At 37.2% G+C, this 63,357-nt stretch overlaps 1 long non-coding RNA gene across 1 annotated transcript; it reads left to right on the top strand.

The window, feature by feature from the left end:
• The first annotated feature begins 20,508 nt into the window (after positions 1-20,508).
• On the top strand, positions 20,509-36,902 carry LOC140239560 (uncharacterized). Its single transcript, XR_011901994.1, has 4 exons — positions 20,509-20,561; positions 31,814-31,885; positions 32,818-32,997; positions 36,764-36,902. It is a non-coding gene; the product is annotated as an uncharacterized lncRNA (long non-coding RNA).
• The last annotated feature ends 26,455 nt before the right edge of the window (positions 36,903-63,357 follow it).

The following is a 63,357-nucleotide window of genomic DNA, read 5'->3' as shown; positions in this document are numbered from 1 at the left end:
TAACATTCATGTGGTTCCAAAATCTCCATATATGCAATACGGTAAAGTGGGGGATGATGCTGTGGAACGGATCACCCACCTTTTAAATTCTTTGGGAGATAATTACATGGAACTCTAGCATTAACTAATTAAATATACTATCGCAAATCTAACGATGACATGCAATGCCTGGAGTATTTTATGTGGTACTAGTGAACAAAATAAAAAGACCTGCTTGCAAAAATATTTTGTAATGGAAGAAACAATTTATTATACTTAAAAATGTGATACATGTGATATGACTGCTGGATTTTGTTTACTACCCTTCCTCTAACTGTATTGAACAGTTCGTCGGCATTGTCTCTTAATGACATAAACCAGTTTTGGCAAAATTGATCATGAAGTATAGTAGGGGGGGGGGGGGGTCAGGAAAAAGCATTTATCATAGTGAGATATAACTTCCATAATTACACACATTAAGAAGATTTTTGTGGCACTGAAAATGGAGAATTAAATATTGCTGACTTAGAAGGAACTTTTGTCCTGTGGCCATTTTCACCATTAACACTTGTGTAATAAAACACTCGCCATGAGTCCCTTAAACTATGTGCTTCCTTCAACTTAATCATGGTTAAGAGATTCCCTTAACCCTATGTCCACTGGGGGGGGGGGGTCAAATTGACCCCCCCCCCTCCGTACAAAATTTTCTGCTGCCGCGCGACCGCCGCTGATCGCATGATAATTTTTGGTGACTTTTTTTTTTCTTTTGAAATAAATTTTGCGAAAATCCGACCACCGGTCGCGAGGTCACGTGACATTTCGTAAGTGCATGTCTGCCCAAAATTTGGCAAAAACCTGCTTTTCCCATACGTTTGTGTGCAAAGCAGCATATTTCATAAATTGCTCTAAAACACAGATTTTTCAATCTTCTAGGCCATTTAAAAGATGTTATGTGACTTCACATCAACTAATTTTAGATTAGAAAACAAAAAAAAATCTTAAAAACAAAGAAATACATAAGAAATAAAAACAATAGAATACATAAGAAATTCGGAAAACAATACAATACAAAGAAAATGTTTTGAAATTTGAAAATATTACCATATTATCTTGTTGACAATGCTTCTGGGATACTTTCTGCAAAGAATTAGAATCCAATTATAATTTTTGAAGGAAATATTGATATATTTGTGAATTTTATGAAATTTGATGCACCTCATTTGCATAAATTATAATAATTAAAAAAATTAAGAACTTTTGCGAAAAAAATAATGCAGCGACGTTCTTTACACGTGTCTTCACGTGCGTGCAAATTTTCGCGCCGATCGGACCTTCCGCGACCGAGATCTGAGGGGGGGGGGGGGTCAAATTGACCCCCCCCCCAGTAAAAATCTGCTCTGAAATAGCCCAATGGAAATAGGGTTAAGGGTACAGGATGCTTTCTTGGTAGCGCAGCTACAAAAAGACAATTTTCATGGTTTAGAATAGGAGATTAATGACAAATAAACGCTGAATGCTTTTCTTGGTCATGGAATACAAGTCGTACATTTTGTACACTTTAAATAATTTCTTAATGTATTGTGGTTTTTCAGTTATGTGTCATTTTATGAAGATGGTCCATTTCAACTCTTTTTACATCAAAATTGAAGAACCACAAGACCCACAAAATTGTAACTGGATATTTGGATTCAGCATCACACCTGATTTAAAATCTTTACAAATTTCACTATAGCCGATTAGGACTCGCAAGTTACGACGAACGACCAAATCTCCTATGTCAAAAGGTCCTGTAGCCTTAAGTTTACCTCAAATTTAATTTTTTTTCCATTGTCTTAAGTTATAATAAGCATATTTGGAGCTGGATTTTGCTGTAAACCCAACTAAAATTATTTGAGTTACTGTTGCAATGGTATGGCCAATTTAGTGCAGCTGAAAATAACAAAATACAAAGGGATTTGAACACTGTAACTGGCTATATCTCAAAACCAACACATCTGACAAATTACTGAATTCATTTGATCACATCACCTATTAATGCCTTTATAACCTGAATAAATAGTACAAATGAGTTATTACTGTAAACAGGTACAGGCATGTGACAAATATTGAAACACTTTTGCATTATATCCTAAATTTTCCAGTAGGGATTAACGCACAAAATCTAGTTTAGATCATTAAATCCCCACTCATGTACTTCAGGGTAGGGAAAACAAAACAAAACAACCAAAAAAACATTCCAAAGCTTGTATGTCCCACAGAATTCAAAACTGGCATTGAACTAGTTGTGAATGACCCTAAAGGTCGAATATTGATTCATATGTAGAGTACAAATGCCACTTTTAGGTGCTTTTGGACATTACTTTTTATTATATATATATATATATATATATTTATATATATATACAGTGCGTCCCAAAAAGAACTATACACTTTTGAAATGGCTACCAAATAAAGGTAATAAGATTCTTGGGTAAAATGTTTATATTTATATAAAGCTCATATCCTTAACTATCATTATGACACCAAAAATTCTGAAAATAACGCATGCTTCAGTGAGTAATGCCCACTTTTGTATAGGACACAAAAATTACCCTGCGCAGGAATTCACTATTCATTTTGCACGTGGTTATGAAACGCCATGAAGGAGTCAATATTAATGATGGAATAAATCAGCAAACAGAGTCGAAAATAAACCAAGAGTTAAAAAAAAACAATCAATATTATACAAAAATGTAATATTTTACTGTTTTGTTTTCATATCATTGATTTTTGCCTGTACTTCAATTTATTTTTGTCTTTGTTGGCCGATTGATTCCATCATTAATTTTGACTTATCATGGCGTTCCATAACCAGGTGCAAAATGAATAGTGAATTCCTGTGCAGGGTAATTTTTGTGTCCTATACAAAAGTGGGCATTACTCACTGAAGCATGCGTTATTTTTGGAATTTTTTGTATCATATTGATAGTTGAGGATATGAGCTTTGTATACATGTATTTATAAATTTTTTCCCCAATAATCATAATATATATTCCTATTTGGTAGCTATTTAAAAAGTGTATAGTTCTTTTTGGGACGCACTGTATATATATATATATATATATATACCTAATACATAAGATTATTGTTCACTGGTCATATTTACTATGAATATTTACCATGAATATATCAAAAAAGAAATCAAATATTACAAAAATAAGATATGATAACAAAATATATGAAGATTCAAGTGAAATAGCTAATATATTTAATTCTTATTTTTCAATGATTGGGGAGAATTTGGCAAAAAGGGTACCACAGTCAAATGCGCATTTTTCAACATTTTTAGGTCAATCTAACTCAAGTTCTATTTTTTTTGTTCCAATTACGAAATATGAAATTATTGATATTGTTACTGCAATGAACGACAAGCGAAGTGCTGGTTATGATGACATAAGTAATTTCATTTTAAAGGGAATTATATTTTCAATCGCTGATCCACTTTCACATATTTTTAATAGATCTATATTATGTGGTGTTTTTCCTGATTTTATGAAAATAGCTAAGGTTTTCCCTTTATTCAAAAAAGGAGATGGTTCTGATATGAGTAATTACAGGCCCATTTCTTTGCTTTCATCTTTATCTAAAATTTTGGAAAAATTGATATTTAAAAGAACGATTAATTTTTTAAATTTTCATAATGTTTTTACAAATTCTCAATTTGGGTTTCGTCAGAAACACAGTACCATTCATGCCCTTTTGAAGTTTATCGATCACGCAGCGCATACTATTGATAATCATTCTCATCTTATTGGTATATTCCTGGACTTCTCCAAGGCCTTCGATACAATAAATCATGAAATTTTACTTCACAAGTTGTCTCATTATGGAATAAGGGGGAAGGCCTTGGAGTGGTTCAGGAGCTACCTGCAAAACCGCAAACAATACGTATCTCTGAATGGGAACGTTTCAAGTCTCGAATTCATTAAGTGTGGCGTCCCACAGGGTAGCTTATTAGGACCTTTACTTTTTATCATTTATATTAATGATTTTTGCAGATCATCCGACGTGTTGTCATTTATACTTTTTGCTGATGATTCAAATATTTTCTTTTCACATCAAAATCCAGATAAACTCGTGCACATTGTTAATTCCGAATTGAAAAAAGTGACCCAGTGGATAAGAGCTAATAAATTATCTCTTAATCTTTTGAAAACTAAATATATGTTATTTAGCAATTCTATAGAAGCATTACGTAAAGAGATTATTTTTGATGAGAGCCTATTAGAACGCGTATCTCATATAAAATTCCTTGGGATTACAGTAGACGATAAATTATCATGGAGGCCACATATTATTAACATTAGTACAATAATTTCACGTAATATTGGTATTATTAATAGACTTAAGTTTCATATTCCTTTGTCTTCTCTGCTGACGTTGTATTTCTCTTTAATTTTACCTTATCTTAATTACGGTCTTTTAGCATGGGGTAGTGCTCATCAAACTTTATTAGATAGACTACTGTTATTACAAAAAAGGGCACTTCGTGTTATTTGTGGCGTCCCGCCACGTTCCCATACAGATCCATTATTCACTAAATACAAGATTTTAAAAATTAAAGATTTGTATTTTTTTCAACTTGGACAGTTTATGTTTAATTTCAACGCAAATGCACTTCCCTGTATATTCAATTCAATGTTTACAAGGAATCAGTTTTTCCATAATTATCCCACCAGGCAATCTTCTGAGTTTCATTTACCCCTTCTGAGAACATTATTGGCTCAGAATACATTTATATACACAGGCCCTAGATTCTGGAATTCATTAAGTTGCGAAATGAAAAATTCTCCTTCTTTGTACTCTTTTAAGCGGAAGTTGAAATCCTTTCTGTTAAACCCTCTCTGATTTTTCGCTTTTATTAACCAAGTCCCAACAACCACAGGGTTCATCATCCAACCATCAATCAATTAATCTCTGAATTTATTATAATGAAATAGCCATCATAATCTCTGCACGGCTGTATGCAGCCACCTGCTGTTTGAAGCACCTCTTCAATTCCCTCTTCAATTTCTTCTTTCGTTTCCCTCTTTTGTTTCCTTGATCAGCGTGTAGGCATTCTCTTTCTTCTTTCCTTCCTTCCTTCCTTTTTTCCATCTATTTTGTCGAGTCGTGTCATGTTGCTGTGTGTCTCCTATTTTGTTCCGTCTTGTCTTAAATTATACTTGGCTAAGCATATGCAAATAAGTATTTCATTAGATTTTTCTTGAGGGGTTCACAATCTACAAGCTTGCTTTTTAGTGGACCTCTCAGTTCTTTTTTTTTTTTTTCCAACTGAAACATAACCTTGTATTTTTTTGCGTATACATGCATGTAACTTTATTATTGTATCATTTGATATCATTTGCAAGATGTATGTACACGATTGTGATATGATTCCTAATTTATACTGTGTTATGTTCTGTTGGAAAAAGGAGAAGAATATAATAAAATGAAATGAAATGAAACTATCAATCTCACAAACTTGTCACAGGGAAAAAGTTACTAAGCTGAAATGATAGTGCCCTTTTTCTCTGCCCTAAGTCAAATGATAGAACAATTTTTCCCTGTGCATGTTACCATGGCACACGACACTTATGCTTGAAGGGACAGTTGACACTAGAGATGAGTTCATGACACATCAGTCTATCATCACCAACTTTGCATTGACACGTTGAATGGCGGACTAGAAATTCCATACAGCGAAAGATTTATAAACATTTAACAATTAAATTTGAAGTGGGTATGTGCAGGAATACATTTCAGTAAGTTAAGTTTCATTTACTCATTCCAGAAAAATACAGTGCTCAATAAATTTCCTACATAAAATAAATACTAAATCGTTGTGCGATGAAACACCTGTATATTGCAATCCTTTAATTAGCACTATAATCTGTCGCAACAAGGCTTGGCAGTGATGTCAGTGTGTGCTTTATTGCACACAGCTACAAATTACAAGCGTTCACCCAATGCACTTGTGCATAATTATATGCGTGTGTTTAAGGATATCGCCTAGATTCACGCAAATATAACTGTCTTTTATTCCAGATTGGGTGGTTTGCTTCCGTTTGTACGTGATCAAATCCTTAGCAGGTTCAATCAATGTATTCAAATTGAGCACCCAAAGCACATAAGGTGACACTTGTATGTATTGAAGGTTAAAGATTGTTTTGCTTGCCTGTGTGCTTAGAAAGAAACATTGGGTGCTTCTCCAAACAATGGTCCCACAAACTCTTAAGCAAGTTTGCTTCATCACGTGCATGTTAGCATTTGTAAACTATTCATGGAAGTTGTAGATAAAATGGCGAAACCCTTTCCTCTGTAACAGTTGTCCCACTTTTATGAATAGCCTGTTGGCAAATCTAAGATCCTTGGTCATACTCATCCACATTGTGAGTCACTTCATTGTGCTGCCACTCAATCATTAAATCTGATAAGTTATAAATGGAGTTTTTAAAGACCCATCTCTTGGCTTTCTTGCTAATTAACAGAATGATGTTTACTGTGAAATACACTAAATGTGTCCATTCTCAACATCATCAAAATTCACACTGATGTTGAATATGCTGATGCCAATTCTTCTTTCCTGAAATCAGTAAGAGTAGCACTTCAAGTTCAAATGAAGGAAGGGAGGGATAGATTTCATGCTCTAATGCTTGCACAGTGACGTCAGTCCATTCAAATTATGTGAACATGACATCACTATGCTTGCTGCACTAAAGCATGAATAATGATAACATGGTGAGGGTAGACACTTTTTGTGTCTGAGTAGATCACATGGTGAGGGTAGACACTGATTTTGGGTGTTTAATAACTACATTTGTTTGATTTTATGTCTATGATTAATACCATTCTCTTGTTTGCTGTTTTCTTTTCAATGATCGAGGGATGAGTGTTTAATAGTTACATTTATAACATATAAAGTTCAATTTTATGAGTTACACAGCTCTCTGTTAAATGTCCAATTTCAATTGTGACTTTCATTCATTATCTTCTGCTTCACCTTCATTATGTTCTTCACTTGCTTCGCCTTCATTATGTTCTTCACTTGCTTCGCCTTTATTATGTTCTTCACTTGCTTCACCTTCATTATGTTCTTCACTTGGTTCGCCTTCATTATGTTCTTCACTTGGTTCGCTTTCATTATGTTCTTCACCTCCTTCGCCTTCATTATGTTCTCCTGGCGTGCCTTTTTCATTCTGCCCTGTTTGTACCTCTCTCTCTCCACCTTCCATATCTTCCACTCCGTCTTCATCAGTAAAATTGTAAATGTCATTTTGATCCTGCAGGTTGCCAGTTACTACTGCAGGCAACTCTGTATATACTGACCTGCATGCTGTATCTGGGCTGCGTATCTGCAATGTGGTAGAAAAATAGATGCGATATTAAAACAGAGTACATTAAAATAAAAGTTTGCCATTGTGACATTTACCTAGCTTCTCCCCATTCCAGAAAAATAACAACAAAAACATTTATACCATAAATAGGCCTACATGACACATGTCTCTCCCCCAATAATTCAATTAGCAGTTATTGGGAATAAAACTTGACATTTCAAATGTCATCAATTTCTAGGTGTTTTTGCACACTGGAAGTTGTTGCCAAGTACTAGGTTCCATCTCTCTAGAAACACTGCACCACCTTGATCTTCCCTGTGCTGTTGAAGATGTTCAGCAATACCTTTTGCACTGTTTATGTGTTTCAAAAGATGCTCCCCTACACAAAAACAAAATTTATCAAGACGGATTACATCACCTCATTCATTTTCTTATCTATTTTAGTGTTTGGACATATGTTCAAGCTTTTCAACAAACCTCGCAATGCACAGAACTGACCTACTTAACACTTCGTAATTTACTAGTAGTATTTCACATACAGACCTGTTTGGAATAGGTGATACCATTGAAACACACATAACTTGGCTAAAGTTGCCAATTTGTGCCCGAGCACAATTTTAGCACATGGTATTGATATTTATGAGGAAAATGCATCACATACAGAGCTATGCAATCCAGGTTTCTTACATTCCGATGCATTTGACCGCTCTAAGCAAGGTTGTAACTATGATCAATAAGGGCAACTATAATATTGTTTCAGTGAGTCTCAGCGCTCCTAAGCAAGAATGACCATCAGCTTCACTTCATGCAGCATGTTATCCCATCAGATAAATACAAGTTGAATCGTGCAATTACAGAGATTTAAGAGCAAATGAAAATAATTTAAGTAGAGGGTCATTCCATGCCAATTCACCCAATGGGTTACACCCTACCGTCTCAGAATTTGCTCAAATTTGGTACACATAAAGTTTAACATTACCTTCCCATGAAACAAAAAAAAATTAGCGTAAACGGTCCGTCGGTTTCCGAGCTATGGCCCGCCCTTTTTGATTCGTTTTGGCAAAAATGGGTGTGACCTTCCATTTCAACGGCACAATGCGCCTGAACTGGTTGACCAATTTTTGTGAAACTGGTACCATTCAAAGGAAATTCAAAGAGGAATTCAAAAATGGTATCAAAAATATTATTGGAGCAATTTAAAGTGCTATGACCTTTGACCTTTCATTTAACTTTGATTTTGACCCCCAGACAAATAATATTTTTACTTGATATTTATGTATGTTAATTGTCATTATAATATTAACATAACATGTAAATATCTAGGATGATATTTTATTTCTTCACCTTTAAAAACTCTTTTTAATGTAATTTACAAAGTTACTGTTACCCCCACATACTAATATTTGTGTTGGTAATGTGTGTACAAGTCTCCATTATAGGCTTACTTGAATACTTCCAAACTGAAGTTAAATTACATTCAATTAAAACAGAAAACTAAACATTTCAGGTAATAAAGGAAACATTAAACACAACGATAATGTATACATGTACGTAGACTCCATTTGCTTATGAAGAGAGACATTTGTTTAGCCCTTTTGATTGGGGTGCAATAGGTATACATATACAAATCATCAGAAATCTGCAGTTTTGACAGAAACAAAATGCTTCCTACATGTAGTCAGCTCTACTGTCCCAAACTGGATACATCCTTGAGATCTTTGAAGCATCAGCAACAGATATGGAATACATTATTGCATTTGATTGTAATGTTACTTTAGTTTGAAAGTATTCATTTATAATGGAGTCTTGTACACACATTACCAACACAATATCAGTATGTGGGGGTAACAGTAACTTTGTAAATTGCATTAAAAAGAGTTTTTAAAGGTGAAGAAATAAAAATCATCCTAGATATTTACATGTTATGTTAATATTATACTGACAATTAACATACATAAAAATCAAGTAAAAATATTATTCGTCTGGGGGGCAAAAGCAAGGTTAAAGGAAAGGTCAAAGGTCATAGCACTTTAACTTTCTCCAATAATATGTTTGATACCATTTTTGAATTCCTCTTTGAATTTCCTTTTGAATGGTACCAGTTTCACAAAAATTGGTCAACCAGTTCAGGCGCATTGTGCCGTTGAAATGGAAGGTCACAACCATTTTTGCCAAAACGAATCAAATAGGGCGGGCCATAGCTCGGAAACCGACGGACCGTTAATGCTAATTTTTTTTTGTTTCATGGGAAGGTAATGTTAAACTTTATGTGTACCAAATTTGAGCAAATTCTGAGACGGAAGGGTGCAAAATTGCACTTTCATTGGGTGAATTGGCATGGAATGACCCTAGAGCTCCATTATAGATAATTGTATCATACCTTTCTTTGACTTACAGTCCATCACTGGACACCAGAACATAACTGGATTTATTGTCAGTACTTCATAGGTCTTATCGCCATAAACTTTGCCAGTCATGCTCCTGAATCGGTCAAACTCATAAAGGAGAAACGAAGCATCTGTGCTGCAGAGGAGCTTGTTACAATTTTCTGACCATTTTCCATCAGACTTAAGTTCTCTTACTAGTTCCTGGTGGATTTTAGAAGCTGTCACAAGAAAATAAAAATTAGATAAAGGAGTAAGTGAACAGGCTTTGAGCCAGTTTTGTCATTTCGATATCTTTAAAAAATAAACAAAACAAACAAACAAACAAAAAGAAACTAAGGAACATAGGGATTCTTAAATAGAAGAAATATACTTTTACACAATACACACACCACTGCTTGTGATACATGTACAGCAGGGACATTGTTTATAAACAGTTTTCCAAATGTAAATCCAGGGGACAATAATTTGATTTGGGCTGGTGTAACTGGGAATTCTGACTCACTCTCATTTGCAAATGCAATAGACCCTATGCATAGAATTTCTGCCCCTACAAGATGCCAGAAAACAATGGTTATATTGAAATGTTGCCTGGTCAACCGATTCCCGGTATCAATGGGTTGTCAACTCTGATGCAAACCAGCGAAATGGTGTACATGACAAGCCATGCCCTCCACGATGGCGGCAATTTCAATTGTAATGCTGTTCCGCATGGTGGAATGCATATAGGGTCTGTAGCGGATACTCCCATAAAAAAAGTCCAATAAAAATTCTGTTAAAAATGAATGGGTCGGCTCATATGGCCTAATATAAATAACAATAGTGGTATATCTATGTGCAATGGCTACCTGATACTGATTTTTGTTGACATGCACAAGCACACTTTACATAGTAGTAAAAACACAAGAAATACTGTGGTTACCAGTAGTTTTCTCAAGCCATCACTTCATATGCAAAGGAAGACCCTATGAACAAATCTACTAGACCTTCATTATCTCATTAAGGCATCAGCATATTTGTGACCATCCACCACAAATCGCTTGTAAAGTCGGCACCGACTTGAGACTAGTTTCTGTTTGTTTTCAGTAGAAGAATTGATTAGGTGTTCTGTACCATAGTGCAATCCCTGGGCATTGTTGATTACGAAGAACGATAAAAGGCAATGGGTGGTAACTGGGTCGGTCATGTATAACATACTTCATTCAATCAATGCAAACAAACGCCCATGGATCACATTATCGTAGAGAACACCTGTTCAATTCTTCCACTGGAAACAAACAGAACCCAGAAACCAGACTCACCTTGGTACCAACTTAACAAGTGATTCGTTGTGGACGGTCACATTTTTGCCATGATCCTCAATAAGGGGCTTTCCCCCTGGAACCCCTGCCAAGTAGCTTTGCCTCCTGGAATGCATAACATTGGACAGAAATTTCATTGCATCTCAGTCCCAACCCCCCCCCCCCACCCCACAAATCAAAATCATCATGTCCTAAGCCTATGTACTTCTCATCATGACTAACACTTTTCACAGTTTATATGAAGCGTGTAATTCTAACAATGTTTTATAAAGGTGAAATATTTGTCTCACAAACATTATCACTAAACTTTATCAACCATTCTTAAACACTTTAGTCAGTTCTTGAAATTCCATTGGTTCCTGGCCGTGTTACATGAGATGATATACACATGGCTGCAGCATGTGCACGTCTACGCAATGCGCACACGCGCTGCTCGAACCAATTGGAGCCGCATAGTAATAACGGGACTGATCGATTCTAAAGCCCAGGTAATATTTTGTGTAAAAAATGTAAAAATTGCCTAGTCTAAAAGTTAGTCTATTTTTAAAATTAAAACCAATCTTGAATTGAAGTGTTTAAGAATGAGAATAAAGGTATTGTTTTTAGCTGCTGACTTGCATCTATATATCATATAACAAGCGATCGGATTCCATTATTTTTAGCATAGAACCGTTCGGCTACGCCTCACAGTTCTTGATATCGCCTGTGTTATATGAGACGACAGATGCACGTCAGCAACTAAAAACAATACCTTCATTCTCTAATTGACAATAAGCAGCAACAGTTTTTCAGAAGTAACATTATTAGGCCTACTATTTGGATGTCATTTCTCATTAGCAACACCTCTTTTGGCACCTACTATTTAGAGCAAACATGATGCAAACTTAACCCGTTTGAAATCTAAACTAATAAAATCAGAGACTCTCTCTTTGTCTGTTCTCGAATAGGCTCCTAAACGATGTACTTTCATACTGAACTGACCCCGTACAATGATAGAACAGGTATCTAAGATGTGCAATGGGTAGGTTAGAGTAGGGGGTCAATCGTTTACTATGCAAATAACAAAAAAAAATGAATAATAAACAGCTTGGTTGCTATGCGGTCAGACCGCAACGTCCTGAAAAACCTTCGCATTTATCGTACGCGTATGCATGGACCTCGCGGACATGAATACGTAATGAGCTGGGAGACCACATTTTTAGAGTGTTTGTAAATCTAAACGACATTATCAATCTTCATGATTTATGCATCGATGAAAAGCTGAAGAGTTGTACTTTGATGAAATTCGACCACTTAAAAGGTTATGACATATAAAATATACTGAACAAGGAAATTATAAAACACAAAATTTGCATATTTTTCATTTTTTTAAGGGGTACACTAGACCAACGAAATCAAGGTGGACCAAAATGGAAGAGGTTTAAAATGAAAGAGGAAATATCATTCTATGAAAACATAATGACTTTATGTGGACTGATCCAATGAACGGGTCAGGTTGGCGAATAAATCATTGCGTTGTACAGTTAATTTTTGACGAGATTTCAGTTTGCCGCGAATACGCGTTTCTGATTGGTTAATTCCCTCTGAGTGGAGAGTTGAACGAACCTCGCGGAATGACAGTAAACGTGTACTCTACATAACAGTAATACACTGTGTGTAGATGACAGTGTAGGACCCTATGGTGTGTGTGTGTGCGCGCGCGCACAATGTATGTATACGCGCTCAGGTTCAGGAAACTGCAGCTGCGACAAGATCTCCACGTAAACAACAAGAACAACACTCCACTCTGATCGACAGCTCAACTTTGGCTTGAACTTTGTTTGCACAACTAGATAGAGTAGCGATACAAATCAGTAATAAAAGATCTAGCACTAAGTTTGCGCATATGAGTTCTTTGGGGTTCTCTATTTGGTATTAGAATAATTACTCCTTATTAATCCACTGTATACATCGCTGAGTAATTTATCTAATGATACCTTAGGAGCGCATGATCATTCATGTATCTCAAATTGCCACACTATGATTTTTACTCGACGAGACTTTCAATTTTCGTTGGTTTCTAAGCGAGGGACCAATTCAGTTCTTACTGTGCTATTATAACAAGTATATCTAAAACGTTGACCATCATTCATGTGTTGATTCAACCTATGAACGGGTCGGGTTGGCAATAAATAGAAAGCCTTGTTCTAATTTGTCTCAGGGTCGTTTGGAAAATATCGATATAATGCAGAGATATGAATAATGGTATCATAAGCTCATTCTGTATAATGTAAGCATCAAAAGGTGTGATTTATTTCAAATATTCACAAACAATGTCAATTAGTCAAGGATAGTAGATCTTCATGTCGTCAATAAGTGAATCTCGTAGACCATGCACTTTGTCTCTGAATTATCTCGCAAAATCTCGGGTGCTGAGAAGGACATGCGCAAAAACCTGCGCGTACGATAAATTTTTGATTTGAGCTCATTAACAGCAGCGTTGCGGTCTGACTGTAATGGCGCTGCCCATGCCAAAAATACACATAGCGCGTCACAGAATCGGTCAATACTCAGTCGCACTTGGTGGGTAGTTTCTCAGTTATAGTGGTACGCAATATCCAATTAATGTACAATACAAATGGACGCGTGCGCAATCACCCATATTTGCGCAGTGAAACTTGATCATGGCAAGGCGCGTGATCAATAAATTCGACGCAACTGATTGGTGATTGATGCGCGTATTTCTTTTGTCACTGATTGTGTTTTGGCGTATTGTGGCATTGCCTATTTTTCATGTACACGAATTAATCCTTATTTTTCTAAAATATTTTGTTACGATTCAAGCACTTTATATCACAAAAATCGTGTATAATTTTACAATCTTTTTAAGATAATATTAACACCATTTATCTTATAAATAATCAATGCTTGCGGGCGGACTGAGTTGTATTCTTAGCTCTGTGATTATAGTTCTGCCCGATCAGTCAGGCGCAAGATCGATATACCGATCTTATGGAAAAGAATGGTTTTTGGCTGTTTTCAATCACCCGCCGCGTGATGGCGTAGAATTTCAGATCGTACTACATAGACTCTACGCAGTCGTTTATTCAAAACAACCAAAAACATCAAAATTATTAATCGATCTGCACGCAAGAATGATAGGAGTTGCGTATACGTGAACGGGTGACATGGTAACTTCATTCTCACACACACACACACACACACACACACAAACACACACACATGCACAGAATATTTCTCAGTATAGTTTCTTTTTGAAGGTATTGCAGTTTTGTTACGTTATTAGTAGTATACACACACGCACACACACACACACACACACACATACATACATACACACAAACACACATATTTTTAGTGTCTCAATATGTAGCGCTTTTATTCTAAGACAATGCAGTTCCATTTCGCGATTACTGTGGTCCAAAAACTACCTGGCCTGATGTGCATGCTTGGTGGGGGGGGGGGGGGGGGGTCAAGTAGGAGAAGCAAACCCCATAATTTGAAAACCAAACAGGGTGTTGACCCATAATTATACGCAGAGCGGGAGATGTTTTTAGTACCGTTTTAGAATGTTTTCCCCTGCTCGTTTGTCATAATTCAATTGCATATCTTGGTATATAAGAAATCAAAACAAGTACAATTACATAATCTTACCCCCCGGTTCAATAGAGGGGTTTCGTAATGTCAAATTTTATGCACACACCTTTGTTAAATTTCGATAAGCAAACATTTGTTCACCTGATAACAAACAATAACATTGTAATGGATGGAATGATCGTCACCCGCAGTGAATGTTGCTATAGGTTTGACAAGCTACAATGTTTGTCCGACTTGGCAATACTAATGTATGCAGTTCGCCTTCTGACTATTGTGATGTGGTTGTATTTGACAGGTGAATACATAGTTTGTCTGCATTACCAAATCATCTATTCTGCTCCACCCCCCCCCCCCCTTCTACTCTATGTCTCTGAGCTTCACGATAAGATGTTACATTGATAAACATTAGCGAGTTGCAACCCAACTGATAACAAACAATACCCTTACCAGATTGCGTTATTTGACAAAGCGCCTGTTCGAACACGTCTATAAGGAACGGTTCGTTCAAATCTTCAAAAATATCGAGCCTAATTACGTATTCCAGTGGAAATTCTCAAAAATGTCATGGCTCATTTTCTTTTATATTAACAGAGAAGTATCATTATGTATTCTTCATGATTCATGCGCTTTGTAAAAAATATTGAGCCATGACATTTTCCGTAAATATTTTTTGAAAAACGGTACTGCAAACCAAACATTTGTTGGCCATAGGTATAACACGCAACGCATCGCAAAGCATGACGGGACTAAGGTTTATGTATTATTCATCAGGCCCCAAAACAGCCATAAACCGTTCTTTTGGGGAAGAACGGTATTTCGATCTTGTGCCTGACTGCCGATTGCGGTCCAAATGTGCTTGCTCCATGCATACTGCACGCTTTCCTATCTTGTTAACTCTTTGATAGTACCAAAGATATTAGAGTTAACAAGATAGGAAAGCGCACAGAATGCACGGAGCAAGCACATTTGGACCTCATTTGGGGAAGGGAGAAGAATTAAAGTGGAATTTTGTGAGAAGTTAACCCGTTGAAGACGAGTCCCGGGTATAATCGGGCTGGGGTCATAAGAATTGCGTGTAATAGCAAAATCAGCTCGTCTTCAACGGGTTAATGGAGCTTAGTACAATTTTATGTGACTTTGTGAACCTTTGCGCAATTTTGCATAACTTTGTGAAAAGTTAATGTAACTTTGTACAACTTTGCGCAATTTTTTGCAACTTTGTGAGAAGGTCATGCAACTTTGTACAACTTTGCACATTTTTGTGCAACTTCGTGAGAAGTTTATGCAATTTAGTGCAACTTTGTACAATTTTGCGCAATTTAGTGCAACTTTGTACAATTTTGCGCAATTTAGTGCAACTTTGAGAAAAGTTTGTGCAACTTAGTACAATTTTGCGCAATTTAGTGCAACTTTGAGAAAAGTTTGTGCAACTTTGTACAATTTTGCGCAATTTTGTGCAACTTTGTGAAAAGTTTATGCAACTTTGTACAACTTTGCGCAATTTTGAGCAACTTTGTGAAAAGTTTATGCAATTTTGTACAATTTTGTGCAACTTTGGTCAATTTTGTCAATTTTTGGCAACTTTTGTCAATTTCCACTGTGACATGGGGCCTTCGTGTGAAGCTTCCAATTCACCTTTGTACATTATAGGCCTATGCGTCGTTAGCTTCCCTTCCCGGTAGGCACTGAATGCTCTGCGGGAAGTAGTTTCACCGAAGGTCACAGATATTAATTATTCATGAGCTGGCGCAGTGACTGCCGAAGCCTTATTGAAAGTGTATGAGGTGGGAGATTCCCTTTTTCCCTGCGTTATAAACGTACACAACCGAGTGTACGTCATGTAAGCACATTTCGCTTGCACAGTTGCATCAGTATGTGTATGTGTGTGTGTGTGTGTGTGTGTGTCGGTCTGTCACTCACTCGAGGGCTGTCCATCGACAACTCACCCTTGTTGACATCCCACAGACTCTGTACAAACATGGTTTGATGATGAGTTTGATCGTTATTATGGTAGGTGCGTTTGAAGGGGGGGGGGGTGAGAAGATTTCTTCAGATATTACTTTTAGTAGTTGTTAATTTTTTAGGGGGAGGTTGGGGTGGGTAGAATGGGCTAGATCAGAAAACACAGAAAAGTACACTCAATGATATCAGTCATTCTTGGAAGTTCTAATTGATTCGAAGTTCATCTCAATCGACCGTTAAAAATTTGCTCTTCTAATGCCTATGCGTTAAACACATAAAACGAGGCAACAGTAGAGTGATGTGAGGCGACAGGAGACTCATACAATAGAGTGCAAACACAAGAGCAAGGTTTCAACTGTTTCTTATACATGTACCAGGCCTCAGACTTCTGTATTTGTAAAAAAGTAGCTAAATGTTACCAGTACACAAGTTTTTGCTTGTCGTAGAGAAGTCTTACACAACTTAACTTCACAATAATAACATGAAACATATTTCATCTGAATTGTCTACTAGCTGGAGAAAAATATTAAGTTGCAAGACCTTGTTGATTTGCACCATAATGTACTCGTACCATAGTAGCATACTGTCTGCTACCCATAAGAATCTGACCTGCACAACTTTGCAGAATGGAAGCATGTTATATACAAACTGGTGATGCACTTGTGCCACTCTTAATGCTTTGTGGCCCACGTTGACACACCATTCTTGCTCTCATACTTTTGCATCAGAAAACACAATAACTGAAATTATTTTACTGGGTACATGTCTTTGGCTTGTCTAAAAAAAAAAAAAAATGTTTTACATTGTTTTTACAATGTTTCACATTGTCGGAACAGGCTTATTTTAGATGTGAGCAAAATGTCCAACTACCATGACAATGCATTTTCCTTCTTTTGAAAAATCCTGGTGCACCACTTTGCATGAAAGTACCAAAATTCCTCTGAATTGTCTACTACCTTAATGCTTTGTGGGCCACATTGACTCACCGGGCTTATTCTAGATGTTGTGAGGAAAATGTCCAACTACCATGACGATGCATGTTTCCTTCTTTTGGAAAAATCCTGGTGCACTACTTTGCATGAAAGTACCAAATCAAAAATGGAGAAGAATTTCAATATACATGGTTTTTTTCTTCATATTTTTTGTCTGGTGATGAACTTGTGCCACTGTTAATGCTTTGTAGCCCATGTTGACAAACCATTCTTGCTTTCATACTTTTGCATAGTACATCGGAAAAAAAAAAACAGTAACTGAAATCATGTTAGTGGGTACATGTCTTTGGCTTGTCACAAAGAAGTCTTACACAACATAACTTCACAATAATCACATGAAACATATTTCCTCTGAATTGTTTACTAACTGGAGACAATTACTTTAATATCAAGTTGCAAGACCTTGTTGATTTTGCACCACAATGTACTCTGACAATAGCAGCATACTGTCTGCTACTCATAAGAATCTGACCTGCACAACTTTGCACAAAATCAGCATAATACATACAAAATTTACAGTATACTGAAACCACACTTTGAAGAAAGTTTGTAAATTGTGTATTCCAACTGTAGTAACCATTATGATCATCAACTACCATGACAACACTCTTTTATTTCTTACGAAAGTCCTAGTGCACAACTTTGCTTGAAAGTACCAAATTTGACATCAACTGGTCAAATATGGAGAATTTCAATTTGCATGTTTTTTTATTCCTTCTTTTTGACTGGTGATGCACTTGTGCCACTCTCAATGCTTTGTGGCCCATAGACAAACCATTCTTGCTCTTATACTTTTGCATAGTACATTGGAAAAAAACAGTAACTGAAATCATGTTAGTGGGTACATGTCTTTGGCTTGTCATAAAGAGGTCTTACACAACCTAACTTCAAAATAATCACATGAAACATATTTCCTCTGAATTATCTACTACCTGGAGACAAATATCAAGTTGCAAGACCTTATTGATTTTGTACCATGATATACTCTTATCATGGTAGCATACTGTCTGTTACTCATAAGAATCTGACCTGCACAACTTTGCGGAATGTAAGCATGTTATAAACAAACTGGTGATGCATTTGTGCCAGTCTTAATGCTTTGTGGCCCACATTGATGCAATGGAAAAAAAATAACTGAAATCATGTTACTGTGTACATCACTTTGGCTTAATTATCTTTACAAAGTCTTACTCAACTTAACTTCAAAATATATAATCACATGAAACATACTTCGTATGAATTTTCTGGTAACTGGAGACAACTATCAAGCTGGAAGACCTTGTTGATTTTGCAGCATGATATACTCTTACCATGGTAGCATACTGTCTGCTACTCATAAGTCTGACCTATATACTGCACAACTTTGCAGAATGCAAGCATGTTATAAACAAACTGGTGATGCACTTGTGCCACTTTTAATGCTTTGTGGCCCGTGTTGACAAACCATTCTTGCTTTCATACTTTTGCATAGTACATCAGAAAAAACAGTAACTGAAATCATGTTAGTGGGTACATGTCTTTGGCTTGTCATAAAGAAGTTTTACACAACCTAACTTCAAAGTAATCACATGAAACATATTTCCTCTGAATTGTCTACTACCTGGAGACAAATATCAAGTTGCAAGACCTTGTTGAATTTGCACCATAATATACTCTTATCATGGTAACATACTGTCTGTTACTCATAAGAATCTGACCTATACTGCACAACTTTGCAGAATGTAAGCATGTTATAAACAAACTGGTGATGCACTTGTGCCACTCTTAATGCTTTGTGGCCAAAGTTTACCAACCATTCTTGCTCTTATCCTTTTGCATTGAAAAAAAACCAAACAATAACTGGAATCATGTTAGTGGGTACATGTCTTTGGCTTGTCATAAAGAGGTCTTCCACAAACTTCAAAATAATCACATGAAACATATTTCCTCTGAATTGTCTACTACCTGGAGACAAATATCAAGTTGCAAGACCTTATTGATTTTGTACCATAATATACTCTTTCAATGGTAGCATACTGTCTGCTACTAGTACTTATAAGAATCTGACCTATACTGCCCAACTTTGCGGAATATAAGCATGTTATAAACAAACTGGTAATGCACTTGTGCCACTCTTAATGCTTTGTGGCCTATGTTGACACACCATTCCTGCTCTCAAACTTTTGCAATGGAAACAAAAAAAAAAACAATAACTGAAATCATGTTACTGTTTATATGCTTTTGGCTTGTCATAAAGAAGTCTTACACATCTTATCTTCAAAATAATCACATGAAACATATTTCCTCTGAATTGTCTACTACCTGGAGACAAATATCAAGTTACAAGACCTTCTTGATTTTGCACCATAATAAACTCTTACCATGGTAGCATACTGCAGGCGAATAGATGGGTGATCTACAAAGCAGGAGTCCAGCGCAATCGCTGCATGTTTTTTGTTTTTCTTTTGTTTGTTTGTTTATTTATTTATTTTTTTTTTTGTGCCGCTCTCGGCGTCGACACGGAGGAGGAGCGCGGCCGAAACCCGGTCGACCGAATAGAAGAGACCCTCCTGCTGCTGACGGCACCGGTCTGGGGGGCCCGGAGCCGACGGCTTCGGAGGAGATAGCTCTACAAAAAATTGCTCTCACGATTACTTATATACAGTAGATGTAGATAGTGTTTACCAATTTGCATTTCCCCTATTCTTTTTTTTTATTGACATCTTTGCTATTATCCATGACATGCACTTCAGGTACTTCATTATTTGATCTCGCTATTTAATTAACATTACATTTGTTTCATGGCTGTTAAGTATTCCGTCACCAAGATGGTTACCATGCTTGATATTGTGTGGTCATTTCTTTTTTCCAAGTATCCATACTTGGAAGATCTTATTCTGCCGTTCCAACCCATTTTGGTGTTCAGTTGCACTTCCCTGTCTGCTCGAAAAGCCCAGACCCAGCGCTGCAAGAAAAGGATGCCTGACAGAAATGACTTCATCTGAATTCCAGGTATAGTATACATTTTCATTTGGGAAAAAAAAAAGATATATCCCTGGACAAAATATGCATGTTTCTATTGAACAACAGTACCTTCCCATGCATAAGCTCAGGGAAATGCGGAATAAATGATGGTGATGGGGAATTTTGATAAAAAGCTTTTACAATTTCAGGAAGAAACTGCAGATATTGCCCTTTTGGACAAATTTAATATGCCTTTACATGGGCGGAATGAAGTGCTGATTTGTCAAAAGCACAAAAAGGCATCTTATATCACTGTTAATAAAGTTATATATGTTAATGAGATAATACACTTTTTTTTTTCAAAGAAAAAGCAGATATACCTACATTTTCCCAATGACCAGTTAGAAATATACGTACACCCATATTTTTTTTTTTTTTTTGCATTCCTATCAATCTCACCTTTAATAATTGGATTGATGGTACAGTTTTCCATCTACACATACTATGCCATCTGTTTTCTACTGTGGTGTAATCCTGAGGATGCAGATAGATGATGAAACATTGAAATAAAACTGACAACACTACGGTGACTGGTGTGCCTCCGCCAGAATGCATGCTACTCCCAAAAGTGCTGTACTAGTATGTCTTGACAATGTGTAACGACAGTTTCACATATTTGTAAAGAATTAGAATGGCGCTTTTGTCACTATTCATGTGTTGAGTGTTCAATTTCCTTGAACCAGCTTTAATTGGATGAACGATCAGATGAATATCTATACATTTATTGTTTAAGAGAGCAGGTGTGCAATATCGTATTTGGGGATTTGATGATTCTTATACTTGACCTGACTGTGACCTTTCTGTATATGTACGCATGGATTAATTTCCCAGGTAAAGAGAAATGTGTATTTCAGCATTAAATAGTAAATTTTTGAATTTTAACTGTGCCTTTGACCCTTGACTTTTGACCATATGACACTAAAATTCCCAAGAGAATTGTTAGACAGAACACGCATGGATATGTAGGCCTACTAATCTAAGCTTCATGATGAAACCTTGGGTCACTTCAGAGATATCAAGGAAGACATAAAATTTTGCATTTTCACTTGAGCTTTGACCTTCCCCTTTGACCTTTTGGCCCAAAACTTTTCCATACAAGCGCTATTGGGCAATACACGTACACTTTGTTTTAATAACACAATTTCAGGCTTTGGATGGATATGATCAGGGCGGGGGAAACTGAAATTTTGACCTTATTGGCAGCATGCCACCCAAACATTCCTGAGAGAATTACTGTCGGGAAGGAATTTAATAGGCCTATGTATTACCTTGTATTAATTCAATAAAGATATCATGAAACATTTCTGAGATAGAGAGAACAAAAAAAGTGACATTTTAAATTAATTTTCACTTGACCTTTGACCACATTCCAAAGTAGGTTCATCATCAGATTTGGAGCGATACCTCACTTAATGGTACATGTAACATAAGGAATATTCTTGAAGTTGTGATCAGACATATCCCGTATTTTCTTATTATGTTTTTCAGCAGCTATAATTAATTTGAAATATCTCAACTTCACAAAGACAGAGTTACAACTATAGCTCACTTTGCTATAAACTCATCATATATCTCCCCTCCCCCATCTTTAGTATATGCATGTTCCGAAAGTGGTGGTCAACCATATCCTACATAATTATTATGATTAAGTTAAATAGTCTCTTCGGGATCGAACGAAATGGACGAGAGGATTTTGATCCCCACCCCATCATTTAGTAGCCTTTTGGGGGATTAAGGCCTGCTAGCATACAATCATGCAAGCAGCACTACACACGTCCAATGCGTATATAATTTTTTTTTTTTTTTTTTTTTAAGGAAAACTCAGCCCATCATGCTTTGGAGCAAAACATACATGCACAGTAAGCACACTCAGATGAATTGAGGCAAAAGGTATAAGAAGTGCTAACTATATCTGTACCAGCTCTAGCATATGAATTTTGGCGTTTTTTTTTTTTTTGAGAGAAAGAAAAAAAAAGTACAATAACAAAACTATTGTGAACTGTATGTCATACCATGCTTGCTCTATAAAGATTTGAAACTATATTCCATATTCCCTTTTAACCCCCCCCCCCCCCCGAATTCAGCCCCTAATATACATGGGGTGCAGAATGAATGATTTTGATGTCTTACAATGTTTTCTGAAGCAGATGGCTGGAATTACAAACCAGCTGCACTTTCCAAGCCAAAGTTATGGTCACTTGAAACGTATTAATTACTCACTATGTTGACAAGGGAGCCTTATATTTGACCTTTATTTTTAACCTATCTGACATAATAATCATAAAGCTTTTTTTTTTTTTTCCTGAGACCTTATACACTAACCACCAAAGATTATCCTTTAATAACTTGAAGTTGACCTTTCACCTCCTTTTTCAACTTGAAGGCATGATTAAAACCTCAATTAACACAATCTTTATATCCTACATACATGGTAGTGAGGAAGCCACTGCTTCTCGATCCATCTTCGGAGCCCAGGATTTATCTTCCATTCTGCACAGGATCTCAAAGTTCTCACTGACTCCTCATAATCTGATACAGTAGTGGAATGAGCACACCTCCTTAGCAAGGACAAGATGTCCTGTTTCTTGAAACCGATGTTGTTCTCATTCTTGTTTGTCCATCTCATCCAGGCCTGTTCCCTATCATGGAAATCGCACTCAGTGGGTTTATATAACGAGTTTTTTAGAATGCTGAATTGAGTTCTATCATGGAATATGAGCTATACCCACTCTAAAAACAGTGTGCAAAACACTGCGACATAAGTGTGCAATTGCAAGTAGTCGTTCCCTCTTCTCTTACTTCCATTATTCCCCATTATAATCCAACAGAAATGTATCTCAATATTAAAACCTTGGTACTTTACCCTACTCCCCGACATCTCCCTCACTGCTCTCATCAGCTGTTTGGTTGATGTTCTGGCAAGAGTTACCATGACATTTGCCGCAATCAGAAATACACTTGACTCCTTGCTTTTTACTACAGCCCCTAATATACATGGGGTGCAGAATGAATGATTTTGATGTCTTACAATATTTTCTGAAGCAGATGGCTGGAATTACAAACCAGCTGCACTTTCCAAGCCAAAGTTATGGTCACTTGAAATGTATTAATTACTCACTACGTTGACAAGGGAGCCTTATATTTGACCTTTATTTTTAACCTATCTGACATAATAATCATAAAGCTTTTTTTTTTTCCTGAGACCTTATACATTCACCACCAAAGATTATCCTTTAATAACTTGAAGTTGACCTTTCACCTCCTTTTTTCAGCTTGAAGGCATGATTAAAACCTCAATTAACACAATCTTTATATCCTACATACATGGTAGTGAGGAAGCCACTGCTTCTCGATCCATCTTCGGAGCCTAGGATTTCTCTTCCTTTCTGCATAGTATCTCAAAGTTCTCACTGCCTCCTCATAATCTGATACAGTAGTGGAATGAGCACACCTCCTTAGCAAGGACAAGATGTGCTGTTTCTTGAAACCGATGTTGTTCTCATTCTTGTTTGTCCATCTCATCCAGGCCTGTTCCCTATCATGGAAATCGCACTCCGTGGGTTTATATAGTGAGTTTTTTAGAATGCTGAATTGAGTTCTATCATGGAATATGAGCTATACCCACTCTAAAAACAGTGTGCAAAACACTGCGACATAAGTGTGCAATTGCAAGTAGTCGTTCCCTCTTCTCTTACTTCCATTATGCCCCATTATAATCCAACAGAAATGTATCTCAATATTAAAACCTTGGTACTTTACCCTACTCCCCGACATCTCCCTCACTGCTCTCATCAGCTGTTTGGTTGATGTTCTGGCAAGAGTTACCACGACATTTGCCGCAATCAGAAATACACTTGACTCCTTGCTTTTTACTACAGCCCCTAATATACATGGGGTGCAGAATGAATGATTTTGATGTCTTACAATATTTTCTGAAGCAGATGGCTAGAATTACAAACCAGCTGCAGTTTCCAAGCCAAAGTTATGGTCACTTGAAATGTATTAATTACTCACTATATTGACAAGGGAGCCTTATATTTGACCTTTATTTTTAACCTATGACATAATAATCATAAAGCTTTTTTTTTTTTCTGAGACCTTATACACTCACCATCCAAGATTATCCTTTAATGACTTGAAGTTGACCTTTCACCTCCTTTTTCAACTTGAAGGCATGATTAAAACCTCAATTAACACAATCTTTATATCCTACATACATGGTAGTGAGGAAGCCACTGCTTCTCGATCCATCTTCGGAGCCCAGGATTTCTCTTCCATTCTGCACAGGATCTCAAAGTTCTCACTGCCTCCTCATAATCTGATACAGTAGTGGAATGAGCACACCTCCTTAGCAAGGACAAGATGTCCTGTTTCTTGAAACCGATGTTGTTCTCATTCTTGTTTGTCCATCTCATCCAGGCCTGTTCCCTATCATGGAAATCGCACTCAGTGGGTTTATATAGTGAGTTTTTTAGAATGCTGAATTGAGTTCTATCATTGAATATGAGCTATACCCACTCTAAAAACAGTGTGCAAAACACTGCGACATAAGTGTGCAATTGCAAGTAGTCGTTCCCTCTTCTCTTACTTCCATTATGCCCCATTATAATCCAACAGAAATGTATCTCAATATTAAAACCTTGGTACTTTACCCTACTCCCCGACATCTCCCTCACTGCTCTCATCATCTGTTTGGTTGATGTTCTGGCAAGAGTTACCCTGACATTTGCCGCAATCAGAAATACACTTGACTCCTTGCTTTTTACTACAGCCCCTAATATACATGGGGTGCAGAATGAATGATTTTGATGTCTTACAATATTTTCTGAAGCAGATGGCTAGAATTACAAACCAGCTGCAGTTTCCAAGCCAAAGTTATGGTCACTTGAAATGTATTAATTACTCACTATGTTGACAAGGGAGCCTTATATTTGACCTTTATTTTTAACCTATCTGACGTAATAATCATAAAGCATTTTTTTTTCCTGAGACCTTATACATTCACCACCCAAGATTATCCTTTAATAACTTGAAGTTGACCTTTCACCTCCTTTTTTCCAACTTGAAGGCATGATTAAAACCTCAACGCAATCTTAGAGTTATCATATCCTACATACATGGTAGTGAGGAAGCCACTGCTTCTCGATCCATCTTCGGAACCCAGGATTTATCTTCCATTCTGCACAGGATCTCAAAGTTCTCATTGACTCCTCATAATCTGATACAGTAGTGGAATGAGCACACCTCCCTAGCAAAGACAAGATGTGCTGTTTCTTAAAACCGATGTTCTCATTCTTGTTTGTCCATCTTATCCAGGCCTGTTCCCTATGGAAATCGCACTGTGCAGCCTATAATACATACACAAACATGAAGCACACATTTGGATAAATTTACAATTAACATAATTTCTTTATCAGGCCAAATACATTAGTTTGATCTCCATAGTTTATTGGGACCCGCAAAGTATAGTACCTACAACGTACAACCATCGAGTCAACGTGCCCATGGTCATACACGAGTTCAACACTCCGCAAACAATATTAAAGGCCCATATTATGTCTGAGAAATTAAGCTTTGTGATGTAATGTCCCACTTGTGGGCTGTTTTCATCATATGAACTTTTGGTATCCCTTAAAATTGCATGCTCTGGGTTCTTTGTCTGCCATCCTACATAAAGTAATTCATACAGAAATATCATTTTCATTGGCAATGTCACAAATATTACCAAAATCTCAGTCTACGGTCACCTCAAATCACTCTATACTGTCGCCTGTTTTTTGAGTGTACAAGACATAAGCATTGTAAGAACAATTATACTAAGATGATAGTCATTTTTCATGCTAAAAACACATCCAAACGGCAGAGTTTAGAAGACAGGTGTTTAGTTCATCACTTTATTAGCAGAATATTTTGTTGTAAATCCAATTTTATTTGTCACCAAGATGACCAAACCTCAGTCTAATGTCGCATTTGTATATAACGCATAGGCATTGGTATATCAATGAATACAAAGGTAATAATTGAGATTTTCAACGGTCGAATCACATCAAAACACAAGACTTTCGGCTCCAGGGGATTTGTTTGTCACTCTACAAAAAATCATTAATGATAGAAATCCGTAATATGACAAAACCTCACTCTACGCATAGGCATTAGAAGAGCACTTAATACTAAGATATTGTCATTTTCAAGCGTCGAATCACATCAAAAGACATGAGTTTCGACTCCAGGGGCTTTGTACTTTGTCACTCTACTTAAAATAATTAATGTTAAAAATTCAAGATCGGTAAATTCACAATACGATGACCAAATCGCACTCTACTATCGCCTCACCACACTCTAATGTCGCCTCGTTTTATGTGTATAACGCATAGGCATTAGAAGAGCACTTAATATTAAGATACTGTCATTTTCAAGCGTCGAATCACATCAAAAGACATGAGTTTCGGCTCCAGGGGCTTTGTTTGTCACTCTACTAAAAATAATTAATGTTAAAAATTCAAGTTCTTCAATAAATTCACCAATATGACCAAACCGCAGTCTACTGTCGCCTCACCACACTCTACTGTCGCCTCGTTTTATGTGTATAACGCATAGGCATTAGAAGAGCAATTAGTACTAAGATGTTGTCATTTTTAACGGTCGAATCACATCAAAAGACATGAGTTTCGGCTCCAGGGGCTTTGTTTGTCACTCTTCTAAAGATAATCAATGTTAGAAATCCAAGTTCATCTTTAAATTCACCAATATGACCACACCGCAGTCTCTCTACTGTCGCCTCGCTTTATGTGTATAACGCATAGGCATTAGTTTATACTAAGATATATTAACCCCTTTCTGGGTCACCTTTCTATACAGCGACCAGGAAATCTGTGTCATTGGTTTGTACCCTTTCCGGCTGAGTTTGACCAGAATCCGAATCAGTTGGGGTCAAAATCCATCCGCGTCAGTGTGACCCGGACAAAAGAGTCGGTAATATATTAACATAGTAGTGTGCATGGTATTTTTCAAGGTTATGTTCTCTATCTGGAATGACCCCAAAACATTAAGTCTCTGGGGGACTTCTCATCACAGGCAATGACAGGTCAGCTTATTGGAATGGAAGAAGTTTCAACGATACGGAGGGCATGGCAGGATTGTTGTGGAGGGTTGTATAAAAGGTGCATACCCTGCATACATCTCCCTCCTTGTAAAACTTTGCATCAAGACCCATTCACTCGATCATCTCTTGGCACGTGAACTCTTCATAGGCAATTGGCGAAAGTCAGAGCTTGTTGTGATCACGAGATTCCTGGGATTCCTCCTCAGCATCTTTTCTTTACTCACATTTTGACCATGAACGCAATGCCAATATGTGATATTGTTTGGGGTAAATATTATTCATAATTAAGATCAAAATTGCACTTTAATCATAACTACATTGTCCAACTTGCCTCGACGTCTTCCTGGGGTAAGTGGAACAGCGTCGTAAGCATAGGATCGTGTACACAAAATGAGAACGGTGAAAGTACGCGGGACTGATAAATCACCAATGTTAATACAATAATACGTGCATTCCACTTAGCCCCATGGGGTTAGTGGGACAGGAAATGCTTTAATGCCGCAATTGATGGAATGTAAAATTTTTCTCCCCTAATTTTGACAGTTAATTGAATTAGTAATTCCCTGCAAGAAGTTTTGGTGAAAAAATAAGTAGCACCATAAACACGATAAATAATTTTAAAACCAATTTTCAGTTGCGTGTGTATCATTTCGATTTTCAAATTTACCGCCCTGACGTCATAGTCTTATACTGGCCAACAAAATGCCATTTCTATGAGTAATGTAGTGCACAAGATTATTATTTTTACTTTAAAAATAATCTTCCATAGACTAAAACGAGTCTTGTGGTTTTTTTAGGAGTTTTCAGACCTGTAAACTAGTCAGTGAAATATTTTGAAGATAAGCCTAAAATGAGTCTGAATAAAACAAAGCACTGACAGGAAGCTCTATCATCTTGATGATGACGTTGCTCTCAACACGCCGTCGATCAATAATTCATCTGAGGAGAAAATGCCCGAAATTAAACTAAAAGATAAAGAAAAAATCTAATTACGTTTTGTTGAATTTCAAATTTCAAATTGTCATAACTTCCTTTGTATTCATTATCCGATTTTCATAATTTTTGTACCATTTTGTCGGGAATCTTTTTTATCTTTTTTTTTCCCTTAAATGTTAATTTTGGTCCAGATTTCTACTTCAACCTGCTGAAATCTACTTCTTAATTAAAAAGGCTCTGAGAGAGCGGACACAACCAAATACAGTGTCCCTCCCCTTCCCCTCTCCCAGGCCATACATCACTTTCTGAAAAAGGGAAAAAAAAATACCCTCTCATGTGGAAAGAGATTGCCGAGGGAAAGAAATGTCAAGCACGTAGAAGAGCTTCAAGCAAACATCTACTGCTTTGAGCAGAGATGCCTGCGGGATGGCTTGCCTCTCAACTACAGCAAATACTTGCTCTGGTCTCAGCAGATGCTCTCACATGATCAAAATAAATGGCTGTCGCATTGTGGTCTGTTCCATGAGGTCAGGGATGTTGGTACCAATCTGAATGAATTACAACAAAACAGAACAAAATACAAATAGTACATCAATGATGTGGTACTTTTCTAAACAAAATTGCAAAATTCTGTGAAGAAGTTCAGTGTACCTCATGTATGTGTATCGTACCGAACATAAAAAAGGAATCAAAATCGTTCAAAAAATGAGGAAAAAGGAACAATGTTGTGATTTTTAAACATGCGCATGTATTGACAAATTCAATGAGTTTAAAAATTCTGTGTAGAAATTTCGAGTCTTTCGAAGTTTCGAAGTGCTATCATATAAAGCAAATAAAACACAGAACTTAAATCGAGAAAGAAATGGCTATATATTGTCTAAGAGTGTAGGTATTTGGGGATTTGAGGGTTTTTACTTGACTTTTGACCCTTTAAAATTTAGGAAGAATTGAAATTAGCATTTTGACTTGACCTTTAATCTTTTAACCTTTGACCTTTCGGCAAAAAAAAACTTCCAAGAAAATATCTTTGTTGGGTAATATCTGCATACACTATAAAGTTTCAAGACATATCCTGCATGCACTGCATAGTTAAGTATTCCTTATTAGATATCCTATCCTCCTGCTTAGAGGTCAATTTGCAATTTTTTTTTCTGTAACTATAATAATATGACATTTCAAAGGATGAAAACGTTTTATATCGCAGCGATTCACCTCGATTTGTGGCTTGTATTTGTAAAATTATTCTCCTAAAAACAGTACATTTTTCGTGAAATAGAATTATAGCTGTTTTCTTGGATGCATCTTCTTTCTGTGAGTTTGTACTATCAAAATCAGCACCTTTCCAGATGACTACTAACCTTCCATATCATGTAAAGCAAGTGTGCACTGCAACATTGACCATTTTGTGAAATATTTTCTTGTAAACTTCATTTCACACCTGGGTTTTATTCTTGTTGGTTGGTCTGAATGTCCACATCATTCTATTTTTTTTTTTCTAAACAGGTTTATACCGGTACATATTTTGCGGAAAGGGAAACGAGGGTGTTTTGGCATTTTCGAAATTAATGTGGAAACATACTTATGCGATTTTACTGAATTTTGTTTATTTTTTCACAAACACTCAAACACGCAAGCACAAAGATCTTGAACAGTTTAGAGGGTGAGGGAGGGCAATCGATGGGGTAATCCCCTAGCAACTCTCCTTTTCTATCTCTCATATATCTTCCTTATGCCATTATCTGGACACCCTATACAATTGATTGGTCTATACGTGGCGCTGTTCATCCTGTCGGTCTCGTGGGCCTTCTTTGCCTAGTGTCGGTCTCGTGAGCCTCTTTTGCCTAGTGTCGGTCTCGTGAGCCTTTTAAGCGTAGTGTCGGTCTCATGGGCTTTATTTGCATAGTGCCGGTCTCGTGAGCCTTTTGTGTGTAGTGTCGAACTCATGGGCTGTATAACGCATGGGCGTAAATACTTGATGTCGAACGCGTGGGCTTTATTTACTCAGTGTCGAACTCATGGACTGTATAACTAGTGGGCTGTATGACTTGTGAGTTGTATGACTCGTGGGCTGTATGACTTGTGAGCTTTATTATGACTTGTGAGCTGTATAACTCGTGGGTGTCGGTCTCGTCAAGGAGGTTTGAGAAATGGAGTAGCAACAGTCTCATTCCCTTTGATCCCATGTTTCATGCCGCCACTCAGAAATATTTGAAGTATGTGCTAAACTGGAGCTGCTCACAGATAGGAAGACAATCGATTCATGTGGCATTGCATCATGACTCGTCACTCTCAAAGGAAGATATGTCTTTATGATGGTAATTGCTTTTCGCCGTCCCTTCTTAGAAAACAAGCGGCACATTAATAGTACAGGCAAGGGGATGTGCGAATAAAAATTGTACAAAAATTGATGAAATGAAAATCAAAATTACTCGTTTTCAAATGACTTTACACTAATCTAACTAACTAATGAAGAAAGAACTATACTCGAAAAACATACCATATCAGTTTCATTTGTCGGAAGCGATCGGAAAGATGGTAAAATCGGCGTTGTAATGAAAGTACAGTTTCAAATATTTTCACGACATACAGCTCTGGTTTATATTTTTGCACATAATCTTGGACGGGATTTACTTTTGTTTCATATGCTTTACCATTAAGAGAACATTCATTCTATTTGACAAATAAACAAACAGATTATAGACGATAAAATGTTAGAGTTTAAAATGAATCTCCAGATCGCTCAAAAAGACGGCGGGATGGAACCCTGGTCATCAAGTGCACCTGTGGAATTCTTTTGTGCATCAAAAGAAAAGTGGCAGCTGTTTGAATAATTACAGCCAGTTGGAACTCCATCTCTTAAACCTCCTTGGTCTAATAGATTTCAGAGCCATCACTGTGTTAGGATTATATAAATGGAATTTATCAGATTGTCTTGTGGAATAAGAATGTATGTCCTTGTTTAACTGAAATAGTGAGAAGAAAGAAGATGGCAGCTGACCATTATGTAAGCGAAACATAGATTCATTTAGGCATGCTAGGTGGGTAGAATGCCGCACAGGTGTTTGACAGCTATTTAATTGCCCTCAGCACACATGCTATAATAATGGGGGATGCGCAGTATAGCAGTCAGGAGTGTGTAGGATCTTTGGTTATAGGCAGACTAGCATGACAGTGAAGCTGCCACACCCTGTCTTACAAGAAGGCAGAGCAGACGCTACCCGGGACGCTACCTCGCCAGCAATAATGGTTGAGCTGATGTGTTCAAGGCCAAACTGTAAGTCCAAGTTTCCTCTTTTAATTTTGTGAATAGTGGAAACGTTTTGTGAACGTTGGGAATGTTTTAAAGTTTGCCCAGAAGTTTGAAAATGGGGGAGCATAAAGACTTTATGGATGGAATGTAACAACCCGACGATATATATATATATATATATATATATATATTTTTTTTTTTTTTTTTTAACGGTGATGCCAGTTAAATTCACGGTCTTTTGGTCTTTTTAGATAAGGAAAAAAACAACAGCAACTATTTCACAGTCCATTTTCATTACATTTTTGTTACCCAAAGGAATGTTCTGTAAAAGTGGCTGCAACATAACGGCATCATCGCTTCTATTTTTTTTTTTTCTAATGTGAAATATGTTAGAAGCCCTGCAGAGTCTTGACGCATAGACTACCCCAGAGTAGAAAGGGAGGTGGGATCTGGAGATGTAGGGAGACTGCAGCTACATGGAAGCACGAGCGGAGTTATCGTTTTCTCTGTTCAATAATATGCGGCCTTTCCTAAAATTTCTTGAAAATGATTTGGATTTCTCCTTTGACGATTCACACAGTACACTCCACGATGTATACGTAGGCCTACAAATGTATAAGTTGCTGGGTATCCTGTAGTAGTTTGGATATTTGTTTCTGTCATCCCAGTTTACGAATTATTTTAGTTGAAATCACTCTCAGATGAGAACCAACCTAAAATGAAGCTTGACTTGAGGCTTTGACTTGCCTTCCGTTCCAATATCTACTTATTCATTCATCTCTTTATTTTTATATTTCTTTTTCTTTCTTTTTTTAGCGCGGGGACAGGCCAGGTAACCCTCAGGATAAATTACTGAGGTCTACTGGCACTAGATACGGTGGCTTGAATTTTCTTGCCGTTATACCCATGTGATTGTTTTGTTGTTTTCGCTTTTCCCCTCCCTATTAAATTACTAGTAGTCCAGGATGTCGAGCTTGATCTCCTTGGTGGAGAGTGGACCCGTTGGTATGAGCTATTGCCGTGGATGCCAGCACTGCCGTCACCTTCGGCGGTGAGCAATGACAGGGAACATCTCGTGAGCTGTCCTAGTTTATGGGTCAGCTTCGTCGAAACCAATTGACGGCGGCGAAGGCAAGGTAGATAACGGCCAGAATTCCATATGTACCCCTCACCCAACTAAATAAAAAAAAAAAAGCATAATGAACTTATCCCCCACTAAGATTGAAAAAAGAAATCCTGATCACTGACATTTTGAAGTTAGATGTATTTGTAACTAAATTAGGTGGGAGAAATGCAATATAATTACCAGGTTTGGTCATCTATTGCTTGGGAGGGTACAATTGAGCAGCATACAGAAGAAATTTAGTGAAGAGATCTTCTCCTTTGTGATATTACCTCAACATGTATTCCACTGTAGACGAAGGTCCCACTTGTCTCGCGGATATAACATGTGTGTTTCGCTCAACTGCCTCTTGATCTGCCACCACAATCTTTTGATGTTGCTGGTTTGTTGCTGGGATATAGGATCCACAAAATTCAATGGATTCAGGGGCGGATCCAGAAATTCCGTAAAGGGGGGGGGGGTTAAAGATAAGTAAAGAGGGCGTGCGCCCCTTGTGCCCCCCTCTGGATCAGCCACAGTGATTGACAGTTAAATATTCAAATCCTGCTGCTCCCAATTGGTCATAGACCTTCCAGCAATCACTCACAATTGTTCTAGGCTTTAATGTGCTGGATGATGAGTGGTTCCAATGTGGCTCTATCTCTCGTATTGTCCGGAAGTGGCACAACACTTCTCTTGTTTCTCTACACCCCCCCCCCCCCAAAAAAAAGCCCATGTTCGTCAACCGATCTACCTTCATTATACTTCCGCTTCCCAAGCTTCGATTCCTCGATTTCAATACTCTATTCCAGGTCCAGAAATGGGTGTGTCGCAGTTTAAATTGTTTTCATCATGAGAAGACCCATTCAGCAATAGCTGTTTTTCAATTGGTCCGTGCATAAAATTCATTACAATTTACAATTTAAAATTAAAACGGATAACATTTCACATACAGTACATCAAAACAAGAGGTATAATTATACAACACAAAAGTAAAAAGTAAAAAAAAAAAATCGTACATAAAACTCTCTTTAACACGGGATCGTTAAAACATAGTTCAAATGAAACGAATTAAAAATGAAATTTAAAAAAGAAAGTGGAACATTATTACAAAAAAGTACACATCTACTAATAATGATCAGTTTTGTTTCGCAAATGCAGTAAAAAAAAAATAATAATTTTGTTTTATTGCAAGATGAAGAGTAAAATAGTAAACATCACATCATAACATATAACTACACTCGATAAATTCACAGACACATAAAATACTTGACATAAATATACAATAATTCATATACATATGCCTAGAAATTTCCAAATCTATGATCTATTTTTTTGAAGGTGTGATTTAAAAGATTCAAGACTGCTCATTTCTTTTCAAGTACCTTGGTAACATGTTTTAAACCTTATCCCCTTTATAAGATAAACTTCTATGCACAAGATTAGTCCGAACTTTTGGTAAAGCAAAATTTCGGACGGAACCTCGGATATCATATTGCACATTAAAGATATAAAATCTAACTACGAAATATGTAGGAGAGCAAAATTGAATATCTTGTATATCATAACTACTTCTCTTTTCTGAAATCGCATATTAATGTCATCCAGCTTAAGCATACTATGCAACTGAGAACTATCATGAGTGAGCTCTTCATTTAAAACCATTTTCAAGACACATTTTCATCATTTAAAACAACAGTCATATTAAAAGATAACATTGTAAGTTTACGCTTAGATCCCATAACAATAAAGTCATATTTCTGTATATTTAACTTGAGCTTTTTTTTTTTTTGAAACAAGCCACTGTGGAATTAAATTTAATTCTTCATTAAGGGCCGCTTCCACTGACACGGCGTTTTTGTCACTATAACATAAACACGTGTCTTCAGCGTATAAATGCACTTGACGCAGCTGCTGATTGATGCAGATACTGAAGAAGATGAAGTTGATGTGGAGCTAACTGCCACATCAAGGTTGCACAATAGAAGTATTCCCGTAAGCTTCATTTTTTTTTTTCTGTCATGAGTTTCTCGTATTCCTTGACATTCAATTATTGTCAAAGAGAGTGATGTCAACTAACTCATCTGGGATAACAGAAACCATTCGAACTGCAACGGCACAGATGAATTAATTTGTAGACCTACGAATGTATCCTGGAGTATATTTTGTGTATGGTCAAATGAGAAATCCAGATCACTTTTAAGAAATATTAGATAAGGACGCACATTTTGAACCGAGAAAACGGTACGTTTCGTCATAAGCGGACAAAATGCTATCAAGTTAAATTACGGAATTTCGAAGATTCAACGTCTTTTACTACCCATTGGCAATGTACTATGATGATTGCTCACAACTGTAGCATGATAACATGCCACCCTCCCAAAATTCGAGCACTTGATTTTCTCGTAGAGAGAGATAATAATAATTAACAGTTTTATCGCGCTTTATACAAAGTTTCTAAGCGCCTTACATAACAATGTTTCATTATTATACTAAAACGAAGTCTTACATTATTATACCCCCGCCAAATGAAGTTTGAAGGGGGTATATAGGAATCAGCGGACGGTCGGTCGGTCGGGCGGTCGGTCGGGCGGTCGGTCGGTCGGTCGGGCGGTCGGGCGGTCGGTCGGGCGGTCGGTCCGTTGCAAATCTTGCGTCGCGAACTACTTCCTCAGTTTTCGACCGATTCCCATAAAACTTGGCACAGATGTGTGCCTTGGGTTGTAAATGTGCAAGACGTATTTTTTGACAGTACCCAAAAATAGGTTGCCATGGTAACGGCATATTATGGGCAAAAATGGGTACAAATCTTGCGTCGCGAACTCCTCCCACAGTTTTTGATCAATTTTTATGAAATTAGGTACAGATGTTCATCTGAATATGTTAATGTGCAAGACACATATTTCCGCAGTGGCAAAAAGTGCGTTGCCATGGTAACGGCATGTTATTGGTAAAATATAGGGCAAAATGCTTCATGGCAAAACTGCTTCATCAGTGTTCTTCCAATTCTCATGGAATTCATATGCAATGTTTGTCTTAGGATATAGGTCAGCATGACACATTTCTTGACAGTGGCAAAAAGTATATTGCCATGGTAACAGCTCACATATTATGAGCCAAAATGATGGAAAATTTTGTGTTGCAAACTACTTCCTCAGTTTTTGCCCAATTTCCATGAAACTTGGTACAGATGTGTGCCTTTGGTTGTAGATGTGCAAGACGCATTTTTCGGCAGTACCCGAAAGTACGTTGCCATGGTAACGGCATATTAATGGCAGAAGATCAAGGAAAGATCTTGCGGATTTAACTACTTCCTCAGTTTTTTGACCAAAGCTTATGAAATGTTGTTTTGACCAAAGCTTCTGAAATGTTGTTTGGCGAGGGTATAACCAGTCGCTGTAGCGACATTTCTAGTTCAACATAACTATATACAAGCTCTACAATAATTTACGTTACTCAATAAAAAAAGAAGAAATAATCAAATGGTAGAACTAATAATAGCTTAATTACACATACATCCAAATAGCGTAACCATTATAAAACATAAAATCATACTACTTTCAACTTATATTGATTGATTTTATTAATTGTGAAGTGAAGAGTGTACAGTTCCTGTTCTCGGAGTTGCCAAAAATTCTCGTAGAATTCTAGAATTCTCCTAAGGACGAATTCCATACGATTTTCAAAGCATTATTCGGACTAAACATGAGATAAGATTTCAAAGTCGATCGCCCAAACGATAATTTGTAAGATTTGTGTCCACCTCTAGATTACATAGATAATTTTCTTTATCTTTACAGATTTAGAACTTGAACGCAAGGAGTATCCCCGATTCCCTCAACTGTTGACCAAAGCATGACTTCAGGACCGGACGTTGCAACCCCACCCCTCCTCGTTTGTTTCCTGTATACATAAACGCAATCGAGAAAATCGCGTCCCAACATCCGACCTAACTCTGTCTGTGTGGTGGGTTTAATTCTTTCGCATATTGTTACTACACTGTATCAATTTTATTGTATACCATAAGCCGGCCTTAATGTTTTGCCGTGTTTTCCCTTGGCCAACTTGTAACCACAATAACATTTCCTTCCCTTCATGACCACTCTGCCACTGTCAGAATGTTATCCTATCTAACATAGGCGAATCACAATACAACACGACTTTTTTGTTTGTTTGTTTTAATAATGAAGGAACTTGGCAAGCATCATGGTCTACATTGCTGGTGATTTCTGCCATCGGCCTGTGTTGATGCTGATTTTCTTCTGCATAAAATATAAAGTATTTGAAAGAAATCTTTGCCGACAGTACTACAATCTTAGAGCTGGTTGCTACGCTATGGTTCATGCCAAATATCAATTACAGTATATCTGACCTGCCACAGAGTGATATCCTCCTATCCACTGCGTGCGAGAGAGTTTTGCCTCTGGTTTGTTTTGCCAACTTGATATTTAATGCTTGTCGGTGCTACTTTAGCCTTTAAACAAGGCGACTCGCTCTGCGTGCCCCCGTATAGCGCGTTTACCCCACAAACCTGTTGGCCGGCGAGTGGAGCGAGCCGCCTTTAGCCACTCGTTCAGGGATGTGTACTTTTGTCGTTGTTGTTGCTTTATATTCTTTGACAAATTTGCGTACAAATTTGACGCAGAAAATACACACGGCACCAAGGCAAGCCGCGCGCGCTTGCTAACAAATTTGTACGCAAATTTGTCAAAGAATATAAATTTGTTAGCAAGCAAGCGCGGCTTGCCTTGGTGCCGTGTGTATTTTCTGCGTACACATCCCTGAACGAGTGGATAAAGGCGGCTCGCTCCACTGAGCTCGCCGGCCAACAGGTTTGTGGGGTAAACGCGCTATACGGGGGCACGCAGAGCGAGTCGCCTTGTTTAAAGGCTAGTGCTACTTGGGCACGATTCCAAATCAAAACCTATAACAAAAAATGTATTTGGGTTTTATAACATATCCTTCCAGACGGCTGTTTATGACGAAGCTTTCGTCCTTATCATTGGCAGAGTTGGAAGTTCGTCCATTCACCGGGTCGAGACACCAGGGATGTCTCTCGTCAATGCTGACAACGTGCCCAGACTTTATCTCCCCCCCCCCCCCCCCCGTCACCGGTGCGTTCGAGGCCCGTCTCGTCCACGACGCGTGTCATGCCGGATCCGTTTCCCGAGCACGGTCGACCAGGTCCTGACGTCGCGTCGCCGCGTAAAGGACGTCATATCTCCACGACATCGCATTCTCAAGCGACTCACGTTCAGCTCTTCATTGTCCTTCCACACACGGCAACCATCGCGGACTCGGTGTTTACAAAGTCAGTATTCAATTCCTATTACAGTCATTGGGGAAACTGGAACTACACCCTTGACATGAATTGAACTCCGTGTAAAGATTCGTGTATATTAAAGAATAACAACTTTTATGGTATACCAAAATCCGTCATATACAGGTCAATGCTGTGAATAAGCTTATTTGAGTCGAGTTTTCATAATGAAGCATTCAGGTAAGTGTTGTAAACTGTTGTAAATTGACAAATGAAATGAATAGATATTCATACATAGTCTCACGAATGTATCAATCAGCAGGTAAGAGGGTTATTACACGAGATATGCTTTAAATGCATAATATTTAGGACCTACAACGTTAAATGTACTAGGGATTTTTACGTTATTTGATTTCCCTCTTGATGTATTCTGGTAATCTATGAATAATCACGGATTACCATTTAGTGTCATGTCATGTTATTTCAAGTAAACCTTCAGTTATTGCATTATAATTGATCTGATAATACTATGAAAGGATGCGCGGGTTGAAATTTTGACTTGCTCCAGTAAACCTCATTGTATACTTTTTAGGCCATTTGGGTGACTAGCAAAAAAAAAAAAAAAAGAAGGAAGAAACAATATATATTCAGAGTTTACAAAGATATCATATAGGCCTATGCGCAATTCAGATATGTTCCATGTTTACATAGATACATTATGCACAATTAAAACATTTTCAATGTTTACATAGATATCCCATGCGCAATTAAAATACATTCCATGTTTATGAAAATATATTCGTCACTTTTCTCGGCCTAAAGGTGACACTATAACACACCATCAGATTTTTTTTTTCTTCAAATTAACTTTTTATTTATGCATTTTTGGAAACAAAGAAAGTAACGGTGAATTTACATAGTATATAACGGCGTGATGTTAAGGGAAAATGCTTCGGTAATGGGAAAAAGGGTATATTTTAGGACTGTGATGAGTTCGGGGGAAAAAAATCCCGAAAAATCATTGAAGTAGGGGGTTCTTAGCATGTGAAGGCTTTTGTGGCGGTAGAACGTTGGGTGGTAGAAGGCTTAACGGTTTGAGTTTGAGTTTGAGTTTATCTATTTAACCACGGTAAAAAGCTTGCTATCAGCTATAAGCTGTTTTTTTTTCAGCAAGGCCCAAAATGATAACAAAACATAGAAATCATACAATGAAGAGAATGCACATAAAAAACACATAATAATCATTACAAACGAACGCCAGAAAAAAAAAAATGGAAAAAAAATCACAGAGTATACAATGTGTAAGTACAGACAAAAAAAATAAGGAAAAATCAAACACGTGACAATTTAGTGGGAGACGGTAATTACATAAGCACTGTGTACTTTGAGAAATTTGATATAATCAGGTATAATAATTAGCAAAGGAAATGTGCGAAATTGCTCTTGAGAATGCAATAATGAAGTTAAAGATCTTGTTTCTGTTGGTAATGTATTGAATAATCTCGATGCCGAATATAAAGTGCTAATTTTAAGAATAGTTGATTCGGGCTTAAGGAAGTTAAGAATATTTTCATGATTACGTAGATCGTAGTGACTTTCTCTATTCTCGAGACGTTCACATAAACTTTCTGGTAGAAAATTATTAAGCAGTTTGAAGATGAAAATTAATGCTTGCTTTTTCCAGCGATCAAATTTTATTAGACAGTCAACTTTAAGTGTACTTAAAATGTTTGGCGGTTGAAACGATTATCAATTTGCAACACGATTCTCAGCGCCCTGTTTTGTATTATCTGTAATCGCCTTAAGTGCACTGAATTGCAATTCATCCACAGAGTACAACAATAGTCAAAGTGACTGTGGATTAAAGTGTGGTACAGCGTAAGAGCTGTTGCTTTGTCAATAAAACCCCTTGCCCTTCTGAGTAAATAAAGATTGCGTATGGCCTTGACTCTTACACTTTCAATTTGCTGAGACCAAGTTAGATTACAATCAATAATAACACCGAGGTATTTACATTAATAAACTCTTTCGAGTTCTGTATTACCAATACAAACATTGAAATTCCTAAATGATCTTAATCTTGCTTTAGATCCTAAGATCACGTAATTACATTTCTGTACGTTTAATATCACATGGTTATGCGAAAACCAATTAGCCATTAGCGAAAGATCATTGTTCAAAACGTGTTGTAATTCTTGGGAGGTTTTGGATGCAAAATACACACAGGTGTCATCCGCATACAAAGACAGGCGACACGTTTCAACAACTTTTGCGAGATAGTTTTAGAACAATAAGAGGGGACCCAATATGCTGCCTTGCGGTACACCACAATGCACAAAAGAACAGGATGATTCGTTTCCATCGACCACAGTTCTCTGTTTCCTTTGACTAAGGTAATGTTTAAACCATCTGGTCACATTCTCATCAAAACCATAGTAAACTAATTTATTTAATAGAATGTCATGCGAAATTAGAACAAACGCTTTTTCAAGATCCAATGAGATTAAACCAAAAACATAACATTTGTCTATGGTAAACACAAAGTCTTTAATGACATTGGTTACAGCATTTGAAGTGGAATGTTTTGGTCGAAAACCGTGTTGTTGTGAACATAAAAGACGATTTTCCGTTAGATATGTAGTGACCTGCTGAAACACTTTTTTTTTTCCAATACCTTAGAAAGCACAGGAAAACAGAAAAAAAAACTGTCCCCTTGTGCACCACGTATTCTTTCTAGGGTATGTGTGTGGCCCTGCAAAGAGCCTGCCCATTCCCGACGTTTCGGCAAGCATGTTCTCGTCGTTCTCAAGGGAATGAGCAATTGATTTGTTGTTCTTTTGGATTTGTGTAGCTCTCTGCCGGGTGGGCATGAACTCCAAACATATCAGCCACCACATCCCATGGAAACCTAAATCTGACAAAATCTCAAGTTGTTCCATTTGTGAGATTAATATGTATCCTTGGTCTCCCAATTGCCATTGGTTGCAAAGTTAAATACGGTGACTGGTTGCTTTGCAGACCTAGGTTTAATGTGGAAACACTGTGCGAACATATTTCTTTTAACGAACATTCTTTTTTTTAACGTAACATTATTTCTCGCACAAGCTTTCTCGTACGAACTGAATTCTCGTACAAAACTATAAAACCTCTGCGCGCACATATCACAAGCCAATTTGAAGTTCATATGATGGAAATTGTAGACGCCACATATATTCGCTTTCTTATGTTCATATTACACATACATTTCTAAAGTGCATATATTTATTGATGCTTATTCCTTTTTTTCATCTCAACATATATTGTACTTATTCATGCTCCTGTATTTTTTTTCCAGCTCATATATTTGTTCAACACATATAATGTGTTTTGGTTGTATGAAGGATTGATCTTTATAACATCTCGAGCATTACGTATAAGGGCAATTCCGCAGTTAGGTGGACATGACATGGATAAAAGAAATGTGCCTCTTTATCTTACCCTTTGATCTAGGTATCAACTAATGCCATGGATGTTCACCAATCATTAGGGTCTTTCAAATTCAGTAGATTTTATTTTTCGTATTTATTGATTTTGCGAGATCTAAAACCATCATTTAAAGTGTACATGTGGGACTGGGGACACTGAAATTCACTTAAATGCAAATTACAGTGGGTTCCTTTGAAATTTTTTCCTCAAAGTTTTGCTAAAGGGTAAAAGATGAATACATTTAAATACTCCAGAAGTCATGTGACATTTTGTCAATTACAAAAGGGTGAAATGACCTGCGGAATTACTCCGGACAAATGTAACGTTACTAACCGTAACGTTACTAACCATGCTTTTGGGGGTCTAGCTAAAAAATTATTGGTCGAACTGCTAAAAAAATTTGCATGAACATTTGTCATGATGCAATAATTGAAATTAATGCAACACTTTGTTTGAAGTAACTTGAATTTTTGCACACTTTTTGTTACAAGACATTGATTTTTTTGTCATGTCCTTTTTTCGTAACGTTACTAACCAGCCCTTTAAGTTGCTATAGCAATTCTAATATTTCTTGGATTGTGTTCATTCTTTTCTATATGATAAACCTGGGAAGGATGAACATGTTTTTGACATAATTTTGACTTGAAATGAATAAATGGTAATTTGGTGGTAAAAACAAATATCTGAATTTGTTCAAATGTAACGTTACTAACCGCGGAATTGCCCATAAATCTGTTCTTAAAGTTGTGTAAATCAGCAAAGTATGTCGATGTCGGACGTACATTATGATGTTGCACGTACATTGTACCCGTGTGAAATTTTCAGATGGTACGTAAAATAAGGGGGATTAGAGCAGAAGGGTGGACAGACAAAAGGCAGAGGCGTTCAGTAATGATCCTGAGGACCATGGGGGCAAACATTCAAGGAAGAGGATGAACAGGGAGGCAATATCAAACAAGATAAGGAACAACAGAGGGATAAAGAAAGGAAAAGAGTGAAATAGCAAAAGCAAAGGGGGGCTGAGCAAACATCGAGCCCTAAAAGGCGTGTCAAGAGGAGGCATAATGAAAGTGAGTCAACCAACAAATGCAAGTAATCAAACATATCAAAGTACAAAATACACAATAATGATAGTAAAAGTAGCATTTATGACAATGACATTGATAAAAGAAATTAGAATGATGATAATTGAAGCACATAAGAAAAGGGGGGACACAAGATCCAAGGGAGAGAAAATGTATTTGTTGATAAGCAAGCATAAATGGACATAGTAAGCACAAATATGTATAAAAACAAACAGACAAGTGTGTGTATGTGTAGGTGGAAAAAGGCTGTGTAAAAGACTCTGACAAGAGGAAGGAGTCAATCGGGAATATAGAAGGGTCTGCAATTTAAAAAGGCGCAAAGAAAGAACAAAATGAAATTAAATATAGAAACGATAATAATAATGGAAAAATGTAATATGTAGAATAAAGGTGGTTAGTCATTTCCCTCCTGGATATTAAGGCCATGGGGTTGGATGGTGTGAAGTAGTTTCATCCAGAGCTTCTCTCTGCTGGTTCTGACTGTGTCTAGACGAGTGCTTAAAGATTCAATGCCCTGTAGAGTCATCAGTGATGGAATGATTGGGAAGATTGAAATGGTTGCCCACTAGAGTATCGAGCTTGGCTGTGTTGATAGTAGATCTGTGTCCATAAAGCGTCTTTTGAGTGTTGTCTTGGTTTCCCCAAGATATTGGATCGTACAAACTCTGCAAGTGATGAGAAAGACGACATTAGTGGTAGTACAAGTGATGTTGCCCTTGGTATGCTGAGAGAGGCCGGTAGAGTTGCTGGCGAAAGAATCACTCTCATGGATGCGTATACTACAAATGATGCACCTACTGGCTGAACATTTGAATGTGCCATGCTTTAAAGGAGAAGAATTGTCAGTGAGGGAGGGTACTTCAGCACGAACGATGAGATCCTTGAGGTTGTGGGGGCGTCGGTATGCCAGGATGGGAGTATCTGGAACGGCTTGTAAGAGACGATCATAGGTGTGAAGGATATGGTGATAGTCACGAAGGATATTGTGGAGAGGGGGTAGATTGAGATGGAAAATGGTCACGAGGGGTACTCTGTTAGTGGTGTCCTACTTGTTGGTTTTCGGTTTGAGAACTTCAGATCTGGGGAGGGAACGAACTTTGTTGATGGCTTGTTGAACTCTCCTGGTACCGTAGCCCCTGGCTGCAAAATGTCTCATTAGGTTCCTGGCATGGAAAGAAAAGTCGGAATCCTCAGAGCAAATACGGCGAAGTCTGAGGGCTTGACTGTATAAAGGGATAGTGGTTTTGCAGTGGCGGGGGTGGCAGCCGGCTGAGTGAAGGTACTGATGGGTGTCTGTTGGTTTAATATAGAGAGTGGTGGTGACATGGCTAGACTCCTTCCTAACCGTGACATTAAGGTAGTTGGTCTCTTCTTGGGAGAAATCAGAAGTGAATTTGATGGTTCTGTGGAAAGAATTGATGTAGTCAATGAAAGTATGGAGGCTTTCTTCCTGGCCCAGATGAAGAAAATGTCATTGATGTAGCGCCACCAAATCCATGGACGACATGAGAGCATCTTCACAAGAAGATGACGTGGGAGGTTCTTCAACTGAGGTCCATCTCGGTTTTCGGGTCGACTTGTCAAAAAAAAAAAAATCTTTGAGCAGATTTGTAACTACTTGCATGGGGTTTTCATTCGGCAGCTGTGGTACTCCGACTATTCGAAAGTTGCGACGGTAAAAACGTTCCAATTCGATCCCTGCGAATTCGATCTGTTGAACACGCTGTTCAAAAGATTGCATGCGACTGTCCAGATTGCTCACTTTTCTCTCCAGTGGCTCAACTTTCTGTTCTAATACAGCAGTGCGTCTACTCTGAAATTCTAGAGCCTAGAGTTAGAGATTCTAGAGTTAGTATTGCGCCTCGCGAAACATAGTTATTGGCAGCACTTACCTCGTTTCTGGTAAACGCTGCTCTCTCTCGAGATACCTGCGGCGCCCGCTTATATACTGTGGACTGTATCCCGCAGGTAGCCCTCAACGGGGGACGGGTTGCCCATGCTGGGCTTGTATACTAGTATAAGTTGCAGTGCGCCGTGCGTGCGGGGGTGCGTATGTATTTGTGTGTGCAGTGCGTGGGCATGTGTGTTCATTTGCACCGGCGCACTGGTTTTGTAGCGTGCAGCATAGTTGCCGGTTTGAGCCAGGCAATATTATATACTTTCCTGAGAAAGTCTGGTGTGTCATGGATGTAGGAGGATAAACAAAGAGGGAGATGTTCTCTGTTGGGGAACAATTTCCAGAGAGGATAGGACGACCAGGATTGGCAGGTTTGTGGATCTTTGGGGAGGAGTTAAAAAACAAAAACATTTTAGACATAACATGTTTATCTATGCACAATCATGACGATACGTGTAGTCCAATTCCTTTAGCTAATTTTTGCATATAATTCCAGCTTAAATTGTTATCAGTTGTTACTCCTAAAAAAAAAAAAATAAAAAAAATAAAAAAAAAAAATATATATAATGATTCACTTAGTTTAGTGATAAAACATCAATCTGTTTATCAACGATTCACGGATTAATATTGGAGTATGTAGTTTGAAAATGCATAGAATTTGCTTTAGTAATATACAGCGATTATGTATAACATTAAAACTAAGATATTTTCTGTAATTTTAATTCAATATGAATCAAGTTGTGATGATTGTTATTGGAAACCAATAGTAGTACTATCGTCTACAAACGAAATAATACTCAAAATCGAATTCAGCGTAACATGTACATAATATATAAGATATATGTTTATACAAACGGCCAAACATCAAGCATTTGGGGACTCCACGTTGGAAATTTGACATCAGGGAATCGTGACCGATATATGCACAAAGGTAATTACCTGTAAGATATCTTTCAAACAAGAAAAACCAAGGCCTCGTTTAACACTATCTAACGGTTAAAACTATTTTCATCATACTCTGGACTGTATATGGGCATTTCCACGGTAACTCACGTTACATTTTGAACTCAAAATTAGGTCGTTGAGATCAATATCCTTAAAACCTAATTAGTGATACGAGTTACTATATGTGAATGAGTATCATGCACCTCCATCCTACCTCACAGCAACATTACATCCACAGACTCTTATGAGAACTATGAGAAAAAACACTACAAATGTCGGTAACTCACGTTACATAATTTGGACATGCAAAAATTTGGCATGTCTTATATTCAAAAGTTTCCTCAAACAAGAAACAGAGACTTTAAAGTCTATTGTGTCAAAGTCATGGACTAACAACATACATCACCAAGTATGGTAAAAATTCAAATTGTCTTACATTCTCCAGGTATCGTCATGTGAAGCGGTAACTCACGTTACGGTAACTCACGTTACAGTTTGTCCATATGATCACAAGACGATTTTTTGTCTTAATAATCCAAAGAAAACTTACCAAGACAACTTTTTTTCACAAACAAACTCCATGAAAAAAGAATCTAAATTGATTTGAACATTGATCTGACAGTAATTAATCCCATTTTATCCATGAGATTACCAAAAGGCAGGAAACTTTACATTTAGAATACCAACTTGAAGATAAATTTCATTTTTAATTGAGTCGTTTTCCAAGCTTTCATTTGTACTGAGACAAAAATTGTATTCAACAAAATGATATGAAACAGAGTCTATTTCATTACATTACACTCTTTTCCAGTTAACAAATGCATCAGAAATTGAGGATTTAATTGAGAATTTGATTTTGTTTTTTTTTTATTTTACTAGATTTAAATGGATTTCAGGCTATCTAGATAAAACAAGTCATCCATAAACTATTCCATTTAATACACTGAGTCACAAGACTAGAGACCTGTACATGTAGTCTGTGGAGAGTTTAAAGGTTCAGAAATGAATATTTCAATAAATTTTTTAACTTTTAAACAATGTAATTTATATTCCAATTATTTGATAATTGTTTGAATTACTCAATAATCAATTGTTTGTATGTTTGATTTGTTTACAAATTCTTATACTAAACTGGTACAGAAATTAGAATTGAATTACAGAAACTGCAGATAAATTTTAGTTATCTGCTACCAGTATTGATCAGTTTAATAAAACATGTTCATAAATGTTTAAGCCTTAAAAAACAATGGCTTTGGTCTATGAAATGTCAAGTAGCCATTATTTAAATTGTACATACATGTAAAAAGTATACCAGTATTTTCTAGAGTAATCAAGCAGACTGAAGCAGTAAATCCCAATGAAAAACATGAATAGTAAATATTTTGTGATCAGGAGGCTAACTATTAATATCACAAAATGTTGATAGTTTGCTTTAAGGTACATGACTCTGATAATGAGATTCACATTCAACAAGTTTTTGGTAATAGATCAGCATGTAAAGTAAATTACAGTAAACATGGAAAAGTTTCACTGTAGGATTTTGCAACAATATAGCTAAAACCTCAGAGTAGAATAGTATAAAACACATAAGCGTGTCAAATTCACAATGTTCAGTTCTCAAAAATCTCAGAAAAAACAGCAGGAAGCGAGCTCCAATCTTAAGATTCTGTTCATACATGTAAATGTTTCAGCCTCATAAACAATGGCTTTGGTCTAAACAGGTAGGTATAAACTATGAAATGTCAATTAGTACTTGAATATAATATATATATATATATATATAATATCACTTGAATTACAAAAACAAGAACTTTTCAAGAGTAATCATGCAGTGATTATCCCAATCAGGAGGCTATTAATAGTTATCACAAAATTTTGATAATTTGCTGAAACAAGGTCCATGCAGCTTTAGAAGAAATGTCTTTTAACAACTTTCGTAAGAGATCAGTATACATGCACTGTAATAATAAATAGTAAATATGGAACAGTTTCTTTCAGAAGTTAACATGTAATGAACATGTGTAATTAATACATTGTACATGTAGACTAGTTGGTTTGGTGATAGAGAGAGACCAAGAGAATAACAATCTACTGGAAATAGAATCTTAATACAAGAGTTCAGTAATCATGTACTCATTGGTTACTTACAATCACAACCTTCATATAATTTCTTGGTATTAAAGAAAAATCATGTTGGTAACTCACGTTACATTGTGGTAACTCACGTTACATGGTAACTCACGTTACAATTTTAAGACCTCTGTTATGAGAATTTGAAGCAAAGACTATAAGTCCCATCATATTTCTTGGATGTGTGCTGCATAATTATTTGATAATCCAAAATACCATGTCTCAGTTGGGCATAGTAAAATTGCTAGGTTAAAAAGTTCATGTTTCGGTAACTCACGTTACAGCAGTTTCTCGAGCTATGTAAGAGCACGCTGTTGTCCGAAGTAATATCTTATATCGAGGTCTCCACTTTATTTACTGCTAGATTAATATATTTTTGATTTGTAAAACCAAGCAAAGTTTGATTTGAGCCTCAAATATAAAAAATAATCACAAAGAGCAACAAAAATGCATTTTTAGGGATTTTTAGGTCAAAAAATGCTTTCTGGTTTCAAAAGGTATAAAATGCACAAACGGGAACTTTTCTTAAAGGTAAAGTTGGTTTCACACACTTCAAACTATGGCTAACAAAGTAAGATTATCAGTTGTCCTGAAATATGCGGGTAAAATTTTGGTGGTCATGTCGCACAACTCACGGAAATGCCCATATGCAGAATAGGACGGCAGCGCACCGAAAATCGCTCAATTTTATATATTTTAATCACGAACGCAAGACAACTTGCATGATATTGATCTGAAACGTTGTCCAAGCAAACATCGATTTCCTGTTTCTCGAAACGTTGAATAACTTCAACAGCGAATGATAAGGGGCAGGAGTTGAGCTGTGTATATGGTACAATATAGGACGTGGTATTGGCTAATGTGAGAGTCCCATGTGTCTCTTTTTATCTGTCTTGCAAGTGAAAATGGCAATGTTGCAGCGTTTGTAGGTGACTGTTTGTAGGCGCGGCATATGTTGGTCTTGGTGCGATTGCGTGTGTTTCTTCGTTTCGAAATCATGTCTTATGTGTGTTTGGTATTGGTATTATAGGAGAGGGGTGCTCACTGTATGACTAAGGGGTGAATGGCGGGTGCAGTGTGGACACGGGTCCAGCACACACTTTGTGAAAATCAACATACCGTCCAGTCTCCTTGAGTAATTGCCTTGAAGCTTAGTTTCCTTATGAATGACATGGTTCTGCCAAAATTGTCTCTTAGATGATAGGCTGTGTTGAACAACTGGCAGAAGAGCAGCTTGTGGCTCTGAGATGACATGGCGTGATGAGACTATGCAGCCTGCATAACGCCATGCCATTCCAGTTGCCAGAGAGCCGCTTCAGTGCCAGTTTGAGGACTTCTTGTTCTTTTTCGTGAAGCTGCTCTATCTGGTTCCAGGCGTTGCTGTCTTGGAGGCATGCCTTCTTCCGGAAGAACATCAGTTAGATAAACTGATGTCAGCTTTTTGGGCAGATGTCCCCATACCCTTTCTATAGGAGTCAGCATGGAGTCTTCCGCACAATAGGACACTATTGCCACTGCGTTAAGGTGTGCGTCTTTCCAGAGTTTCCCATTAAAAACAAAAGCAAATCACAACCAAAACATTGTTATAAATATATGTAGGCCCTACATTCTTTTTTTATACTTATATAATTCAATACAGTCCAGTTTCTCAGCGTATAACAAATAGATATAAAATCACAATGTATATCATGCAGAAAAATATAAACTAAATAAAATATTGTGAACATAAATCTGTTTAAAACATGGCTAAAATACCAATTGGAAGCAGCCAAAAAGAAATAATCATTTTTTTTTCTTTTTATATTGAGGCCTTCCCTCAAAAATTGTATAACCTACAATTATGTAGAAGAGTTTCAATAATGACAAGTATGACAATGATAATAATAACAATAATAAAAAAGTAATAATAATATCGATAGACATATCAAAGTAAAAACACAAGAACTAAGCACAAGATGATAATAACAATAACAATCACAAATAATAATGATAATAATATTAATGATGATAATATCGATAGACATATCAAAGTAAAAACACAAGAACTAAACACAAGTAATGCTTGAGGCATTGTTTGTGTAATGTTATTGAAATATAACATTACACAAACAATGCCTCAAGTACATAAATGATTGGCATTTTTGTATAAATATTTCTTCAATTTCGTTTAAAATGAGGATAAAGTTTTAGAGTAGCAAATTTCTTCCTTTTCCGAATTCAAAAATAAAGGACCTTTAAAAAATAGACAATGCAGTGGACTTGAATAAAAGAGATGTTCTTACTTTGGGCATTTATAAACATTTGCAGCTCTTCCGGATTGATGAAAATAGATATTGCAATTCAGGATAAAATGTTTCACCGGAGAGATGATTGCAAGATTATATAACATAAAAGAATTTTTAAAAACTTCTAATTGAAACAAACACATGATTATAAATATTTAGATGCCTTAAAACATAACAGATTGGAGTAGTATAGGTTTGTAATATCAGCTAAAAAGTTGAATGACTATTAAATGAGAAGGAATGTCCACATAGGTGAGGCTGTACTACTCCAGAAGATAAAATGATCTTGCGTAAATCTTGTTTAGACTAACTGTCGAATGAAATGTTTTGCAGTTTTTATTGGAAATGATATCCATATGATTCTTCCATGTCTCTTTCGTATTGATAATTGCTATACCGTAGAAATTAAAGGACAAGATGTGTTGTATTACCAATCCAACAACTCGTTAAATCATTGTTCATGTATTTTCGTCGGAAGTCCATTTATCTAAGCTTTTGATGGAATTCCATTTTGGTGACGTTGAGTAAAAACAGATTAATCCAAGTCTATAATGCTAATATTTCTCTTTGACTTACCTTACGGCTCGCCGTACTTCTTATTTCTTCTTCATAACATCTTGCTGCCGATTCTCAGCATAGTACAATATTAGTTTGATCTGGTTCTTCTCTCAAATCTTGGTCGAAAAGTTTGTGTTTCAGCAGAGCACAAGTTCAGGTTAAGGCAATCTGTGTGTGTGCGCGCGTGTGTGTGTGTGTGTGTGTTTGTGTGTGTGGTTGGGGAGATTAAGCTCTCGGAGCATATTCGCGATGCTCTTTATGAATTCTGCATAAATCCCAGGTGCCCTAACTATATTTTGGTGAGATAAAATGTTGTTTAATAAGCTTTTTTTTTTCTTTCCTATTTCATTTCATTTCATTTATTTCATTTCCACACGGTCACTTGTTTCAGCCACAGACTGTTCTTCCACAAGTCCGTGCATCTTCAAAAACAGTTACGTCACATGATACAGGAACATAGCATAATGCACAAAGCATACTGAAAAAACCGCAAAACAACATCAGAAAGACAACATCAAGAGATGAGTTTACAGGCTACAAATCACATTCCCTATACGCCCACCCTCCCTCCCACACCACACACGCACACGCACAAATAATTCTACGCAAAATCAATTAGTGGCTGAACTTTTACATGAAATAGATAAATATATACACAACACATGAATCTTTCATATGCATACGATAGATCTGACCGTTTGCTATCTCGTGATAATCACAAACAAATTTGGATTGTTAATTTAGTTCTCTTTCCATTGAAGTACACGGGTAGGCCTACTATCTTTGACGAAGATGAGAAGCTCGAACAGTGCCAGATCATGTCGGCAGTGTATCGACTTCCTTCTCCATTCAAACCTCTCATCGTCCAAAACCTTCACTGTAGCCACGTTTTGAGTAATGAGGTAACTTCGATCGTGACATAGGCTTTTTTTTTCTTTTTTTTTTTTGTATACGTTGTACCTGGTTTGTTTCGCCGTGCAGCCTTCTGTGTATATTACGTAGTATGCGTATTCTGAGTTTGTTCTGTAAGTGCGCGTTATTTTCTTTTTTTCAAATGAAATGATTTTGATATTCAGCAGTATTTCTCGAAGTACGAGACATGACGGTGATGACGGTGTTGATGATGGTGATGTGTGTGACGGGGGAAGAGGTCTGGTCGATGTGTATGTAAATGTTTCTGTAAGGGCAGCCGCTGTCTGTTCAAGTTTGTCAAGTCGGTCACTGTTTGACTGCACACAGCGCAGTGTCTCCTCCAACCCTCTACACTTAGTACGTAGTCTTTGATTCTCTTCAATGAGATTACAGTTTTGCTTGAACAGTAAGCTTTGATTCATACTGTCATCAAAGGCGAAAACACTGGAAGTCTGATCGCTTGTGTCTGGGGCAAGGTTAGAGAAAGTCAGAGTGTCGCTGTCTACAAGGTCAGTGTTGGAGGAAGTGTGCATGTCCGTGTCTTGGTCAATATTTTCTGTGTCGAGGAATTTGTCAAGGTCATTGTCCTGAGGCCAGTCATCCTCAGTCGTTGTCTGGTAGTGGTGAACGAGTACGTTCTCGATGCCACTTGTGTTCTGGTCATCGCTATCATTTAGTGTAATGTCATATGTCAAGTTCAGTTGGGTGTCCAGCTCATCGTCATAGTCGTGGTTACTTTCTTGTTCACTTTCTTGGTCTTGGTCATTGTCTTGGTCGTGCTCATTGTCTTGTTCGTTGTCATGGTCGTGCTCATTGTCTTGTTCGTTGTCATGGTTGCGGTCATTGTCTTGTTCGCTGTCATGGTCATGCTCATTTTCTTGTTCGTTGTCATGGTTGCGGTCATTGTCATTGTTGTCATTTTTGCCAATGTTATTGTTCAAATCATTTGGCAGAACGAAGTCTGTTTTGGTCGGCGAAAGTTCAGTGAGTTTTTCTGCTAACTTTTGGTACCCTCCACTCAGAATTTCATCACTGATTTCAAACGGACGCAGGTCGGGTCTGGCTGTTCTTCTACCACAAGATGGAGCTACTGTGTGTATGATAGTAGCAGCCTGTGAAGGAACAAAGAAAATTAACATTTAATCCTGGATAGATGAATATTACTGTATCTTGTCTCCTATATAAAAACTACATATATAAGAAATTATGAAAAATATTCACTTATGTTGTGTGCTAACTAATTTCAGTCAGTAACATTTTAGCCCAGGGGCCCAGCATTATATGTTACCATATTGTATATATACACATTTGTATGTTGTCATGTTTTCATGAGGCAATCTGTAAAACATTCGGTGTAAATTTCAGCCTTATTACATTGTGTTGATAACGCATATTGAACAATTAAGTTAAGCCCTCCCCCACCCCCCCCCCAAAAAAAAAAAGGAAATGAAAATGGGGTTGGTCCCATCACCCAACAGGCAAAATGATCTTATTGAAGAGTCCTAATGTTTATTTCATTAAGAAAATTAGTATAACATGAACTAAACCTTGAAAAGAGGAAGAAGAAGAAGAAGAAGAAGAAAAAAAAAAAATACAGGTGTTTACCTTCTTCTTCACTTCAATGCGGGTTGCCTTCTGTCTTTTCGAAGCCTGAAAGATAATTGGGCAAAGGACTTTAGTTGGGTGACAACAAAAGTCATAAACATAATTATTCTCACGATCTTATTGCATGATTGAATTTATGTTTGAAGGGTTGCAATAGCTGTTTCCCCTCTTTCTAGATATATTTCCATACTGAGTGTGTGCTACTGCAAACATACACTCTATGGTTACTACTACACGGCCTACATATATTACAATGTATGTGTGCTTGTGATTGGCGCAGCTTTTGTAGGAGCATGACCGTTGTATGCTTTCCGTATTGTGACCTGACAAGCGAGTGCTCCCCAGACCTGCACAAACCCATCTATACCCGCAATATAGGGGTCATTGTAGATAAATACGTGCTTACTGTGGACTAGCTAACCGAACATCATTAATCTACAGAATTCTCGAGCTATTAAAGGACAAGATCACCTTCATAGACATGTGGGTTGAGTGAATGCAGCAATCTACAATACAGTGAGAGCTTGAGCAAAATCGGGCAATCCATTCAAAAGTTATGAATTTTTTAAGTTTCTGCTGAGTCGCGGCTGGATGAAAATACTAATATAGTTTGTGATGTCAAGTGAGTACAACGATATAAAGAAAGAATAAAGAAAATTCAACATATTTCAATTTTTCTTGCATAACAAAAGAAAACTTGACTTCTCTCTTTCAGAAGGCAGGGGGAATAACATTACCCTCAGCATACATCAGTAGCAAGTCGAAGAAATGTGCACTTCATTGAAATAGTACAGTTTTGTGAAATTCCCTTTTTAATTTCCTCATACAGTTGTTCGCATGTGACATCATACACTGTAGTAGTCTTCTCTTCCAGCAGTGACTGCGCAGATACTTAAAATATTCGTAACTTTTGAAAGGATTGTCCAATTTTCCTCAAACTTTCACTGATGTGTTCTACTGATATTGATGCATTCTCTCAATCCTTATGTATGAGGTGGACTTGTTCTTTAAAACATTGAAAGTGAACTATAAGCCCCCTATCCCTTATTTGGGTCTTGTTAAAATGACATGGTAGCATTATTGATGAAAATGACTTGATTTTTTTTTTGATGTGCCGATGTGGATAAGTACTTTTCAGTTTCATGTACAATTTCATGAAAAAAAAAAGGAGGATTACCTTTCCTGCAGATCCCTTGGACCTCTTTGCATTCCTTGTCTCGCCATTCTCCTCCCTTTACTCTGGCTCTGCCGCTGGCTCTGCCGCTGGCTCTGGCTCTGGCTCTGCCTCTGGCTCTGCCTCTGGTTCTGCCTCTGGCTCTGCCTCTGCCCCTGGCTCTGCCTCTGGCTCTGCCTCTGGCTCTGCCTCTGCCTCTGCCGCTGGCTCTGGCTCTGGCTATGCCTCTGGCTCTGCCTCTGCCCCTGGCTCTGCCTCTGGCTCTGCTTCTGGCTCTGTCACTGGCTCTGCCTCTGGCTCTGCCTCTGGCTCTACCTCTGGCTCTGCCGCTGGCTCTGCCTCTGAATACAACGAAAGTGAATGAGGTTTTTACAACAAAATTCGTGCAATCTAATTTTGACAAGATTATTTTACGAGTTCGTTTTTTTTTTTTTTTAAATAAAAAGACGGTCAGAATAATTGACATGGACATACCTTTAATTTTTCGGTGAGACGTAAGTTTTTGTATGCCTTGATGACTGAAGTGAAAATCACCCTTTGGTGGACGTCGACTCGGAATTCTGTAATTAAGTTCACTTTCCATGATAATACTTAAGAACTATTTTTGACGAAGATGAGTAATTCGAGCGATGGTACAGACCATCCCGACCATGTAGGTTCTTCTTTCCTTTGGTTTTCCTGCCTTCGAACGGCTCAACTATCATTAACCTATGCTGCAGCCATTGTTGATGTGACGAGTTCACTTCGATTGTAACATTGGCTTTTTTTTTTTTTTTCGTATGCATATTATGCCGGACCAATTTCGCCGCACAACGTCTTTGTATACGTAGTATGCCTATTGCGAGTCCGCTTTGCGAGTGCGCGTTAATTACAGTATATATATGTTGTGGTTTTTTTTTTTTTGTTTTTTTTTAAATGAGAAGATTTACGTAGCAGCATTTTTCAAAGTATAAGAAAATGTAATAATGGATGAAAAGGCGCAAAATTGCAGTGAAAGAAGATGAACAGGAAGAAAACCCTTATCCATGTCAAACACAATCAAGTGTCATTCATCAAATTAATTGAATGAATATTGCAACAGGGTAACAAAAATGATATAAATAAATGAATTTTTTATTGATAACCTATAATTTGAAGATCACATTTCTTATAATTGAATTGTGTATTTAAATGTGCCGGTGCCTGATAGGGCTATGTACGTAATAACTCTGTATAATAGCGGGGTGTTTGTTTGTGTGTGTTTGGTTTTTTTTTTTTTTTTTTTTTTGGGGGGGGGGGAGGGGGGTGCTAATTCAACTAAATTTATTTTCTCCGTGTAACTTTAGTCAATATAATAGATATACAATTTCTATATCATGCAGGAAAAAAAAAATAAATACCAAATAAGATATTGCAAGCGTTTATTTCCCTGAAACATTGCTGAAAAAAAAAAAAATGATATCAACTGAATGGTGGAACGAACAGAGTTTGCCTTAGCGATGTTAGAGTCCTGGGGGCGTTTCATTAAAAGCTGTTCGTAAAGTTACGAACGAACTACGAACGACTGGTGATCAATTCTTGTGCTGAATTATTGAAATTCTGATAATTATAGCACATCAGAACTGATCACCAGTCGTTCTTAAGTCGTTCGTAACTTCACGAACAGCTTTATGAAACAGGGTCCAGGCGTGGCTGTCAAATCCACCAAATCACCAGTGTTACTGTGATAAACTATGTATTTAAACATAATCCCAATCTCCTTCGCCCTGACCATGCCTTTACTCTGAAAAGGTTCTTAGACAAAAAACATACAAGTATATTGTTCAACAGTGTGAGAGTACAAATTCGTTTATTCATCTCATTTTCTGATAAAACAATACAACAGTATTGAATTTTACAATACAGAACAAAAAGATAATCACTTTAATCTGTGAAAATGAAAAAAGAGAACTTGAATAAAGCCACAAAGGCCTTGTAAAGTAAGTTGCCTTATGTACAAGTATGCACAAAACAACTGATTTTTTATTTTTAAAATGTACCTTTATACACAAAATAATCTGGTCTCCAGAATTACTCAAATATGATACATTTATCATGTACGATGACCTCTGCAATATAACCGCCTAAGCATGGTGAGTACTTAATCTGTACACCGTATAAACCTCCAGGTTATATCCATGCAATGCACATAAAGTATGACATGGAATAGACATAACTATAACTGAACAATGTCTAATGAAATATAGCTGTACTCTGTAGGCAATTGTAATCCTTTCCTCAGAACAATACCTTCTTGAAAGCAAGATATTATTCAAGATGTCATACAAATTATTCGTTTGTAGAGGGAGACAGATTGAAGAAACTCAATACCATCTTCAATTATATATACATTATAAAACAATATAAAAACTTATTCACCTTAATAACAGATGTCTAACCTATCGATTTGAAACTTATCAAACATTTCATACATCATGCAATCAACTCAAATTATCTACACTGGTTCAAACCTTAGAATCTTGACTTCTCTAGAACTTGTTGATTAAGGAAGCGGCACTAACGTGCAGCAATGGGCTAAAACTCCTAATGATGGAAGGTGACTGGTGTATAGACAATTTTACACCGGGGGCGTTGCTGTACGTGTTGCATATAATATAACGTGAAATTGCCTTGGCCTCATTACGTGATGGATACTGCATTGTATACATGTAGTCGTGACGAAGGAAGAGCTAATGGACATTGCAGTCGTTACCTTGTTGCCTTTAATGATGCCGAGCTTTCGACCTTTTTACAGGTCTTCTGCAGGGCTTGGGACGTGAACATAACAGAAAACGACTAATTTGTATGCAATATCAGCACGTATACATCAATATGATATATATACACACATACTAGTAATCGAGACATGAAGGCAGTAGATGTCGCACGATGCCGGCTGGTGGTAGAAGCTTTCGACCTCGGGTCTTCGTCAACTTTATTGTTGAAGACAGATATGGCAATTCGTCGCATGGGTGCGGCATTGACTACCTTTTCGCACAGAAATATCATTAGTTTCATGATAATTTCCGGATATGTCTGTTTGTGTTGTGTCGTTTGCATATTTTTCCCAACGCAAGGTTGTATACATCCTCTAAAAGGTCTTCCTACCGTTAAAAACTTAAATAAGTCATTTCATCAACTTCCGTCAGATGCTATACAGAACTTCATTATACGTTTACATCATGTTTCCGGCGGCTACGGCAGCCCTCTTGTGCGCTGTGGGTCCAGATGGGATATTCTCTTGTTTTGTTTTGTTTTGTTTTGTTTTGTTCTGTTCTGTTCTGTTTTCCTCCGTATTCTACACTTGTTCGTTCCAGTTCTCGCCGCAGTGAATATGACAGCAGCTTTCAGACGACGTTTTCATGGCGTCTAGTCAGGCTAGACTACACAAAAATGTCCGTCGCGTCGCACTACGGACCACCTCTAAGTTCGATTTGTTGCGTTTACCCTGTTTCATTTCGGTTTTTAAAGTTTCTCATCAGCACCGAGACTAATTGTGACAGTTTCAAAATCTGACTGGGCAACCCCGGCAATCACGGCCTGTCACGTTTGCCCGTCGCGTCCCATCGCGTTATGTCCCGTCCGTCCCGTTTTGTCCACGGCGGTCTGAAACGTGACAGCCCTGGCTGCCGGGAACATGGTGCAAGGGCAGCATTATATACGTACCTGCAATTTTTCGGTTAGTCTTGAGTTTCTTCTATCACTGTCGGTGATAAAGAAGTCTATTCATGGATTTGAAGTGATGCGAGTTTTACTGGTACTATGGCATCTTTTCCGTTGTAAAGATAAAGCGGAACTATACTGCACTCGGTATATCCGGAATCTGTGCTACGACAAACCATAGTAACAATGTAGCTCCTCACTTCTTTGATTATATGCTTGCTATCAAAACCCTGAACGACTAGAGCTTTGTTTGTTGTTTGTTGTTTGTTTTTATTTCCGTTTTCAGATAAAAGAAAAAAAAAACACAAATTGCACTTACAGTACATTATATTGCATATACGTACAGTATAAAGAAACGGGGGATTGCCCGTTCAGTCATATCTGCAAAATATGACTGTTCTTCCACATGGTCCCATGCTTTGACTGTGGTCATTTAAGATGTCTATAGATAACTTGGGATGAATCATGGGCTTTTATAATATGCCATGCCTGATTGCTTTCGCCAAGCAAATATATATATATATATATATATATATATATATATATATATATGTATATAGTATAGTTGCCAACAGAACTTGCACGAGACGTGGTCCTCAATGTTGAATTATACACCCCTTTTAATCAAGCTTTCGGGCTTATTGCCCTTCATCCATGTCATCGGAATCTACAATGACAATGTGTAACAACAATATTCAGCCAGAATCAGCCACGTTGTGATAACACACTAAACTCATCTAACTTTGAATATATGTTATTATCAATTCTATAAATTCAAAATATTTTCAAACATAACAATAACTTCAGAAACATAAACAATAAAATAACATGTTTTTTAACGGATACGAAATAACAAACATGACAAACAAATGTAATATTACTAAATGCAATTACAAAACGGAAATTACTCTGTTGCTGATGAGTACGGTCGTATGTGTTGGTTATGTGAAGATTATAACCGGGTATATGTGTGTGGGGGTGGGAGGGGAGGGGTGTTCTGTGATGGGGCTCGTTCCCATTTAATTTATTATAAGCTACAAATACTCTTTTTTCCCCCGAAACCATTTGTGAGATAAGAGAAAAGAAGCAGAAATCGATGCGTAGCTTTGGCATCATTATTCCTCTCACTGTTCCTCCTTTTCGGAAAAGTGCAAGAGTTGAAAAATTGGTCTCCGCCGGAAATCGAATCCGGGTCTTTGGCATGGAACGCCAACGCCTTAAACCACTCGGCCACGGAGACGTCATAGCGGTTCACGCAGACCCAAGTTCATAAACCCGACGGACCAACTTTTCTACCCTTTTGCGCATGTTCCTTTTCAGGGCAGAGAGTTTTGAATAACAACCAGCCGCGTGCCTCGGCTGGATCTTCTAATGAGATTCACGTACCGGTGAATTGGGATAATGTTTTGCGAGAGAAATTACCGCTACAACAGCTTTTTGGCTGTTTGTGAGTTTTGCGATATTTAGGTGATCCGAGAATCCTCTCGGATCACCTTCTGTATCTGTACGGATTCTTTGTTAGGTGATCCGAGTATCCTCTCGGATCACCTTCTGTATCTGTACGGAATCTTTCTTTCTTTGTTTCTGGACAAAATTTGTGCAGAGGTTAGCTCAGAAAGTGCATTGCCTTTCAATGTCAAACTTATACCATATATGTATCGTCTCCCAAAGACGGCAATCGAACTAAAATCATGGTGATCAGTCGACCGTGACGTCACTATGACGTCATTATATGAAAACACATTCTCAATCATATCTCATTAATGGAAAAGAGTTTTTCAATGAAATTTACGTCACATATATTTCAGGTCAAGTGCATTCTACTCATATTCTCAAAATTCATCTATACCTTAAAACGTGCGCGTACGCGCGCGTTGAAATATTTGTATGTTCAAATCGAGCTCAAATTTTTTTTGCACACGTTTCAGACCATTTGGAGCATTTTTTGAAAAATTGAAAAATTTGGACGGACGCGTACGCGCGCGCTCATATACGCACGCACAGCTCATATGCAATAGAAATTTCCCGTTTTTTCACACTTATCGGCTGCCTGAAATGTCAAGGAATATGTCTACCAAGTTTCAAGTCAATCCGACTCAATATGACGTCATACGGGCCCGTCAAAGTTGAAATTCCGCGCGCGCGTCAATGGCGATATACAGTGCAACTATGCCAAAAAAATGACAATTTTAAATCCGATTTTACTCGTCAGGATGGACGGTGACCCCCCATTTTGTGTACATATTTTGAAAGCTGATGAGTTGTACATGTCATTTCATGGGGTGGCAATGCTGACAAAATGATTAAAAGATATCAAATTTCTTAATAAAATAAAAAAAGTAAATTTTCAAAATGACGTCATCAAATTTCAAGTTTATTCGAGCGTATCTCACTAGTCCTTTGTCAATTTTCACCCAGATTTCAGTATGATGTAGCTTATTTAATGTTCTTTGAAACATGAAATTACAATAATTTGATTGGATAACGGTATCACCTCGTAAAAATGGATTGAAAGTAATCTTGTCAAATTTGACCAGTTTACGTGTTATCTCTATGGGAGTGCAGTTTTTCTGGAAATGAAAATTGACATGACTATCTTTATCGAGCACTAGCTCACTTAAGCTTCGGTAAATTTCTCCCAGATTTTAATATGTTGTAGCTGAGACTTTACGCTACCGTAAGTGTGCCCTTTGTTTTTTCATACGATGTCAGAATCACGTCAAAAAATTGGGTTGAAATTCAGGCTTATCTTCGATGTATTGAGATATTTCTTTCTTTCTGCAACTTTCTTTGCAATAACTCAAGAAAAACAGCCTCTATCACTTCTATATTTTGCACATGTTTAGTTCATGTCACGTGAATTATTTCATAAAATAACAACTACTTGATCAGACACCATCTTGGGTATGTAAATTAGGGTCAAAGGTCATAAGTGTTTCATCCTGTATCTTAGTAAATACATGTCCTATCTGTCCCATATTTTGCACATGCAAAGACCATGTTACAAGGATCATTTCACAAAATAACTACTTTTTACTCAGATGCCATCTTGTCTGTGCAAATTGAGGTCAAAGGTTATATGTACTTCTTTTTGTATCTTCGTGATGACGTGTTATCTCTATGGGAGGGAATTTTCTTTAATATGAAAATTGACATGATTGTCTTTATCGAGCACTAGCTCACTTACCCTTCCGTGAATTTCTCCCAGATTTTAATATGTTGTAGCTGAGACTTTGCGCTATCGTTTTGTTGCCTTCGTTTTTTCATACGATGTCGGGATTACGATAAAAAATTGGTTGAATTTAAAGCTTATCTTCTATGCATTGAGATATTTCTTTCTTTCTGCAACTTTCTTTGCAATAACTCAAGAAAAACACGCCCTATCACCCCCATATTTTGCACATGTTTAGTTCATGTCTCGTACATTATTTCATAAAATAACAACTACTAGATCGGACAACATCTTGGGTATGTAAATTAGGGTCAAAGGTCATAAATGTTTCATCTTGTATCTGAGTGAATACCTGTCCTATATTTCCCTTATTTTTCACACGTATAGACGATGTCGCGAGAATCATTTCACAAAATAACCACTATTTCATCAGATGCAATCTGGGAGTGCAAAGGTGGGTCAAAGGTCATATGTATTCATTGCTGTATCTTCGTTATTCAGTGTGTACAGAATTTGGTACCAAAGATGGCAGATATGACTCCCTTTTCTAAATGACAATGCAAACATCACACGGCCAATGTCTCTAAACACAGATGAAACTTGTATGGTCATGCCTATTGCGATCAGGACTCGAATCATTGATTAAAAAAAATCGGATCACCTTAATTTGTCAGTGATGACAAATTACAATCTCTAGTTGGTTCTTCTTCTTCTTCTTCTTTATTTCTGGACAAAATTTGTGTAGAGGTTAGCTCAGAAAGTCCTCTTCCTATCAATTTCAAAATTATACCATATATGTATCATGTCCCAAAGACGACAGATCTAATGTATAATAGTGATCAGTCGACCGTGACGTCACTGTGACGTCATTATATGAAAACACATTCTCAATCATATCTCACTAATGGAATAGATTTTTTCAATGAAATTTACGTCACATATATTTCAAGTTATGCGCATTCTACTCATATTCTCAAAATTCATATTTTCTCTTAAAACGTGCGCGTACGCGCGCGTTGAAATATTTGTATGCTCAAATCGAACTCAAAATTTTTTTGCACACGTTTCAGACCATTTGCAGCATTTTTTGAAAAATTGAAAAAAATGGACGGACGCGTACGCGCGCGCACATATACGCACGTACAGCTCATATGCAACAGAAATTTCCCGATTTTTTACATTTATCGGATGTCTGAAAAGTCAAGGAACATTTCTAGCAAGTTTCAAGTCAATCCGACTCAATATGACGTCATACGGGACTGTCAAAGTTGAAATTCCGCGCGCGCGTCAATGGCGATATACAGTACAACAATGCCCAAAAACCGCCAATTTTAAATCCGATTTTACTCGTCAGGATGGACGGTGACCCCCCATTTTCTTTACATATTCTGAGAGCTGATGAGTTGTACATGTCAGTTTATGGGTTGGCGATACTGAAAAAGTGATTAAAAGATATCAAATTTCTTAATAAAGTAAAAAAAGTAAATTTTCAAAATGACGTCATCAATTTTCAAGTTTACTTGGGCGTATCTCACTTATCCTCTGCCAATTTTCACTCAGATTTCAGTATGTTGTAGCTTATTAAATGTTCTTTCATTAATGTAATTACAACATTTTGATTGGATGGCGGCATCACCTCGTAAAAATGGATTAAAAGTAATCTTGTCAAATTTGACCAGTTTACGTGTTATCTCTATGGGAGAGCAGTTTTTCTGGCAGTGAAAATTGACATGACTATCTTTTTCGAGCATTAGCTCACTTATGCTTCGGTGAATTTTTCCCAGATTTTAGTATGTTGTAGCTGAGACTTTGGGCTATCGTAAGTGTGCCCTCCATTTTTTCATACGAGGCCGGCATCACGTCGAAAAACTTGGTTGAAAATGGCACGTGGCTTCGATGCAGCGTCATTTTGCTTAATACACAGGGCCTATGGAGCATGAAATAGGTCATTGCATAGCGCATCCGACTCGTAATCCTAAGGTCCCTGGTTCGAGCCTCACCCTTGCCAATATTTTTTTATTTTTTTTTTCCAAACTCTTTTTTCTTCTTTTTCTTTATTTAGTCTTAATCTCCCTTCCTAACTTTATCTTTTTCTGATTTTTTAATGCTTCTCCTTCAAATTTCTATAAAATAACATAATTTTTTCTTTATTTTTCTTTCTTTCTACTACATTCTGTGCAATAGATGAAGAACAACAATGGTTATCAATCCCATATTTTGCACAT

Source organism: Diadema setosum, chromosome 16 (assembly GCF_964275005.1).
Source record: "Diadema setosum chromosome 16, eeDiaSeto1, whole genome shotgun sequence".
NCBI classification, from domain to species: Eukaryota; Metazoa; Echinodermata; class Echinoidea; order Diadematoida; family Diadematidae; genus Diadema; species Diadema setosum.
This window is presented reverse-complemented; position numbering and strand designations above follow the sequence as displayed.